The sequence below is a fragment of the Pinus tabuliformis genome, chromosome 6 (assembly GCF_031772625.1).
Source record: "Pinus tabuliformis cultivar Carrire ecotype Pingquan chromosome 6, CPIR1, whole genome shotgun sequence".
Lineage (NCBI taxonomy): Eukaryota > Viridiplantae > Streptophyta > Pinopsida > Pinales > Pinaceae > Pinus > Pinus tabuliformis.
The window spans coordinates 1,488,471,807-1,488,543,895 of NC_142292.1; the positions used below are offsets into that span (position 1 = coordinate 1,488,471,807).

General features: G+C 36.2%; 1 pseudogene; it reads right to left on the minus strand.

Annotated features, from left to right (window-relative positions):
• Positions 1-32,741: 32,741 nt before the first annotated feature.
• LOC149264273 (serine/arginine-rich splicing factor SR30 pseudogene) lies at positions 32,742-33,731 on the minus strand (annotated as a pseudogene).
• Between the last annotated feature and the right edge of the window lie 38,358 nt (positions 33,732-72,089).

Sequence of the window (72,089 nt, forward strand, 5' to 3'; positions counted from 1 at the left end):
TGAAATGAACATCAAAAAAATTGTAATTCATAAAATACAGGCTTGATAATAAGTGGAATCGATATCATAGAGAGTGAGTTGAGATCGTATCCCCTTATGCTTCATCATTCAAAATCCGGAGAAGGATAGTTGCACGAAACATATCAGTAGGAGGTTGACTACACATGAGAAATAGGAGAGTGACACTAGGGGAGGGATAGGACGATAAAGCTCATTTAAATTAATCCGCGTCTAGCTTATTTCATCCGCTAACTATTGGAATTGTTGTCAATGTTAGATTAACATGCGAGGAGAAGAGGCCATTTGTGTTGCCCATTGTTTCTTCTAATTTGTAGATACTGCAATGTATCCTCAAATCATCTAGCTCAAATTGGAATATGAGAGGGAGGTCTGAGAAAAATGTGGTTAAATGAATGAAATATTAACCAACAAAACCAATTAGGAAAGTGATATTGAAATTCACCACAAAAATTCATACTATCAACCCTGAGAGGGACACCATCTACTTATCCATAAATGAAGTCATCCCCACGAGTTTGAGTGAATGTGCCTATATTGTGTACTTCACTCCCTACTACGACACCATCTACTTATCCATAAATGAAGTCATCCCCACGAGTTTGAGTGAATGTGCCTATATTGTGTACTTCACTCCCTACTACAAAGCACTTGAACACATGATAAAACCTATGATGTGGAAGCTACCCTTTGAGAGTCTAAACATTTGTGTACCAAGATTACATCATTCTGCTACCATCCATGCATGATAAGTGTTGACCATAATGAGATCATGGCATTACCTGCTCTGATATTTCTTGATTTGACTGGAAGGGAACATTGCCTAATTTGCCAATTCATCATCTTGAGTGAATGTAATTGACTATTAACAAGGTCTAACTCAAGATAATCCGTGAGAAAGGTTTTAATAAGGAAGTAAACTTAACTCCCTTTAAGAGAGTGTAAAATTTGTCTTAGTTGTTGGAAGCGTGACCCAAGCTCTTGGAAAAGGAATAAGCACATTTCCTTTAGAATAAAAAATAATCCCATCATCACATAATATTCCTAGGATAAAACATATAGTTATATTAGGTTGAACCTATTAAGTGAAGATGAAAATGGAAATATATGGAAAGTTTGAATAAAATATATTATTTGATATGTTTCATCTAATATTTGTCCTATAATTATTAAGTTGAATTATGTATATATATTAGCTCAAATTTTGTTCGTCTGCTGTAGCTCAAGTGGCGATGGTCGTGGAATGAAGTCTCACTGAACCAGAGATCTTGGGTTCGAATCTTGTGCTACCCTCCCCTCGTAGCGGGGTGAATAATGGACATCTGAACCAGAGATCTTGGGTTCGAATCTTGTGCTACCCTCCCCTCGTAGCGGGGTGAATAATGGACATGTAAAACTAAAAAATTAGAGAATCCTACCAAGCTTACAAAAAAAAATATTAGCTCAATTTTCTATTGTCTCAAAATAACTTCCATACGAAATCAGACTTCATTGTCAAATAAGAACATGGTTGTGTTTTTCCATAAGGGAAGCTAGACCTATGAACAGTGAGATCTACAGTTTATCATCCAAAACCATCGAAAAATATTACTAGCCTCCATCCAATTTTATGATATACACTAGGACAAAAATACAAAATAACCATTTCCAGTTATAGCTTGTTAAACATCATCTAAAAGAAACTAATTTACTAAAAGTAAAAAATATATTCCAAAAGGTCGGGCAAACATCAACTATCATTGGACGTCACTTGGGCCAAATCCTGGGTGGTTGTTCCCGTCGGAGCTGGCGTCTTGAGGACACGTTGTAGATGACCTTCTATGTGTGCCATGCGAGTAGTGAAGTTGGTCAAGCAATAGAAGTGGTGGCATTGGACTCATCGGCTTTCCTTAAGGCATGCTACAATTTCATTTTCTTCCTCATACCTTTCTTTGAGTACCCTATCCAAGAGCTTCTTCATTTTCCAATGGAATTTTATGGAATTGAGGTATTCATTTCGCCTTCCCTTGGTATGGCTAGCATTGAGGACCCAACTAGCAAATTCAATTTGGATTTCAGAGTCAGATTGGGCTTGGTAATCATTAGCGGTTAAAGTTTCTAACTTGTGAATTTCCTCTTGGATTTCAAGCAGAGTGGAGGAATGGAAAAGAGCCATAGCTATTTATGCTTGTGTTTGAGCCCAAGGTCTTCCCTGAGGGCCCCGATCTCCAAGCCATTTTCAAGGGTGCATACACTAATGGAGTGTAACACTCAAAGGATAGATAAGCACAGTGAAAGAAACCCCTTGTAGAGGGGAAGACCAATGAGGAAAATGGAAAGAAACGAGGACACAGTCATAACAAAATTCATGGTTTGCTTCAAAGTTGGCATAGGGATGGTATTAGCTAACAATGGCAAAGGAGGGGCATACATAGGATAGCTTTGGGAAGGATCAGTCAACCATAAAACCTTGGGCATGCCAATTAGTCTCCACACCACTGAGCTGCTTTGTATATTGAAAACCAAATTCCACCATGGAAATATAAACATGCTAAAAATTCTTCAAAGATTGGGCATACAAATATTTATTGCATGAAAGTCATCCCATGAAGCATTGAGCTACTGTAGGGAAGACATGCTTCTTCTCGAGACACCGCCCATTCTCGATTAGACCCCCGCTGCGGCCACTTCCAAAATCCAAGGGATCACTATGACTACAACTACCTCCCAACTCCAAGTTGGAATTGTTGTCAAAGGGTATACCATGAAGGCCAACCTTTGGGGGACTAGTACCTCCACACACTAGAATGTCCACAAAAGCTAGCATCGTGGTGGAATTATGTCATCCATGGTTGCTAAACACCGTTGAAGTTGCAAAAAAACATAAAGCTATGATAAAAAGGTAAAGATCTCATATGGGAATGAGAGATGCCATCTTAATGTAAAGGGATGTGAAAATGGTTTACATGTTCTAGTTCATGAAGTGAGATAGCCATGCCATTTCTCTATTAAATTTCTTGGAAAATAATAAAATAGCAGACTTTCCTATCCGTTGACATTATTTACAACAACCTGATAAAATAAAATAAATAAATATATTATTATAATACGTTTAACCAAAATAAAATTAAAAATCACCTTCACCTTCACCTTATTGTAAAAATTGCGTCTCTCCATACCCTAAGACATTTCCCAAGCATTATTGTCTGTCGAGAGTTTAACTGTTTTATACGCGAGGAACTTGAAATAAAAAAACATGTGTGAAGAGGGGTAAGTTGGTGCATGCGGATGTGTGTGACTGCATAATTTTCGGTGAAAGAAATATATTCGTATAGAATTATTATAATTCAGAGATATTCTCCGAAAAGGAAAGAATATAAAGTTTTTTAAATAATTCTCATGAATCTATATTTATCTGATATGTTTTTACTTTATCGCAAATGAAAAAACTCATTGCGTTGTTTTACTTTATTTTAGTTAATGTGCCACTTGGAACGGGAAGGGGATATGTCTCGCACTTTACGTGAAATAATCACTTGTTTCTGTGCAATTAAAATGCTAACTAGAATCACGTAAATACCTTTATATAAGTTATTAATTACTGTCAAGTTGGGTTTAGTGTTTTGCATGTTTTCGGAAAGTGGTTTTATAAGCTTTTTAGGGGAAAGAGATAAATTAGTTTAAAACCGCTAAATGCGTATATCTTAATGGAGTAGTCTACCCAGCCGAGGAATTGGTGGGTTTCCGTCACCTTCCGGCTCCGGCGGCCCGCAATTTCTCCACCCTCACCCTCCCCCACCGTACGCGAGCTTCGCCACCCTCCGCATTAAAGTCAACGTCTGACAGGAATTCTCGAGTCCATCGCCGCCTTGTCCCCAGGAGTTAATGCACCTTCCCATTTCGAATTCGGAAATAACCGCGGGCTGCTCCCTAGCCAATTCGACCCGGCACTCCCCTGCAGCTCACCTGGTCACCAGAACAAGGCGGAGAACAAGGCGGAAAAGGGCTCAACTCGGCTCCTGCAGCCCACCAGAATAAGGCGGAAGACAGACAGGTTCATTCATTGAACCCAATCCTCTAGTGATATGGTAGTCTAGTTTCAGCGTTTTTTATCAAGAACCTGCCAAGGCATTTTGTTCCCCAATTTCAGCGATATTTATGAAATTGTTATCTTCCAAGGCATAACAATTTCATAATATCAAGCTTCAACACGTTCTCAAAAGTACTGTCATTGCAACAATATTTAAGGGCAATTCTGTGTGATCTGTTGTATTTATATGAATAATCTAGCTTACATCATCGAATTTTTCAGGTTCTTGATAAAAATCACTGAAATTGGGGAACAAAATGTAACCATCATGAGATTGAACCCTGCCTTTTGCCTGAAATTGAGCATATTGAGAATGAAGAAGCAGAGATTAATCAGCTGTGACCGCTTTCATCCCAATAAGAAGCAGGCTTTCCAGATCTAACCAGCGCTTTGAGAACCCTTTTGGTGGTCACATCTCCTGTAACAGTTACCTTGTGGGCGATTGTGTCAACTTTGTAGGTCTCTGTGCCCTCAAGTTTTTTGATGGCCCTCTTGATTTCCTTAATGCACTTATCACAGTGCATTCCCACTCTTAGTTCCACTACCTGCACGACCATCACCAAACATATCCATGACCATGATGAACAGAGATTGGTATACAACGAATGGTTTGCAATGAAGGTAGAGGTTGTGTCGTGTTATATATATATAATAAGGTTTTGCTAATTGTTTACTGGAAGTTATAAATTCTTTGCTTCCCTCGGGTGTCTTTTTGTAGGCACTCAGAAGCAGCACAGGCTCCAGAAGTTGGACCGAAAGCTTTGATTGACTCTAGCCAGCTCTTTATAAAGGCGCCAACTGGATGTTGCTTTACATTCGTGAATAGCTTTTTCATTTATTTATATAGGTGTATTGCTACATTTCTAACCAGCTGAAATATTAAACTGTTTTCACATAAACATGGTGAAGTTTTAGTTTTCAACATAAGCAGGCTTTCCAGATCTAACCAGCTGAAATATTAAACTGTTTTCACATAAACATGGTGAAATATTAATTCTGTGTGCTCTGTTGTATTTATATGAATAATTTAGCTTACATCATCGAATTTTTCAGGTTCATGATAAAAGTCGCTGAAATTGGGGAACAAGATGCAGCCATCATGAGACTGAACCCTGCCTTTTGCCTGAAATTGAGCTTATTGAGAATGAAGAAGCAGAGCTTAATCAGCTGTGACCGCTTTCATCCTAATAAGAAGCAGGCTTTCCAGATCTAACCAGCGTTTTGAGAACCCTTTTGGTGGTCACATCTCCTGTAACAGTTACCTTGTGGGCGATTGTGTCAACTTTGTAGGTCTTTGTGCCCTCAAGTTTTTTGATGGCCCTCTTGATTTCCTTAATGCACTTATCACAATGCATTCCCACTCTTAGTTCCACTACCTGCATGACCATCACCAAACATATCCATGACCATGATGAACAGAGATTGGTATACAACGAATGGTTTGCAATGAAGGTAGAGGTTGTGTCGTGTTATATATATATAATAAGGTTTTGCTAATTGTTTACTGGAAGTTATAAATTCTTTGCTTCCCTCGAGTGTCTTTTTGCAGGCACTTAGAAGCAGCACAGGCTCCAGAAGTTGGACCGAAAGCTTTGATTGACTCTAGCCAGCTCTTTATAAAGGCGCCAACTGGATGTTGCTTTACATTCATGAATAGCTTTTTCATTTATTTATATAGGTGTATTGCTACATTTCTCCAAATATAAAGTGAGAGCTTTTCCTTTATATAACTTGGAGAATAATGCTTGAAGTGCTATTTTTATTATTTTTATTAAAATGAAAAAAAAAAAAAAAAAAAATTTATCTATTATATAGATATGTGGATTGAAGTTTTGTTTAAATTCCCTCTATAAATTTCCCAAATTGGTAACTGGAGTTTTATGTGATTTTTTAAGGTGAAGCCTTTTGACAAGAGTTTGTTGCGGGATTGCTGTAGATGTAAAAAATTTTGTTTGTAGCTTGAACAATAGCATATAATGACGCAACTATATAACAAGACTTCAGGCCAGATATTAAGACGCAACTATTTTGTTTTCTTTCATTGTTGTGTACCTCGTGACATCTTTATTGAGCATTAGACTCTTTTTACTAAAGCTATTTTCTATGTAAGCTCATAATTTTGTAATAATGCTCTAGTCCGAGGCCTTTATAGTACCATATCTCAATGCAATAGAAGCAATGGTTATGATGAATTGCTTCTAAAAAACCTGTGGCTGTTCTAGTGTATGGTAGGAGTAACAGTGAGATTCATCAGCGCTTTGTTTGTTGTTGCATAAACCCATAAAAATATGGGGAGAGGCTTGGCTCCTAGAGAGTTCCGTGCAAGCCAATTTTCTCTCCTTCTAAGTCACAAGAATTCTGCCTTACAAACTGATTACATAACAAAATGCAAGAAACGAACATTCAGCTTTAGATCTCCATAAGAAATTGGATTAAATGCCATGCAAAGAACAGTGAGAGGTGCAGGCATAGGGGAAGAGCCTACATTTTTGTTGGCTACAATCACCAAATCGAAGAGCGATCCAATCAAAACTTCTTTGAATTCTAATAGAGACTTTCTTAGGATGTTATGCAATGCCTTCAGCTCAGACAGTACACAATTTCTGTGCTCCTCCCTTTCATAATATATTCCCCCATTTCTAGTTCTTTGAAGCAAGTCACCTATTAGGTTCATCTTACATTGGGATACCCAAGCCAATCTTGATCAAAGGAGGGTTCCTAGGGCTTTTTATTTGATGGCCTCCCTGTCTGGCTCTACGTTGGGATGCCTCTAGGAGCTTCCAGATCGAGATTCTGGATAGAATGATGGAGGACGGGATATTCTACACTTAAAACTACTTTTCAACATATCCTGAACTTCTATGAGGATATTCTTTTTCTCCTCTGGGGGCAGATTTCCCATCCTATTGAGGTCCTTAACTCTCTAGAGTGACTGCAGGATGTTCCATGTTTTTCTGAATCCTCCTTAGGGGAGGGAGGTGGTAGAACGTATGTCTCCAACCAAAGAAAGATTTTGTTCGGTGGCAAATCCAAAAGCGAAAATTTGTTTGGGCTTAAATTAGCTTTTGCAATATTACTGCAGTGAGAAGTTGTTAAAGAGTGTACCTCGGATAGTCTTCTACAGCATTTTCCACATGTGTTACTGATATAAGCGTTTTTCTGTTACAGCAAAATCACACACACAATGGATGCATACAACACTGGGCACATCACTATATCTAGGATTCTAGGCTTCCACCATTGAAGGCGCATGCATGAATGCATGTGATATCTATAGTTAGGATAAGCTAAGGTTATTGTTAGATTCCACTTCTAGAAGATTGCATATCATTTCTAAGTGAAACAGGGCACACACAGTCGCATGTGATAATTTCATTTTATTAAGCAGTGTTCTAAATGTAGATTAAGTGTAAGTTTAGTTAGGTGCATACATACAGATAAGGGTACAGATCTCTAAGAGGATCCATGTTTGAATGCTTCAGATCATCTCCAATGGATGCGTTGTTGTACATGTGTCCAGATTCATTAGGCTTACTCTTCTTCGTCTATAAAGTAGAAAGTAAGGGTATAGGCTCATTCATTTAGTTCAACAACAAGCAATGAATTACCCTATTGTATTTTTCCTATAACAAATTCCAGTTCAGAATTAATGAGAAAGAAATAACAAGTTTTGACAGTTCATCTATTGAGCTTCTGTTTTGCTTTTAACAGTGATTTAGTATGCTGTAATTTGTATTCCTACTTATTAACAACACTGTGATTTAGGACAGAAATGTGAGTTTTAGTTATATGTTTTCTATAGTATGTATTAGCCAGTGTTCCAAACTTTAGTGATCTAAGTGAATTTTGCCAATGATTGGCACATGGACCTAAGACAAGTTGTTGGGTGAGAAGCCCTTGTTGATCTAATGATGGTAAAGTGTAGCTTGTTTGATGTTGTAGCAATGGAGACTCCCGATATGCAAGAAAGTCATTTGTACCATGAATGTTGAGATAACAGTTTCTTTTAAAAATCGCAGATTTGTGGTAACTTGTTGAGTAGGTGACTGTGCCACCTACAGATCCCCAAGATCTGGTAAAACAAAACAGGAAGGTAGTGGTAGCAAAGCAAATCCTGTTGGAATTAGTGAATATCACTTTATCCCTCATATCATCAGGAAGAACACTGCAAAAGAGATGTATGATGACTTGGGAACCTTATAACAAAGTGTGAATGTATCCAGAAATATGTTCTTAAAGAACAAGCTCAGCATTAACTGCATGAGCAACACAAATATAATGACAAACTATATCATGAAGATAGCAAAACTAAGAGATCAAATTGTAGCAGTCGGAGACACAATTGAGGATAATGAGCTAGTTCAGATTTCTCTTAATGGCTTTAGACCATCGTGGCACAATTTTGTCCCAAGTATCTGTGGTCAAGAGAAGCCTACTTGAGTTCAAGCACTTGTGGGATGATTTCAATGGAGAGGAGATGAGACTATAGCATGTAAGATGAAAATGCCAAGCTTTCGCTTTGTATATATTTGTTTCAAAGGAACTCCTGGCTAGTTTATGTTCTGTATGTTATCGTTTATTTATAACTGTATGTTATTGAAAAAGCCATAAATGGAATGCCTCGCAGAATTTTGTTACCTTTTTGGATGGAGTAATAATTGATGAGTGCCCATTTTTATGATGACATTGCAATAAATCAAATATTAAAATGAGATAGGGTCAGCATAAATATCTTGTATTTTATGTATAAGTGGCCATTATATTACCCCATTGTTTTAAAGATTTTGTATATGTCCAATGTACAAACCAACCATCCAATTATTTACTTGAAAGTAGAAAGATATTAGATACATATAAACCAGTGGTCCAAACCTTTAAAGCTATGAAGGAACTTTGATTAACACATCCACCGATTACCAGATATTACTTGTTAACAATGAAATACAACAACATTGGTTTGAGACATTGTGCCATTAAGATATTACTATTCTTTTAATATAAACATGGATCTACCATGGAAAGGAGATCAACATAGCACTTGAGAAGATGACTCAAAGAACCTAGCAACAATTGTTAAAAGCCCACTTAAAATAGATATTGGCCTCCATTTTGGCCAAAATAAAAATTCTTCACCCGTCAATTATTCTAAATAATATCATAGGCACTGACCAAAATAACAAAATAATAAATGTGAAAATCCATACCACCCAAATCTTAAAAAATATTAAAAGAATGCATAAAACAATTACTAATTTCAGTAAACTATATCAATCACAAAATTTCTAGAAAAAAAGATTACAAAAATTCAATAACAAACACGAAATACCTACTAACCCCTAAATAGGCTCTCTAGCTAAATGAAAAGTTGTAGCTCTGCAAATCACATTTTCTCATATTTTACCCAAAATATTTGTTGCCTCCATTTAAAACAAATTGAACATTATTAGCCAACAAAGCAATCCACCGAAAGTTTACAGCAGTGACAAAATGAGGAAGCATATAACAATATATCATGTTCTCTTTTTTTATAATTTTCCTTGCAACTACTTGTAGTCCCTCTTTGATAATGCGACTGCTATCATATTTTGGTCTCTAAAGACATCAATGTCAGTAACAGGCTGAAATGAATTTGCAACTTATTTTAAATGATCACCCAAAGTCTTAAAGAAATCTTGTGCATCTGTCCTCTGCCATTCAGCCAGTTGATTAACAATCTAGAATCCCTAAACACCTGCAGCTGAGAAACATTGTTGTTCAGAGCACATTTGAGCAGAAACCTTAATGTCATAAATTATTCATAGTTGTTCTAGCTCCCAATCCTGCAATCGTTTCAACAATTTGATTTCCAGACAGATGCAAATTACTCACAATAATGCCTTTTTCTGAGGTTCCATCAAAGAACTCCTAAACTTGTATTTTATTGATTACCAAATGGAGTGGAGCTGAACATCAAAAGTTTAGAAAAATAACAGATTGCTAGCAAAAAATTCACTACAATGGATTTCATTATATTCAATTTATTACAAAAAGCTAGAATTGTTTCCTCAAGACCGTGGAAACTGCCACAGTATTGAATAATAATTCCCTTGTGCTTCCAGAGCATCATTTCATGTAATGATGCTTATACAAAAGGCAAATTAATATATCACAGCTTTATCACTTGCTGTACAACTGGAAGTTGGAAAACCATGGAATAGATAAAATACAAGCCTTCAACCATGACCATCACTTCCATGATGCATTTTACAACAAAAAATATTTGTATAGATAAACATTGTGTGCTTGGATGAGAATTGCATGCTTGGAAAAAGACCACATTGTGTGCTTGGCTGAGAATTTATGTCTTCCACATTGAGGTTCAATGCATGGAAAATCCTGGTTGGAAGCAGAATTGTAGAACAACCTAAAAAAAAGAGCATCCACGTTAAAATTTTGAAAATTAATCAACATCATCATTATCCTAGCAGACCATAAACTATATGTGACTAGGAACATCAACACGCATATATACACAAGCACACAAGATCAAAATAAACACTTTCACCGAACACACAACTAAAAGATAACAACCGACGTTGATTTGGGCAATAGGACAGTTTACAATTTATCACAAGCATAAAAGGATAGAACATCATTCAGTGAATATCAACAAATCATGAAGAGGGCATGTTCAAAATAGCATAACAATCTACTACGGTATCATATACTATTCCATGAAGGCAAAATCAGCGTGATGAAGTCATGAAAATCCAACGAGATCTCTGACTAGAGGCAAGGAATCAAAAATCCAACAACAAAGAAACGCAATGATAAGGTTCAAACCTCATTGGCCTTTGACCATCTAACCATAAATTTATAAAGATGTAAAATATAAAGATCTATAAATCTAATAAACATTGAACCTGAACATAGGTATGAGAACATAGTAACTACATGTTTAAGTATAAAAATCAAACATGTTGCATGAACATAAATAAGTAAAGAGATTCTATTTGACAGCCAACATGATGGAGAGGGAAAAAGTAACAGCGTGAGCATGAATAGATTATGAAAAAGGTATTTTCATAACAACATAACAATAGGAAAACATAAATATACTTATCATACGAAAGACAGTTTAAGGAAGGTAGATAAAGCAAACATTTGAAATGATTTGTAATCAACTTTTCCTACCATATAATCATATAATAATGACAGTATACACACTGATGCTGTGCAGCTGTTTGAATAATCAATACGAGTTTTAATGTTTTTGTCAGTCACAGTTTTTTGTTTTACTTCAGTTAATGGTTGCTTTCTGTTCTTACTTTCTCCCAGCTGTCCAATTTCTCAGATGGGAATGTTTATTGCAATGCAGCAATATTATGTGTAAATGGAAAAATTGAGCTGATAAAAAACAACAATCTGAATATCAAAATAAAAGAAATATTGTTCCTATTGTTATTATTTTGCAACCTTTGAAGTTTGACTAGTTGTTTCTTTTCCAACAAATACAAAACTTTGAAGATGGCCTAACCCTCCTTTCTGAGATGACAATGGACTTACTGGTACATACTTGCATCTTGTTAGTAAAACTAGAGTTATGTAGCTGATTAACCAACTATTATTTTTCCTCTTAAAATGATTTCCATTTTTGTAGAGACACTTTTCTTTCATGTTCATCGCTAATGGAGACTGTCTAACTTTCACCTTCTTTTTAGGATATTTTCAAAATATTATGTAATATAATTCATAGTCATGAACTTCCACGGCAGAAGATTGGTTTGCAATATCACAAATTTCCATAAAAGACATCTAATGGGTAGAAGAAGCAGAGGTTCATTGGTTAAACTATTTTAGTAGTATGGTGATCAATATCTTGACCATGCAAATATGAATATAAAATAAATTTGATGAATGGAAGTATTTTCAAGAGAAAGTAAATTCATTTGAAGCAAAACTTGGGAAAATTGGAATCACGATTTACTGGCAAAATCTGTAAAATAAGCTTTCATAGGAGAGACAATCTGTAGATTGTGTTCTGTATGCACTTTCTCCATAGTAGAGGAATTTAGTATATTGCTAGTTTTACCCATAAATTGCAGGCTTCACAAGATGAAGATCAGATTAAACTTTGGGGAGGTTCAGTAGATTCAATCAAAGACAGTTTAAGGTAGATAAAGAAAACCCTTTATAATTTACTATGTGATATCTTTTGTTATACAGAGATGTTTATTGTTCAGAAGATTAATCCTCTCATGTTATATAGAGATGTTTATTCACAAGATTAATCTTGTGCTAGGACACTGAAAGAGATGACAGAGAGCCGTTATCTTCTGAAGTACGAAATGAGGATTGCTACACTATTACTCTGAAGTGATGCATGTACTCTAATGCATCCACATCACCAGTTTCGGCAGTTAATAGGTATTTTTGAGTGTATTTGAAGAGGACAGTGAATTCATGGTGAATTTGATTATGGCGTCTTCTTCCACAATCAAGGACAAGGAAAGTCATTTTGTCAGCTGTATTCAATTGTCTAGAAAAAATTTTAATTCCTTCATTCATTGTTTTCATGGAATCACCTTGTTCTTTTATTGCAGGCTTTGACTTTTACAAATGCTGATTAATAGTATTCTATTTTCCATAACATCATGTGACTATCAGGTGATGTTGAAAAATATACAATCTTCTGCCACATTCAAGGGCAGGGAGAGTTATTTTGTCAAGCTGCACTGACTTGTCTAGACAATTGTTTAATTCCCTCATTTATTATTTTCATGGAACCACCCTGTTCTTTTATTGCAGACTGACTTTTCCAAATGCTGATTAATGGTTTTCTATTTTCCCTAGCATTATGTGACTATCAAGTGATGTTGAAAAATATACAAATAGAAGGAAAACTTCACCATGTTTATGTGAATTTAAAGCACCGGACATATTTAAATGTGAAAATTATTTTTGTTTGTTTGTGGGGTTTAATCTTTATCAGGTTCTAGGTTTAAGTTTCTTCACCATGTTTATTTGAAAACAATTTAATATTTCAGGTAGTTAGATATGGAAAGTCTGCTTCTTATTGGGATGAAAGCAGTCACAACTGATTAAGCTTTGCTTCTTCATTCTCAATAAGCTCAATTTCAGGCAAAAGGCAGGGTTCAATCTCATGATGGCTGCATTTTGTTCCCCAATTTCAGCGATTTTTATCAAGAACCTGAAAAATTTGATGATGTAAGCTAGACTATTCATATAAATACAGCAGAGCACACAGAATTAATATTTCACCTTGTTTATGTGAAAACAGTTTAATATTTCCGTTGGTTAAATCTGGAAAGCCTGCTTATGTTGAAAACTGAAACTTCACCATGTTTATGTGAAAACAATTTAATATTTCAGCTGGTTAGATCTGGAAAGTCTGCTTCCTATTGGGATGAAAGCGGTCACAACTGATTACGCTCTGCTTCTTCATTTTCAATAAGCTCAATTTCAGGCAAAAGGTAGGGTTTAGTGTCATGGTGGCTGCATTTTGTTCCCCAATTTCAACGATTTTTATCAAGAACCTGAAAAATTCGATGATGTAAGCCAGATTATTCATATAAATACAGCAGAGCACACATAATTGCCCTTAAATATTGTTGCAATGACAGTACTTTTGAGAACGTTTTGAAGCTTGATATTATGAAATTGTTATGCCTTGGTAGATAACAATTTCATAAAAATCGCTGAAATTGGGGAACAAAATGCCTTGGCAGGTTCTTGATAAAAATCGCTGAAACTAGACTACCATATCACTAGAGGATTGGGTTCGATGAATGAACCTGCTTGTCTTCCACCTTACTCTGGTTAGCTGTAGGAGCCTTGTCAAGCCCTTTTCCGCCTTGTTCTCCGCTTTGACCAGGTGAGCTGCAGGGGAGTGCCGGTGTCACGCCCCCAAGCCTACGGTAGTCTTTCAACCGTGCCGGCGAGGTGCGGCACCACCAAACACTTTCTTTTCACCAATACTCGTGCACATGGACTACGCCTAATTCACTTGCCCTTACTTAGTTTGTGTTTCGCAACCAAGTAAAATGCATTTATCCTTTATACTTAATGAAGCCCATACTCATTCATTATCCAAATGCAATTAAACCGAGAACAATAACAATTGCACACAAGTATAAAGGGAGGGGCAACTCCCGAACAAGTCTGCCCAACAATAATATATTATAACAATTCTTCAATAATACATCATACAAGTGTGCTTGACAGACTTCAAGCCAACACTTAGAATAATTTAAAATCAAGGCAAAGACAGCCTTTACAATACATGTGCCAACCTCATACGGTAGGAGGGTGCTCACCCGAGACACCAAGAACTCCTCCTTTAAGTTCTGCACAATTCCACCTCAAAACCGTACCTCTGCACCTACATTCGACTTCCGGTAAAACTGGACACTCCTATGGTAGAGCGCATGAGTTATGCGCACTCTACTCTATTTCTGCGCCTCCCCTTTTACCCCTATCCAAGTCGTAGAAGAGAGATGCGAAGTTGTTGATTGCAAATGAGCTCTGCGTTCATGTATATATACGCTAGCTTGCTCATATGTGAAGGGGTGTCCAGCCTTAAGGCTGACCCCATAAACTATGTTATAACGCCCAGACTTTAACCAAAGTGTAAGTCGGCTTGCCCATATGCAAGTCTCTCCAAATCGTGGTATAAAGCCTTTCGCTCCACTTCATTATTTCGCACTAAGTGTTATATCGTCGCACTTAGCTCCAAATGTCGCATATTATCGTCGCATGAGGTTCGGATGACCGTCGCATAACCGCGCCCGCCCGTCGCATCGTCCGCCCGCTCGTCGTGCACGGAGCGCCCGCCCGTCGTGCAAGGGGCGCCCACCCGTCGCGTGCCTACCTGAGTCGCGAAGGCCTTACATCCTCCTCCACCTGAAATCGTTGTCGTCCTCGACAACATACCATCCCGGTAGCTCTCCACCAAGATCTTCATCAACCATGATATCAATTCCTCCACATAAGGCAAACATCTCTGCAACATATGTAGAATCCCATCTCCATCATGCTCCACCTTAGCAACCAACTGTCACCAAGATACTCCATACTAATGTATGTTATATATCAGATGTCCATGACCACCTTGTCACAATCTCCCCATGCTACTCTCCACCATGGAAGGTTGATCCCTCCAACTCAAGCTACATGTCTACCGCAACAATGTGTCAAACTCCATCATATCATCATCACCATGTGCAAAACTGCCCATGCTATGCCAACAAGTGCTAACACACCTCAACCATGTGTCAACATCTCATCTCAACAATATATCAGTAGTCTTCTCGATCCATATGTCATCATGTGAACCTCTGTCATGATACTCCAGCATAATGCCAACACATCTCTGTACACTTCGCGACCTCATGTCTGAACTAGTTGGGTAGCTAATCCAACCATCACGCTCAATCCATGAGAGTGAACATCCTCATGTCCTCATCAACTGTTCCTCAAACATCTGCCACATCCTCGACTCATCAAGAATCTACAATCCATGCTCAAGTCCATGGAAACTCCATCCATCTGCAACATGTCATGATGCTTGATGCCAAGCCATCTCTGCACCATCAATCATACCTGCTCAAACATGTTTAAGGACTCACTGCCATGAGCAGCTAACAATGAGCCCCATCTTCTATGTCATCTAAGAAGATGTAGAGGGAGTAGAGCCTGAAGGCTCTCCCTCACTAATCAACTCAATCCATCTATCAGGATCCTCAACCTCCATCCTTTGTAGATATGCCTCCCAGTCTTCCTTCTGGATATTCGGTCTCACATATACCTCATCAACATCATCATCGTCCTCCACTAGCTCTAGCCTTCTTGACAAATCCAAGATGCTATCTGAAAGTGATCTAATGACCAATGACTGCTCCACAAGCTTTGCCTCAACAGTGGACAACCGCTTGTTCACTTTCTCCTTATCCTCCATTTGCATTCCTCCTAATTTATGATTAGGTTTTGTCACACCAATGGTTGGAACATCAATGGGTACATCTTCCCTTCCATCATAAATGTAGAGCTTCCTCAAATGTGGTACAACTATAGCCTCAAACTGTTTCATGAATTCCATCCCCAATACAGCTTTATAGTCATCAATCCGCACTATAGTGAAGTCCACCTTCCCGGTCCATTCACCAAGTGTTGTGTCCACCTTCTCAGTTATACCAAGAATCCCCATAGGAGGAGAATTCACTATCTTCATTTGTGCCTTTACCGGTACAAATTTCAGCCCAATCCTTCTCGCAGTATCTTCACTCATGAAGTTGTGTGAAGCCCCACTATCTACCATAGTGAGTACATCAGCACCTCCAACCTTCATCTAAACATACTCCAATCTGTTCCTTTCGGGATCTCTCCTTTCATAATCCTCATCAACCACTGCCTTTGAAGTAGCACTCGGGCTCCCTTTACTTGTAGCTCCATTGTGAAGATCATCAGTAGAAGAGTCTTCCACTAAGTGTCTTCCTGTTCATGAGGTCCTCTCCTCACTTTCTTCGTTTTGTCTTTCATCAGATTCAACCTTTTTCTTCAAGGCCTTGAGATGCCTTACCTCAAGAGCTAGGCAATCCCACTTTTTCTGATTCAATTCATGTCTTATCTCTAGTTCCTTGAATTCTGCTTCAAGCAAGACCACCTCCTTTGCAAGTCGAGAGGCTTCTTCCTTACTCTGATTAGAAACCCCTTCTTTAGCCAAGGCACGAAGAGCAATCCTTGTTTCAAACAATCTTTTGCTACAATCTGCAAATCCTTGTTTTACTTCCCTTGACTCTTCAAGTAGGTCTCCTTCAAATTCTTCAAAGGTAGCATAACCCAATCTCTGCAAGATAGACATTTTTACCAAGTCACCTGCAAATAGAACCAACCCTTGTTCCACTTCGTGTGAAACGGTTTCCTTCACCTGCAGTATCTTGTCACGAGCAACCCTGCTCAGTAGCTCTAGACCGAGCTCTGATACCAACTTCACTTCGGTGAAGTTGTGTAGCAGCTTCAACCTTCAACACCCTGAATCAGCTGCTCTAATAACAACTCTCACGCCCCCAAGCCTACGGTAGTCTTTCAACCGTGCCGACGAGGTGCGGCACCACCGAACACTTTCTTTTCACCAATACTCGTGCACATGGACTACGCCTAATTCACTTGTCCTTAGTTTGTGTTTCGCAACCAAGTAAAATGCATTTATCCTTTATACTTAATGAAGCCCATACTCATTCATTATCCAAATGCAATTAAACCGAGAACAATAACAATTGCACACAAGTATAAAGGGAGGGGCAACTCCCGAACAAGTCTGCCCAACAATAATATATTATAACAGTTCTTCAATAATACATCATACAAGTGTGCTTGACAGACTTCAAGCCAACACTTAGAATAATTTACAATCAAGGCAAAGATAGCCTTTACAATACATGTGCCAACCTCATACGGTAGGAGGGTGCTCACCCGAGACACCAAGAACTCCTCCTTTAAGTCCTGCACAATTCCACCTCAAAACCGTACCTCTGCACCTACATTCGACTTCCGGTAAAACTGCGCACACCTATGGTAGAGCGCATGAGTTATGCGCACTCTACTCTATTTCTGCGCCTCCCCTTTTACCCCTATCCAAGTCGTAGAAGAGAGATGCGAAGTTGTTGATTGCAAATGAGCCCTGCGTTCATGTATATATACGCTAGCTTGCTCATATGTGAAGGGGTGTCCAGCCTTAAGGCCGACCCCATAAACTGTGTTATAATGCCCACACTTTAACCAAAGTGTAAGTCGGCTTGCCCATATGCAAGTCTCTCCAAATCGTGGTATAAAGCCTTTCGCTCCACTTCATTATTTCGCACTAAGTGTTATATCGTTGCACTTAGCTCCAAACGTCGCATATTATCGTCGCATGAGGTTCGGATGACCGTCGCATAACCGCGCCCACCCGTCGCATCGTCTGCCCGCTCGTCGTGCACGGAGCGCCCGCCCGTCGTGCAAGGGGCGCCCGCCCGTCGCGTGCCTGCCCGAGTCGCGAAGGCCTTACAGCCGGTGTCACGCCCCCAGGCCTACGGTAGTCTTCCAACCGTGTCCGACGAGGTGCGGCACCACCGTACACTTTCTTTTTAACAATACTCGTGCACATGGACTACGCCTTTCCACATTATCATACTTAGTTTGTTTTTCTCAACCAAGTAAAATGCATTAACCTTTATACTTAATGAAGCCCATACACATTCATTAACCAATATGCAATTAAACCGAGAACAATAACAATTGCACACAAGTATAAAGGGAGGGGCAACTCCCGAACAAGTCTGCCCGATAACAATATATTATGAAAGTCTTCAATAATACATCATACAAGTGTGCCTGGAAAAATCCAAGGCCAACACTTAGAAATATTTACAATCAAGGCAAGACAACCTTTACAACCATATGCCAACCTCTCTCGGTAGGAGGGTGCTCACCCGAGCCACCAGAACTCCTCCAACTCGGTTCTGCATAAAACTGCCTTAGAATCGACCTTCGTTCAACCCACGTCAGGCTCCGGTAAAACTGCGCACTTTTCCCTTCAGCGCATGAGTTATGCGCAGTCCAAACTGCGCCCTTTTTACCCCTGCTCCCAAGTCGTAGAAGAGAAGTGTTGAGCGAATTTCTTGATGCCAAATGAAGCTCTGCGCCATCCATATATATGCTAGCTTGCCATTTTGTGAAGGGGTGTCAAGCCATTAGGCCGACCCCTTAAATTCGTTATACAAGCCCCTGCCCTAGTTTAACTGTAAGTCGGCCTTTGCCCATGGCAAAGACTCCAACGCATGGTATAAGGCTTCGGCCCTTTTCCCACTTCGCACTAAGTGTAACACATATGTCGCATGAGTTCGTCGCATTGTTTTGTCGCAGGCCGGAACCGTCGTTCACCACCGCCCGCTCGTCGCATGGGTCGCCCGCCCATCGGGTGCGGGTCGCCCACGGGTCGCCCGCCCATCGTGCACGGGTCGCCCACAGGTCGCCCGTTTGTCCGTCGCACCAGCTCGTCGCATAGGTCGCCCGCCCATCGGGCGCGGGTCGCCCACGGGTCGCCCGCCCATCGTGCACGGGTCGCCCACGGGTCGCCCGTTTGTCCGTCGCACCAGCTCGTCGGGTGACCGCACGCCAACTCGCTGCGCCTGTCCGTCAGCTCGTCGGGTGACCGCACCCGCACTCCAGCTCGCCGCGCCTGTCCGTCAGCTCGTCGGGTGACCACACCCGCACTCCAGCTCGCCGCGCCTGTCCGTCAGCTCGCCGGGTGACCACACCCGCACGCCAGTTTCGCCGTGTCTGTCCGTCGCACATCGACTCGTCGGGCCGCCCGCCCACAGTTGTGCACGCCTACTCGGGTCGTGCCCACTGCCCAACCACCGTGTGAAGAGGTGTGCACCCGTCGCGCACCTGCCCGGGTTACGAGGGCCTTACATCCTCCTCCACCTGAAATCGTTGTCGTCCTCGACAACACACCATCCTGGTAGCTCTCCACCAAGACCGTCATCAACCATGATGTAGACCCCTCCATATAAGGCAAACATCACTGCAACATATATAAGGCTCTGTCTCCATCAGGTCATCCTCTCCATGTGCAAACTGCCCATGCATATCAACAAGTGCTACACACCCCAATCATGTGTCAACACTCATCTCCACGATCCCATGCTCAGGTCCATGGAAACCCCATCCTTCTGCAGCATGTCTATGACTCTAGCTGTCCATGATGTTCTACCCATGTAGACTCCATCCTAGCCTTTGATCATCTTGCATCATCGTACCTGCTCAAACATGTTTAAGGGCTCACTGCCATGAGCAGCTAACAATGAGCCCCATCTTCTATGTCACCTAAGAAGATGTAGAGGGGGAAGAGCCTGGAGGCTCTCCCTCACTAATCAGCTCAATCCATCTATCAGGATCCTCAACCTCCATCCTTTGTAGATATGCCTCCCGATCTTCCTTCTGGATATTCGGCCTCACATATATCTCGTCAACATCATCATCATCGTCCTCCACCAGCTCTAGCCTTCTTGACAAGTCCAAGATGCTATCTGAAAGTGATCGGATGACCAATGACTGCTCCACAAGCTTTGTCTCCACAGTGGACAACCGCTTGTTCACCTTCTCCATATCCTCCATTTGCATTCCTCCTAACTTATGATCAGGTTTTGTTACACCAATGGTTGGAACACCAATGGGTACATCTTCCCTTCCATCATAAATGAAGAGTTTCCTCAAATGTGGTACAATCATAGCCTCAAATTGTTTCATGAACTCCATCCCTAATACAGCTTCATAGTCATCAATCCGCACTATAGTGAAGTCCACTTTTCTGGTCCATTCACCTAGTGTAATTTCCACCTTTTCAGCTATACCAAGAATTCCCATAGGATGAGAATTCACTTTCTTCATTTGTGCCTTCACTGGTACAAATTTCAGCCCAATCCTTCTTGCAGTATCTTCACTCATGAAGTTGTGTGAAGCCCCACTATCCACCATAGTGAGTACATCAGCACCTCCGACCTTCATCTGAACATACTCCAACCTGTTTCTTTCCGGATCTCTTCTAGAAGTCACTTCCGTAGTAGCAGAGGCACCAAGTATCTGCATCATCCCCACAGAAGCATTGTCATCATCATCAGATTGTGTAGCAGCGGCCACCTTTGGTTTAGAGGGACAATTCTTCACCACATGTGGTCCTGCACATATCCAACACTTCAAAGGCTTCTTCGCTTTCGGACTATCATCTGATTTCGAAGCATCATCCTTCTTCTTTTCTTTTGGCTTGTCGGACTTCTTTTTCTCATTAGAAGTCTCATCATAGTGATCCACCAATCTGTCAACCGCAACAAAAGCCTCTTCAAGTGTTCTGATCTTCTACCTCTTCACCTCATTGCGTGCCCAAGGTTTCAACCCAACCTTGTCCCTTTCTACCATGTCGGGAAGTTCCAGAGCTGCACTTGAAAACTCTCGCTGGTATGCTTGTAAGCTTCCGGTTTGCTTGATGAACTTAATCTTCGTTCTTGCTTCCCATGTTTCATCCTGAGGACTGAAATGGGTCTGCAAGGCCTTCTTCATATCATCCCACGAAGTGATGTCATCAGCATTGCCATTGATAATCTGATCCACCCTCCTTCGCCACCACATCTTAGCATCCTTTGTCAAGAATTGAGCAGCCACCTTGACTTGTGTCTCCCCATCAGGTAGACTCAATCGTTCCAGGTACTGTTCCATATCCCATAGAAAGTTGCCAAGAGTCTTTGCACTCCTTGTTCCATCATAAGATTCCGGTTCTTTGACCTTTACATGAGGCACTCCTCCACCTGAGTTATGTCTCACGGCCCTCTTCAATACCACAATCTCATCTTTGGCATCATCAAGAGTTTTGTTTACCTTGTCAAGAGTTCCCTTCAAGTTCACGATCTCTGCAAGACCCTGATCCCTTGATTCTTCAACCTCCTTGACTCTTACTTCAAGTTGTGTACACATAAGATCAGTGTACTCATATTGTGTCTTGAGCTCATCATGCTGTGCACGGAGTTCTTCAAGCTCTTCCTTGACCTTCAAGATGGCTTCTCGCTCCTTAGCAAGTGAGTCCACATCTTGGTTCCAAGAAGTCTCCAAAGTCTCCATTCTTTCAATCACTTTTTCCATGAACCCAAGAGTAGTATCCTTCACTGTGTCCTTCATTGTGTGACTAGACCCAGCCTGAGAATTAGTTGCCATCCCCAACAACTTCTTGCCCTTCTGCGACCTAGTTTCAACCATTCAACAGCTTCCTGCAATAGAACCAACCCTTGTCTCACTTTGTGTGAAACGGTTTCCTTCACTTGCAAGAACCTTGTCAACTGCCAAATCCAAGTGTGTGAACAACCCTGCTCACCAGCTCTAGACCGAGCTCTGATATGCTTCAACACCTGAACCTTGTTCAAGTCTCTACGAGCAACCCTGCTCTGATACCACCTGTCACGCCCCCAGGCCTACGGTAGTCTTCCAACCGTGTCCGGCGAGGTGCGGCACCACCGTACACTTTCTTTTTAACAATACTCGTGCACATGGACTACGCCTTTCCACATTAACATACTTAGTTTGTTTTTCTCAACCAAGTAAAATGCATTAACCTTTATACTTAATGAAGCCCATACACATTCATTAACCAATATGCAATTAAACCGAGAACAATAACAATTGCACACAAGTATAAAGGGAGGGGCAACTCCCGAACAAGTCTGCCCGATAACAATATATTATGAAAGTCTTCAATAATACATCATACAAGTGTGCCTGGCAAAATCCAAGGCCAACACTTAGAAATATTTACAATCAAGGCAAGACAGCCTTTACAACCATATGCCAACCTCTCTCGGTAGGAGGGTGCTCACCCGAGCCACCAGAACTCCTCCAACTTGGTTCTGCATAAAACTACCTCAGAATCGACCTTCATTCAACCCACGTCAAGCTCCGGTAAAACTGCGCACTTTTCCCTTCAGCGCATGAGTTATGCGCAGTCCAAACTGCGCCCTTTTTACCCCTGCTCCCAAGTCGTAGAAGAGAAGTGTTGAGCGAATTGCTTGATGCCAAATGAAGCTCTGCGCCATCCATATATACGCTAGCTTGCCATTTGGTGAAGGGGTGTCAAGCCATTAGGCCGACCCCTTAAATTCGTTATACAAGCCCCTGCCTTAGTTTAATTGCAAGTCGGCCTTTGCCCATGGCAAAGCCTCCAACGCATGGTATAAGGCTTCGGCCCTTTTCCCACTTCGCACTAAGTGTAACACATATGTCGCATGAGTTCGTCGCATTGTTTTGTCGCAGGCCGGAACCGTCATTCACCACCGCCCGCTCGTCGCATGGGTCGCCCGCCCATCGGGCACGGGTCACCCACGGGTCGCCCGCCCATCGTGCACGGGTCGCCCGTTTGTCTGTCGCACCAGCTCGTCGCATGGGTGGGTCGCCCGCCCATCGTGCACGGGTCGCCCACGGGTCGCCCGTTTGTCCGTCGCACCAGTTCGTCGAGTGACCGCACCCGTATGCCAACTCACCGCGCCTGTCCGTCAGCTCGTCGGGTGACCGCACCCGCACTCCAGCTTGCCGCGCTTGTCCGTCAGCTCGTCGAGTGACCGCACCCGCACTCCAGCTCGTCGCGCCTGTCCGTCAGCTCGCCGGGTGACCGCACCCGCACGCCAGCTCGTCGTGTCTGTCCGTCGCACATCGACTCGTCGGGCCGCCCGCCCATCGTGCAAGGGCGCCCGCCCACGGTCGTGCGCGCCTACCCGGGTCGTGCCCACTGCCCAACCACCGTGTGAAGAGGTGTGCGCCCGTCGCGCACCTGCCCGGGTTACGAGGGCCTTACAGCCGGGGTCGAATTGGCCAGGGAGCAGCCCGTGATTATTTCCGAATTCGAATTGGGAAGGTGCATTAACGCCCAGTGGCAAGACGGCGATGGACTTTGCAATTCTTGTCAGAAGTCGACTTTAATGCGGAGGGTGGCGGAGGGCGGCGGAGGGCGAGCCATATTTCCCATGCTATCAGGCCATAAATGAACGACAGGTGTATATCTGCACCATTCGATTTCGGCATTAGCCAAATCGAATAGTCGGCATATACAACCACCATTCATTTATGGCCCGATATCATGGGATTTATTGGTCTCATGGCGGAGCTGGGCGGAGCTTGCGAAGGGTGGTGGGCGGAGGAATTGTTGGCGGCCAGAGCCGGAGGTTTTGCTGGGCGGCGACAAAAACCGAGAATTCCTCCGCCTGAATAGACTACTCCTATTTTAATTGAAAAGCCCAAGAGAATTTTGTCGAAAACGAGGGCCAGATTTTGAAGGCAAAACACGTCAGTATAAGATTTTGGACAAGATTCCTGAAAATACGTAATACTATTGGCGAAATTTATTTAATTGTTTCAAAATTCTACCACAATTTCAACATTTTATATTTCACTTTTAAGATAAAAAATAAAATAAATGTATTCTTTACATTCAAACCAATGTTTGTTATTATTAGGTTATAAGTCACTTATAAATCACAACACTTTGGATATGAATTTTAAATTATATTAAATTTTTTTATTAATTCAATAAATATGTTATATCAAGAATGTCTATTTAAAGAAAACCTTCCTACTTGACGATTTAAGAATTAGACTCCATTTTTCTAATTGTATAAGTTACTTTAAACTATTTAAAGGATTTGAAAATGAAATTGTATATAGTGGTTTTCATTTTTCTAATTGTGTAAGTTACTTTAAACTATTTAAAGATTTGAATATGAAATTGTATATAGTAGTTTAAAATATTTAGTATTGTTTATAATTTTCTTTGTTAAATTGATAAACATGGTATATTTCAAAATAAACTTTTCATAATTTTTATTTTTTATAAAATTAGAAAAGCTTTTCATAATTTTTATTCTTTATAAAATTAAAAATTGTACAGAGCTTAGATTTATTAGTGAAAGAATATTTTTAGTCATATAAATTATCCAATGCTATGGATGAAATAAAAAAGAATTTAACTGTTTTTCAATTTAAAAACAATAATGTAACAAATTTAACACATAATTCTTTTTTTCTTGTCATTCCACATTTCATTAACTATGTCGCTGGCGGATAATGAGGATATTAATTTAGATTATACGACTGTTGATAGTTACTGAGGACCTATCCTTCATATCTGCCGCGATCTTCCACCTTATTTAGACTCTCACATTCTAAGTTCACAGTTTAAAGAAATATTTAATGAGGATAAGGGTGGATCGAAGGTTGTGCTACCACCTGTAGCTTCAAGCATCAAGTATCTGACTCTGTCCATTGAATAGATCTCACAGCATTCTGGTGCTTGGTCACATCCGTTTCTCCATCGTAGGATGAAGGTTGGAGGATTCGACGGTCCTCACACTCCATAATCATTGGTATGGTACTTTTCTGGCTTCCCACTGTGCATGACTTGTATTTTCCAATTTGCAAAACTTAGGGTTTTGCTCAGCGTCCTGTCTAAGGGTTTGAAGGGTCACCATGGTGTTGGCTTAATCTCCTTGGCCCGACTGAGTCCAACATGCGTTTAGGTAGTGGGTTTAGAAGTTGTTTAATGTGAAAACCTTAGGAAGCTTTCGTTTCCCATCCGTTCGAAGTGTTTCCCTAACCCATTGGTTCATGGCATGCGGGTATTTATCTGTCCACGATTGTGCACATCCCTGGAAGGATGCGACAGGAAAAATTACGCTTATGTGGAGGTAAGATCCATGTACGCTACGGTTTTGTTTTCGAATTGGTCTGAGAGTGAATAATCACTAACAATTGTGACAGGTTTTACAGATGCTCATGGATTCTCATTGCCCGGAACTCCTCTCACACACGTAATGTTGCAACCTTCAGCTTATTAAATTGCTTTAGTCGTTTAGTTCTTAATGCATCGATCGATTAGTTCTTAGTGCCTCGGTCGATTAGTTCTTAATGCCTTACAGGATTTAATCCTGGCATCCTTGTAATTGCAGGTAAGGTCTCGGAAATGCGTTTTCTAGAGATTTCAGAAGTTGGACGGTTATCCTCACGCTGGTTACTGTCTTCTGGTCACAGGTCAGTTTAAACACTCTGACTTATGATGAACTCATGACTAGAAAGTGCCTCATAGCTTCTGCTAGCCATGGAAGCATTCCTCTTTGCTGTATTTAATGTTAGATTTTTAGGTTTATATGTAACCCCATATCGAGGCATGACCATTTTTAGGTTCATAGCTGCACTGAGAGACACTGCATAAGAGTTGTAATTTTATATGGTAATTTTGTTTGGAACGGTCCGAAATGAGATGACATTATAAATTGGTTTGACTTTGGCTAAATGGGTTTAAGCCCTGTTTGATGTTTCTTGTTCAGGTTTCAGTTATAATTCCAGAACCTTCCTTAAATAAATGTTGTTACTCTGTTTAGTCGATTCCAGTACTATTCTTGGTTTTAATGAGTATCAGCGTTTTTTGCTTGAGTAACTTGGAAATTTAGACAGAAACGAGGGTGTTTGGCTCTCGGTTATTCCTACAAAAACCAGTTGAGAGCCACGAAGAACCCTTACAATTCAGTTAATGTCTTCCTTTGTACAATTAATAATAAGTATGGTTATGTGATGGTTTGTAATAGCTATTCCATCAATGAAATATCGTCTTCCTATTGCATCTGGCAGTTAGCATTATCTCGAGTTTGTATCTATAGAAAATGTATAGTTACATAATGAATTCCTTTAAGTTTAGTCTCCGTATGCTCTATGCAACTAGAATGCATCTCATGTTTGATTAAAAGAAATTACCACTTGCTCTAAAAGCCAGACACTGATCATAACATGATTTCTTTAATTTTCTGATGTAATGTTAATCCGAAATGGTTAATGTATTCTCCTAGAACAGTATAAATCTATCGGTGTGTTTTACCTTATAATTCACCACTTTATGTAGAGCAATAGGATATAATCATCAGTACAAAAGGATAGCTTATGCTTAACAATAGACCATGACAGAATATATGTATCTAGAAATCTGTCTATTGTTAGCTATCTATCTATTAATGAATAATATTAACCCCTTGTAGCTAATATATACCAAGCACAACATGTATTACTTATTGGGTTCTGCTTATTTTATAATTGTGTAAGTGGTTCCCTTTTCTTTTAAGGTCTCTCCATCTAGCCATGGATCTGGTGGTTATTTCCAGATTCCCCCTCCGAGATCTTCCTACTCCTCACAATCAATAATTTTGTCTCAATCTGATATATTGGGCATCAGGACTGTGGTCTAGCCTCAAGCCTCATACCTTTTTTACTACCACTCACAGTTTTCCCACTAGTACTTTTGTCCAACTCAAGGAAAATCTGGGCAGTATCTCCCTCATGCTTCTTTTTCTCTGTATATTTTCCAACCCCTGTAGGGTTCCCCCTCATTTCCTTTTGAGAGGACATATGAGCAACTATTTGTAACTATCTCAGGAGTTATCAACTATTTCTTTCAGTTCTTCACAAACTGTTTAAATTCCTAATTAATAAGTAACAAAATATGTTCTAGCTATTTAGCCTTAGTTCTTTAACAGTCTATGTTAAACAAGATAAAAGATTGAAGTAAAAATTGGTAACAAAGTAAATGTTTTTGCAGCATAGAGTGTTACATCTTCCCCCCTTATGAGGAACACCGTCCCTATTCTTCTCTTTCTCTCCCTTTTTTTAAGAAAATAGTGTCGAGTAAGCTTCCAGCATAGTTTCCTCTTCTTCCCAGGTAGCCTCTTCTGGGCCAAAGTGCTTCCACTGCACTTTAACCTGGGTGATGGCTCATTTCTGCAATATGGTTTCTCTTTGATCTAGGATACGAAGAGGCTCTACCAGAAATTCTCCCTCTGGTTCGACTTGCACAAATAATAATCTGTTGTCAGCACAAATAACAATCTGTTGTCAGAGAATTAAAAAGAAAAAACAACAATTCATATGTTACGATTCTGCTCTTTTATTACCTGTATATTTTCCTAGTTAATTATACGCTGAGGATTGTACATATATTTTTTTAACAAGGAGACATGGAAAACATTGTGGACTCATATATGGCCTGGCAGTGCTAGCTTGTATGCTATTGGTCCAATCCGTTCCTAGATTTGAAATGGTCCACAGTACCAAGGTGCTAACTTAGCACAACCCTTCCACTGTAAGGTACTTTTCTGGGGTTTGACTTTCAGGTATACATGATCCCCCACCTAAAATTCCTTATCTGCTTATCTCAATAAAAAATTTCCTATCCTGGGCAACCTTTAAATTTTGACGGACCATTTTTACTGCATCCTCCATTTCAGCTAACATATGAGGACCCAATGCTAATTTGTGAACATGGCTATTCCAATCAGTGGGTACCATGCATTTTCTCCCATAAATTACTTCAAAAGGGCTCATGCCCAGTGATTCATGATATCCGTTATTGTAGGTGAAATCTACCAGGTGGAGGTAGTCCTCCCATTTATGTGGTTGCTACATCACAGACATCCTCAACATGTCCTCTAGGATTTGATTCACTTGCTCTGTTTGGCCATCCGTCTGTGGATGGTAAGCAGTACTAAATTGAATCTGGGTACCTAACCTAGAGAAGAGGGTTTTCCAAAATGTGGATGTAAATTTTACATCTCTATCGGAAATTACCACTCTAGGTATTCCATGCAACCGGAAAATTTCTCTCATAAATATGTCTGCAATTTCCACTGTTTTGTAGGTGGATTTTACGGGTATGAAATGAGCGGTTTTTCTTAACTTGTCCACCACCACCATAATAGAGTCATGCTTCTTCTTAGTGCGAGGTAAATTAGTGATGAAATCTAGAGTGATTGTCTCCCATTTCCACTCAAGAATGGGTAATGGTTGCAATAGACCAATGGGGTGCTGATGTTCTGCCTTCACCAGTTGGCACTCCAAACATTTGGATAGGTACTCAGCAACATCCTTCCTTAAACCTAGCCAGAAATAACTTTTTTTGATGGCAGAATACAATTTCTGGTATCCTCGGTGAGTGCATAAGGTTTCCTATGAAACTCATCTAATAACATTTGTTTGATAGAATTCTGATTAGGAACGCATATTCTATTTCTGAATGTTAACATTTTGTCCATATCTATACCATAATCAGACTCTTCTCCCTTCTCTTGAGCTTCCAAAGCTTGCTACAAAAGAAAAACATATTCTAGGTCTTTGAGATATGCTTCTCTAATAATGTTAGGTAGGTTAGATCATACTTGACTAAACTGTACCTCATAAATGCAATGCAGTTTCCAGCTTAATGCGTCGGCCACTTGATATTCCTTCTCCTTAAGGTGCTTTATTTCAAAGTCGAACTCACTCAAGAACACAACCCACCTAGCATGCTGAGCATTCAAACTAGATTGGTTAAAATAGCTTGTAAGGCTACTATGATTAGTTAGTAACATAAATTTATTTCCTAGTAGGTAGTGTCGCCACATTTTGAGCACATGTACCAACGCGGTCAACTCAAGATCATAAGCAGAGTATCATTGTTCATACTCTTTCAATTTGTGTGATTCATAGGCTATAACCTTCCCTTCCTGTGTTAATACCCTGCGACACCCTCCTTACTTGCATCTGTGCAAACCACAAAAGATTTTTCTGGATCTGCTACCTTTAGCACAGGTGCAGTGGTAAGCAAATGTTTTAACTCCTCAAAACTTTGCTGACATTCAGCTATCCATTAGAAAATACACCTCTTTTTCTGCAATGAGGTCATAGGAAATGCTATTTTCGAAAAACCTTTAATGAATCGATGGTAGTAACCGGCCAAGCTAAAAAAGGGTCTAATATCAACAACATTTTTCGGGGTGGTCCATTCCATAATGGTTTTAATCTTTTACGGATCCACCACTATTCCCTATGCTAATATAACATGACCTAGATGTTGTATTTGACTTTTGAAAAAATCAGACTTGCTATACTTAGCTGGGTTTATAATATTGGGTTTAATGTTGGGATTTTTAATATTGGATTTATAATATTAGGGTATTTAATATATAAGTTTCATAATATTAGGATTTAAAAATGGGGTTTATAATATATAGATTTTAAAACATTAGGGTTTATAATATTAAGTTATATTAGGGTTTATAATTTTGGGTTTAATATTAGGTTTTTAATATATACGGTTTATAATATATAGTGGAGTCCCCATGACATTTTAATAATATTAATGATAGTATTAATGATATTAACATTAACATGAACTTTAAAGTTTCAAAGATAATTGAAATTTATCCACCTAGTTGAACACTGAACTTATATAGTTACTTATATAACTATTATAATTATATAATAATTAATAGTAATGTTAATATTAATATTAATATGAAATCTTGACCATAAATCTAATAATTATTAATGTAGTTGATATACACGTATAAACATATATCAACCACATTTACTAATATTATTGAATTAATAATACCCGCCTTTATAATACAAATATTTAATAATTACATAAAATGAACAATATCAAGCCCATACCTTTATGATACAAATATTTAATAATTACATAAAATGGACCATATCCAGCCCCATCATAAAGTATGATGAATATTTTTCAACATAATAAATCAACAATCAAAACATAATAAATCAACAATCAAATCACAACACAATGGACAATGGGCAGCCTCCAACCTAACAAAATAACCAAACAATATGATCATTAAAATCACATCATACTTTGCCTAATATAAGTATTTATTTTTAATGTGAAAAGACAATGGTATCAAATATATATTTCTGATATGTATTTCATATTGTTTACCCAGATCATTATTATGGTATTGTTTCATTATCGTATTGTTCATTAGATTAAAAATAAAATGAACATTTTTCATCATAATATACCAACTGTCACAACACAATAGACAATGAGCAGTTTTCAACCTAACAAACCAATGAAATAATATGATCAACAAAAACACATCATACTTTCCGTAATAGGTATAAGTATTTACTTTCGATCTGAAAAGGAACCCACAATCACAACACAATGAGCAGTTTCCAACATAACAAAACATGATCAACAAAATGACATCATACTTTGCGTAATAGGTATAAGTATTTACTTTTGATATGAAAACGAACCAACAATAACGACAAAATGGGCAATGAACAGTTTCCAACATAACAAACCAATCAAACAATATGATCAACAAAATTACCTCATACTTTGCGTAATATGTATAAGCATTTACTTTCGATCAGAAAAGGAACTGATATCAGGTATATATTTCTCAAACGCTTTTCATATTGTTTGACTAGATCATTATTATCGCATTGTTTCATTAAATAATTATTAATATAGAATTATATCTCTCATACGCTTTTCATATTGTTTGACTAGATCATTATTATCGTATTGTTTTATTAAATAATTATTATTATAGAATTTATTTATGTCACGAATAATAAAAAATAAAAATAAAAATTTAAATTCAAATATCGGATAATATATTAATTATGTTGCGTTTATTTTAATTTTAAATATGGGTTTGAATTTTTTTTTTTAAATAAATAAACAGTTGAGGTTTGATTTAGATAGAATATCTTTAATCTAATACATAATCGAATAAGCTATATGAAAAAATGATTTTAACAGATTTTCAATTTCAAACCAAAAACAAAATCAAAAAATAACATATTAAATTTAAATATAGTTTATTTCGCCTAAGCCATTTCATTTCAATAGCTTGTTCTTAGCTATTGACAACATTGCGGTATAATTTTGCATGCTTACGACTTGGAAGATCTAAAATATGATTTGGAAATATGTGAGGGCATGGCTGGGCATGGCTGTCGAAGATTTTTGTTCACGGTACCCTTTCCCCGACATTTTCCGAAGCCTTATGGTTCACCCATTGCATTGATGTTATTCGTGGTAACAAAATTGCTATGTTTAGGTTTTCCTTATTCTTCGCTATGGATTAATGACGACTCACTCCAACAACTTTTCTCCATGTATAAATGAGTTTCTACTCTGAAATGGATTTTCCAAGCAAATACGGATACATCGAAAGATTTGGAAAATTCAGAGATCGATGTAGTAGTGGGTGTGGGTAATGGCTAATTGCAGAGCATATCCTCTAACTAGGACTTAGCAGACGCTTGGGTTAATGATAGCATTGTCGCCTTTTATCCAGCCACCAATATAAAGTATATTGCAGTGGGCAATAAGATTTTGAGTACACCATATCTTCTTCCTAACATGACCAACATTCAAATTGTGATCCAGAACGCCAACATGCATGCGGCTGCGGTTATCTGGGTTGCATATTCATCAAGCTCGTTGACGTGGCCAGTGGAGTCCTCTCCGTCTCCCTTGCTGGTTCCGTTAACGTAACGCCCACCGTTGAAGTCAGGAAAGACCCCCATAAATCTCGAGGAATTTGTAGTAGACAACCCTTGGCAGGTATTTTCACTGTACTTAGCATACGGTGATTACTACATGGTACCATGCATGTTACACCATCATCAGCAACAAATCAAACTACCTTGTGTAACAAACTAATATTATTTTCAATCACTATTTTTTTTTCAGACAAAAAAAACCACTATCTTTATATATTTTTAATCACTTTTTAAGAACAGCTTTCACAAGAGCAATAATTTATTCTGGTATCTTTGTGACACTATACAAAATAATCACGAAGCCAAATTTTCTAATTTATATGTTATATTAATTTTTTTTTAAATATTATTTATTATATTATATCACTTACTCTAATAATCTTAAAAAAACTTTAACTACAAGCAGTCAAAACTGCTCTGGAATCAAATTCTGTAGTGAATAGTGTTGAATGGACCCAAGCTTTCAATAAAAAAAAGTGCAAATAAATTCCCAACAAACCCAAAAATTAGAGGATCTGCCACTCAACTTGAGACAAAGAGCCTCTTTAGAGACAATACAAGGATATATCCAAAATGTCGATCTTAAATGATTCAGCAGCACCACATAGATATAAATGACCAGAGGTTACCACGATGTTCTCAAGAAACTCTTGTTTGAACAACTTTCCACTTTTTATAAAAGCTCCTTTGAGAGATCTCCCACTAACTTTCCAAAGTAAAATTGTGTATAGGATTTAGTTTAATCATCTCGGGGAACTGGAGACAGACTTCGAGCTGATTTAACTGCAGGTGAACGAGAATAGGATTGGCTGCGGCTCCTGCTAGGGCTGGGGCTCCAACTGAGGCTGCGGCTTCTAGGACTCTGAGTTCGAGGTTTATATGAGGTTGGCAAAGGCTGAGGGGTTCTGGACCTTGATAGTGATCTAGACGGAGAATGGCGCTTATGACGAGGGCTAGGCTGAGATGGAGACCGAGATCGTGACTTTGACATTGAACGAGGTGGTGCTTTGTGCTTTGGAGACTTGCTGTGGCTGATGCTGCGGCTCCTACTACGGCTCCTGCTTCTGCTTCTGTTTCGGCTCCGACTGCGACTCCGTGACACAGAACGACGACGACTATGGCTGTAACTGCGGCTGGGGCTCCTTGAAATGCTTCTCTTGGATACATACTCCTTGACCCGGATATAACCCCGAGAAAATGCATTCCTGAATTCAGAGTCATCAAGCTTTCTGATAGCATGTTTCATGTCATCGTAATTCGTGTAGTCCACAATCCCAGTTGTACCACTGCTGTCACGAAAGACATGAGAAAAACCAACATCGCCAGCTCGTCGCATATGGTCCTTTAGATCCTGCCATGACGCCGATGATGGTAGGCCAGTAACAAGGACGCAATATTCAGATCGTCGAGGTACTCCTCCACCGCGACCCCCTGCACCGCTGTAACTACTATAACGATCATTAGTTGAAGATTGTCCCCGACCACCATGTGCAAGCTCGACCCGTAAACGATTGCCATCAAAGTTATACCCATCACGACCACGAATAGCAGCCTCTGCGTCACGAGCATCCTCAAACTCAATAAAACAATAAGCTGGAGGCCTGGGAGGAATCTTCAGATCAATATCAACAATAAGTCCATACTTGTAAAATAGGTTTTCAACTTCCTTTTCGCTGATATTGCCAGGTAGATTCCCAACATATAATGTTCGACTTGCACGGCTACTCATTGTCACTGACCAAATAAATACCTCGTAATTTTTGCTTAAACAACAGCAGACTAGTTCGACTAAAGAGTTGGGAGATGCGGCCTGAGCGAACTCTGCGAGCGTCCAAAAGCACAACGAGTAGGGAGTTCGATGGCTTCTCTGTCACCACAAACCATAAACGTTTAAGATCCCAGAGGTGTGCGCATAAAATAGTATTCTGAGAATACTCAACAAGGGTATGAAATGACGAACATACAGAGACGCGCAGACGAATCTGAATATCGTGAAGGAATGGACAAGGGTTTTATTGGCAAAACTCAATATACATACACAATATATACGTAAATTTGGAGGGTTAAAACTTGAGATGTTAAAGAAATAATTCGGGTTTTGTTGGGAGGTTCCAAGCACCGACCCCTCCAAGTTGTTGTGAGTTCCAGTTTGATTAAGAATGATATGGTTAAATAAAGTTTTTTTAATTTAACCGTATCATTTTCAATCAAACTGGAACTCGAGACGTCTCCATCACCTTTTCTTTTTCACTTGATTATTATTTGTCAAATTTTAAAAATGTATAAAATAAAATAGTTTTTACGATTTTAATTATTATTTTAATTATAAAATTAAGAATGGTAAATATTGTTTTTTATTTTTAAAATGAATTCTAGTGTTTCATAATATTTTTATTAAAAAAAAGTTGTTCAACAACTAGAGGAAACAACTCACTGTATTTTTATTAGTTTTTATGTAAATTTAAATTTATAATATGATATATATGAAAATTATTTACACTAAATTTATTATTACATTTTCATTTATAAATAATTTTTTTATGTTTGGCTTGAAAATTGGTAACAATAGATCAATCTACCTTGTATAATAAAATAATATTATTTTTAATAGCTTGTTCATGTCAGTCAAATCGAGAATCATAGCACTAGGCCAAATGTCGTCGTATGAATATTTGATTATTGGAGAACCAGCGAGGTATCACAATTATTTTTTATTTGATTATTGGATAACTAGGGGTATCATAGTTCTTTTTCCATTTTGAATCACAGTGTAACAAAAATAAAAGAGAAGTGGCATTTGAACGAATGTCGTCACTCAAGATCAGAACTCGCGTTAGAATACTTGGCCATCTAGATTAAATAATTTATGTGTTGCACATTGAAAGGGAATTTGAACACACACTTATAGATCATGACCTTAATCTTCCATCCATATCTGGTCGAATTTGTGCACTCTTTAGTGCTTAAACATTATTAAACTCATAATAAATGGCTTTATATGATAGACACCTTTTACCAAATGACAATGAGCTCAGTTCAACTTATAGAAAAGGAAACCTATCATTTATAAGGCCAATTACTTAATCAATGAAACTACCAACAAAGCAAGTATGATCATGCATCACTGCCATCATTTTCGGAAAACAAGGTTTATAAGCTTCACCCAATTCACATTGGTCTTTCATCATTCTATTTTTGGGTTCATGATAATTAAAAATGTATGGAAAATAAAATGTACACTAAATATCGGTTTGTCATTGTAATATTGGTGGTGAACATTCTATATGGCCTATAGGCACCCAAAATAAGCTAGACATCTTCAAAAAAGACCACTTTATGTGCACCGATATTTTGAAATGGATTGTTTATTCGGCTATAAATTTCCTTAAGCATCTTTATGTCTATTGCAAATTCTAACGATATCCCAAAATTTGCAAGTCAAGAGAGTTCAAACAATTTATCTCTCTTGACCATCGTACATCTTGTATCCAACATTGTACCACTTGACCGAATGTCATCATAAGCGCCTCCGCCACGTTGGTTTTTTATTTTTAAAGGAAAAAATGTGTCTTTTATCATTAAGAAAATGTGAAGATACATAATCAGAAAATGTGGATAATGCCCTGTACAAGTGAAATCAAAATGGAGAGATATCGAGAGCAGAAAAAAACAAAGAAAATTAGGGAGAACCAAAGAAAGCTATGAAAACACAATAACAACATCCATGTCACACCCAACCAAGGGCACAGATAGAGTCGAGTGCCATGACAGTCCATAGTGAAACCAAGGGCCTTCAAAGGTCAAAGGAACCTGAATGAAGAATGGAATCATCAACCAAGTGCTCAAAAAGAAAAAAGAATTGTACCAAGGAGGAAGGAGATTCCATGTTTGGACAGAGCATCCACATCCACATTTCTTGTACACATGGAGGAACGATAAGTCCTCGGAGGAGGAACAAAGAGCAACAATGTTAGCCATCTAGTGGTGAAGTAGAGGGACCTCAAGAGAGTTATGCCCCTGCATCCAATCAACGACAACTTGGGAATCTTCAACTATCTTAATAGAATTCATAACAAGTCAGGCACTATTTTGAAGTAGGCCCCACAACGCAATGATCACTACCTGACAATTTGTGCCACCCCCACCATTCCAAAAGAAATAAATTTCCTTATTGGGGCGGACTTTGATAAGGGCTCCATAGCCACAGAGTACTTCAGCAAAGGCTCCATCAAAGAAGTCAACAGGAAAAAAATATTCCAAATCCCGAAAGATAACTAAGCATTAAGGAGACCATTGGATCCAGGGGCTAGTCACCAAAAAATATCCAACAATTTTGACACATGTAGAATGGCAGTCAAGAAGCCAATTCTCGAAAACGGAGGAATTCCTAGAATCCTAGATCCCCCATAGAGCATACATAGGGAGTTCTCTATATGATCTATGTATCGTGGACCAATACATCAAGCACTCGTAGATAGAGGCCCATAACCTATCAATCTAAAGCTGTAGGAGTTCTGCTATGTGGTATGAAATGGCCTTTGCAAAAGGGAAATCCAGGAAAAAATGAAAAACATACTCAAATTTTGATGAGTAGAAAAGGCAGTGCCCCAGACCTTGAAGACCTATTTTCATCAAGTTGTCCCATGTGAGAATATAGGTAAAGAAGGTCAATGAGGAAAAACATTTACTCTTTAAGGGGCATCCCATTTCCACATAGGCAATATCCATTCATCATATGGGCTAGGAGAAGGAGATCCTGAAATATATGAATAAATTTCCTTGATTACAATGTTGTCTCCAACAACTCGCCCACCCCGAGCAAGGAAATCAGGGTTGTCTTTTAATTCAATACCTTCCTCAATAAGTTTAAGTCTATATGACTCCCATTCACATTCATATACAATATTAAGGCTCAAATCCCATGAATGTGGCCAAGAAGGAAAAAGGCTCACCTAGGGGAGCTGATTTATCAAATCTACTTAAAATTGAAATCCCAAATGGTGTAGAGTGATTAATATTTGAGTAGAGAGAATATGATTACCATTCAAGCCCTTGATCATGTCCACCCCTAAATGGATCTTAACACCATTACCAACTTGCAACTTCAGATTACGACAAAGCCATGTTTTTGCTAACATACAACTACTCCATATATATGAGATCCTATGCTTCGTAGGTGCACCATTAGTGACCTAATCCTCAAAAGATTATTGTTGTAGGTATTTTACATGGAAAATTTCACACCACAGACCCTGAGAATTAAAATCCCTACAAATATTACAAGAAAGGAGTGCCAAATTAAATTGTTTCGTGTCCTTAAGGCCCCAACCACTCGAATCATGAGGATGAGTTAGACAGTCTAGATTTATGAGGTTGAATTCCCCCCCCACCTTCCACCTCCTGACCACAGAAACTTGGTCATGATTGTGTTGATATTGTGAATGATTTTCGTAGGAAGAAGGAACAAATGCATCCAATACATGAAAATTACTTGTAGCATTTATTTAATCATGTTCACTCTGTCTTCGAGGGTCAGCCATATGTGATCCCATAGAAGAATATTTTTCTAAATTTTATGGATCAGTTAATCCTAGACCTGAATACAATAATTGTAAGGTTTAAGAGAGCAACCTAAGTATTTGAAATTCTATTTATTAGCTCAGATTTTTCCTTGTTAATTATCAGGCCTGAGGCTCTTCCAAATTTAGAAAAAAATTGATATAAAGCTTCCCATTCTAAGAATTTGGTAGCTCCAAAACACAAGACATCATCCACGAAGAGAAGATGTGTTGTAGAAGTCGTCGAAGAGACCATGCAACCAGATACGACTCTAAGAGTTTTTCCTTTGATAAAAATTATACTGAGTGATTCCATAACCAATATGAAAAGGAGTTGTGAAAGAGAACATCTTTGTCTTAGACCCTTGGAGGTTTTGAAAAAATATGTGGAAAATCCATTAATTAAGACAACCATAGAAGTCGAAGTCACATATGCCATTATCCATCTAATGTGTTGATGAGGGAAGCCTATATTGTGTAGGATGAGGCAAAGAAAATCTGAGTCCACTCGATCATATGCCCACAAGAGATCAATTTTCATAAGGCAGGATTTTTTTAGTCGATTTGATCGAATGGATGCACTCTTATGCGATGGCAACAAATTGTTGTATTCTATTGTCAGGTAGAAAGGAAAATTGTCCCAGACATATATGGGGAGAAATGATATTTTTCATTCTATTAGCTATAATTTTTATACCAATTTATAAGAAGAATTACAAAGAGAGATAGGCTTACATTCAGAAAAGCTTATAAAATTTGATTTTTTTGGAATTAAAACAAGGAAGGTTGCATTGATGGCACCTACGATAAGATCATTCACCCTCGATTCTTTCACCATTTGCAACGGATCAGGCCCCATAATGTCAAAGAAAGAAATATAAAGCTCTACTAGCCAACCATCAGGGCATGGACTTTTATTTTTGGCCTTTTCTTTTAGCAAATGTCGGATCTCATCTTCCGAAAGAGGGTTGTCCATAAATCCTACGTCATCCTCATTTACAAATTAGGGATAGATATTTACCAGGTCAACATTATCCAAGATGTTATCCTCCACCCATTCTTTGTACTGTCCACTGAAAAATATGAAAGCCTCTTTTATAGTCTTTTTTGTGAAGTGAGCTACCCTTGGAATTATTTATGTTCCTTATAGAATTGAAAACCCTTCATTTACTAACTAACTTATGGAAAAATCTAGTGTTTTTATCCCCATTTTTTAGCTAGAAAACCCTGCCTTTGAGGTGACACTCTTCCTCCTGGTCTTTTAATATTTTTTTTCCCTTAGTACAAGGTCCCTCACATTATTGATGTTGTTACTTAGAATCACTATTACTAATCTTAGTTTTAAAATTGATTTTTTTTTTTTATTTATTACTATATTTTTAATTTTTAAGCTTAAACTTATACTATCTATATAATGAATAAAAATATATCGAAAAAAGATTTATCATCCTATTCAATATATAAAAAATTGTTTATCGTCAAGATTACGATAACTTTGTTAAATAAACCCATTTAATTTATTATAAATTCAGAGTTTATTTTAATCATAATCCTTATTATATTTTCAATAATATGTTTCTTTGAATTATTTGGAAAAGAGATAAAACAAACCTAAGTTTAAAGTGGAAAAAGTCCTTTTGTATTATAAAACTATAATTTTGAATAATACTCTCTTGAATTAATAATTTGCTATTTTTTCCTCTATATTCATATTAACTCAAACTAACTTAACTATCTCTATAATAGAAAATCAAATTTTCATCAACATTATGGAAAACTTAAACATCCATTTAATTTATTATGAATTCAGGATTTATTTTAACCACAATCATTATTATGCTTTTAACAACATGCTTCCTTGAATTATTTGGAAAAGCACAATGTAGATAGCACAAACATAAGTTCAAAGTGGAATAAGTCCTTTTAGATTATAAAACTAGAATTGGGATGATCCTATATTGAACAATTTATTATATTTTTCAAATTTTTATATAATTAGTATAAATTAAGTGAAGTCATTTTAGATTATAAAATTAGAATCTGGATGATTTTATATTGAACAAGTTATTATAGTTTTCAAATTTTTATATAATTAGTGTAAAATTGTTTAATAAATTTATATTTAACAAGTTATTATAGTTTTCAAATTTTTATATAATTAGTGTAAAATTATTTAAATTTATTAAGTAGTATAAATGAAAGGAATAAATTAAAAAATAAATATTTAGATGTTTGAAAGAACTTGATGTTGATGTTTTTATGTAAATATTTAAAACTATATTTTAAGAATATTAAACACATATATATGTAAAAGAATAAAGGGAATATGGGTTTTGTTTGTCAAATATTTGATTACTCCAAACATTGTGATTTAAGGATTTCCCTTATTCCAGGCACAACTTGCTTTTACAACTAACTTAACTTCTATTTTATCTTATATTGAACAAGTTATTATATTTTCAATTTTTTTATATAATTAGTGTATGTTTTTTAATTTTAATTTTAAATTTATTTAGTATAAAGGATACAACTAATTTAAGATATAGAAATTTAGATGTTTAAAAAAGCTTGAATTAAAATGAATTCATGTTGATGTTTTTTTTACGTAAATATTTAAAATTATATTTCAAGAATATTAAACACATACATACATAAAACAATAAAGGGAAATAAAGGGAATATGGGTTCAGTTTGTCAAACATTTGATTACTCCAAACACAATAATTTAGGGATTCCCCCTCTTTCAAGGTACAACTTGCTTTTGACAACTAATTCGACCTCTCTTTTACCCCATTAATTGATGGAGGGGCATACTCCATAAATTTATTTTTCATTCTATTTTTTAAATTAAAGCATTTATGGAGAATATCTTTTCTCCCCATGAATTTGGTAGTTTTTCCGAGGTTTCCAAGAGAACAAGGATACATATTTGATAAGCATGAGGTGTCCTTTGGTTTCTACCACCTTGGATAGATGTCAATTTTCTAGAAAGGTTGTTAGTTACAACCATTTTGTTTTAAGAACATATTTTTCTTAATGTAAAAATAATATAAGGTACGAGGGTCCTCGAAAGAGTCACTTGTCCAAGCCCATGAGTTGTTAAAGACTTTGTCTGTGTATTTACCTAGAAGTTAAAATTAATAAATCTATGTAGTTTATGTTTTATGGCATCTTTACTCTAGCTTACGTTAGTCTAAGCGTAGTTCTTCATGTACAATGTTCTCTCGTTACTTGGCCAAATTATTGTGGTAATCCAAAGTGAAATATATATATATATATATATATATATATATATATATATATATATATATATATATATATATATACATATATATATATATATATATATATATAGACCAGTAGATAAATCAATCGATGACCATGAGATCTTCCAATGATGAGGGTCATCCATTTGACCATTACACCACATATTAAGCTACAGGACCTGAAATTTATGTCATTGAGCAAAGTTTTTGGAAATTGAGCCATGTATCGATTCGTAGCATTGAGTCACGACCGTCGAATCTCTAGCTAGTCAGCTTCCATCGGATAACAAAAGTGGGGACCACCAGCAATTTGCTTCACACCCAATAAGACTATCAAACCCAAGAAAAAATGCCCATCGGTCTTAAGAAAGTGGATCAATTGTGGAAGTTTTGAATGTTCGATGGTTCTTTGACCATTAATTTCGATGTAAGAATCCCACTGTTAATCCATTCGTTAACCCCATATTGTAATACTAAGTCATATAACCATTGAATTAGGTTAGGGTTCATCGGTGGCCACCAAAGGTTTGGACTTGCGGACCATGTAATTGGGTAGTCGATGGAAGTTTGAGTACAAGGTCTAAGACTCACCAGAGCATCTCGTGGACTAGAGATTGGGTCGCCAAAACAAAAGATTTTTTTTTTGGAGTTTGGTTAGATGTTTGAATTTTTTTCATGGCTAGACACCTTGGTTACAACTTCAAATTAAATTAGAGGTCAAACAGGTAAGAAACAAATTTTGTTCGCAACCAAGATATTTGCTTGTAGTGCCAAATAGAATTGGAAATACCAATAGAACATGAAGCTCTATAGGAAGATCTGAAAACATGAGGGATGATTTTCCCTCTATTAGGAAAAAAAATATTCTGAGGAAGTGTCCATCAATGTTGTACATTGTGTCATTAATGCAACGGTGGCTAAGGAAAAAAGCTCAGGAGAAGACACTCAATACCCCTCTCACCGAGTATTTTACCACGATTAAGATCTTCTACCACAATGACACATTGTCAAGTTGATGGATGATTCAACGCTTCTTTGTCCTTCTCTATGTCATTTTTAATATTCCCTAACAACAACAATACATACTGCAAAGAACCATTGATCTTTCAAGGATGTGGTCATTTAAAAAAAATATGTTCATGGTTAAAAAAAACTCCATTATTGAGCATTTTCATTATGGAAATAATAAAATGCACCAAGTTTATGACTATTCTTTATGGTTGAACGGATATGTTAAATACTATGAATATATCTCCAAATTTTAATATATAATCCACAATGGATCATTATATTATTTTTCATCCATATCGAACCTTCTAGATTGGAGAAAATGGAGGAATTAGCTGATAGGACTATTCTAAAATGTAAATGTTTATTTTTGTTTTTAAATATTTATTTTATAACTATTGGCTATGGTGGTTATTGTCCATCTACTCCTTATTGTCTTCATCACACCGAGTAAAAGATGAAGGCTGAAAATAGTTTAAAGAGCATGCAAGACTGTTGTTGACTGCAAATGTTACCTTGTGTCGATGATCATCGTCATTGTGACGGGAATGAAGGAGAAAAAAATCAAATCGCAAGTTTTTTTTCTTTGGAATGTATGGTTAGTATCTCTTTTATTGTGGAGTTTATTTGGGCTTGTACAATGGTATTAAATCCCCCGATTGAGTTGTTTCTAAACTCCATGTATTTGAAGGCTATGGCGTAAAGGAGACGCAAAGCGTGAATATTGCAAGGATAGTTGAGTGCAGAAAAAGGTTAGCCCAGCAGGATGCCCAAACTATTGACTCTTTGTAAGTTTTATATATTTCCATCATAATGAAAGACTATTGGAGAAATTCAGAATCTTGTATCCGACAACGGGGGAATTATTAATGGTCTGCTACAGGTTTGAGTTCGAGATGTCAAGCGAGCCTAAGTCAGATTTGAGTTTATTGAGTTGATTGAGCACTTTCATATTTGGAATTGTTTGAGGAACTACTGTGATAGTTCTAGAGTTTATGGGGGAACTGTTGTGATAGTTCGAGAGTTTGTGGTCACCTGAAAACCATATTTTTGGTTGTTTTGAGAACTGCTATGAAGGTTCTAGAATTGGTGTTGGTTGAGACCTTGAGTTCTCCCATATTGGTTTGTGGTCATCCATAAAATCCATTTCTTAAGAGAGATTCAACTCTTGGCTGAGATTCATTTATGCATTTTGAGTTCTCCTTTTTGGAATTTGGTACATCCCTTCAGATTAAGGGGGGAATGTTAGACCACTAATCCTCATAGTTAATGATAGGATTAGTTTGGGTAGTTATTGGAGTCTAAGAAGACCCAGAAACTAATTCAAATATTTCCTATATGTATTTATATGTACATCTTGTACATAATTCTTTGATATTGATTAATATACATTTGATTTGGTTTTCAGTCTTGTGTGTTTTACAAGAATTAGTAGCATAAAGTGGCCCACTAGCAATTCTTCCCATCCCATGTAACCCTAAAGCATCACATTATGAAAACATGCCTAATACAAGACAAGAGCAAATGTATACCCATCCCATGTAACCATAAAGCATCACATTATGAAAACATGCCTAATACAAGACAAGAGCAAATGTATATAAGGAAAATATCAAAACAAAATGAAACTTTTACCCTTTTAAGAAGAAATTTAATACATGAAATTTTAATACCCAAATAAATGTAACAAATAAATAATTCTAATTGAGTTACAGATGAGAACATAGCAATTCTGTCCAGAGATGGGTGCTCCATGTAATAAATTTTTTATATGCAAATAAATGTAATAAATAGGTCTAATTGAGCTGCAGATGATAACATAACAATTTCTCCCCTTAAGAGACATGTGTACTCCATTTAATTTGGAATCCTCTTTGACTGAATTATTGCATATTCTTAGCACCACTGATGTGGTACTTCCTATTCGTTGGAACAAGTAAAGAATATTGATTGCAATTATAACTGAACTGAAGGTTGAGTATATTGAAGAAGCAGTGGTTGTCCATTTTTCCCCAGTCGAGCCGTGTAAGGTTTTCATTGAGTTGCTAGATTTGTTGTTTACAATTAAAAATTGTTCCCTCCATGTATCCTGAGAAAGGTTGAAGACTGTGGAATAGCCGAATCCTGAGGAATAGTCGAAGACTGAGGGGGCGCCTCTATTTTGGGTGATTTGAAGGATTAGATTATCATTTTTTATCCTATGTAAGAGAAAAAAGAAAATTCACTTAAAGTAATATGGCTTTCACGATAGATATAAGAAACTTGATTTATTTTTTTCAAAAAGTTAAAAAAAAAATACTTAAAAAGGAAATCTATTCTATCACAATAAAGAAAACATTTCTTTTTGCTAGCCTTAATTTTCAAAAATAAACAAAAGATAATGGTATTATGCATCAATGATAAATAACTTAAACCATATTACAAATATACCAAATGAAAATCCAAATGATGTAGTTCCATGTAATGAATATGGGATAGACATACCAACGATAAACAGAGCATGGAAATCACGTGTAAGGTAAACACAAATCAATTTAGAAATTTATTTGGCATATTGCATATAAAGTATGAAGATAATTAAAATAATATATATTTGTATTGATAAATAATTTAAACCAAATGAAAATCCAAATGATGTAGCCCCATGTAATGAATATGGGATAGACCTACAACGATGAACAGAGCATGGAAATCACATGTAAGGTAAACACAAATCAATCTAGAAATTTATTTGACATATGGCATATAAAGTACGAAGATAATGAAATTTATTTGGCATATGACATATAAGGTATGAGGATAAAGATATATCAAGAAGCAAAACATTTTGTTAAATCGAAAAGAAGGAAAAAAATTAAATAAACATTTTAACAATTCTCAAATATATATAAAAAGTGGTTCCCTAGTGATTCCCCCTGGAACCATGAAACGTCACTTTAGGAAACTTGCCTAGTGTGGAAAAGAGTAAATGCATACATGAAAATGATCAAAGGTTTCTGCACCTTCTGCCCATTCAATTAAATATTAAAAAACAAAAATTAAAAAAAATGCTATAAAAAGTTTAATATTATATAAAAATCTTAATATCCAAATAAATGTAATAAGTATAACTATAATTGAGTTGCAAATGATAACATAACAATTTATGCTCTCAAAATGATAAACACTACCGTGACCTGTTTCCACATAGTGATATCCATCTTTGGCATTAAATTTTGAATAATATATTTCATGGTTTTATAATGTAAGACATTTAGATATCATTGTAGATTTGGTGGAGCAAAATCAAAATGAAAGGATATTTATCTCTTTTGGTAATTTAAAACATAGCCCAAAAAAACATAAAATGGTCAACCTTATTAGTCCCTGTCATTTGGTAATGGCATGGAACTATAGTAATCGAAAAGATGGATTTTAACATTTATTAGTTCTGCTTATTATGACAAATGACAAGTTACTATTATGAATGATCAAACTTTTTAAGACCAACGAGTTTGATCATCTTATTTAGTCTCTTCCCGAGGTGGGAGGCTAAAAACATAAGTTATATTCAGTTTTTCCCTTCGCATTTGGAAAATATTTTGCTCAGCAGAGTAAACTAATGCGAGCATTAGTTTAAAACATTAAATGTTATAACAATTGAATTAAATTACCGAACGTAAGCTCCTAAGCTTCACAACAAGGTAAGAGACTTGGCCTAATCCCTGAAGATCAGGATACTCTGGAGTGTGTCCGTCTACCACTGTTGTCTGCATGTCCGTCTGCCATCGCTGTCTGCATGTCTTTCTGCCAAGGCTTCTGACTAGTGCACGTGCCACCGCTTCAATCTAGGTGTCATATCATACACTGTAATAGTTGTCCCTTTCACCAGATTGCATGGGAGAGTTTTCCATAAGTCGGAGTCCTTGAGTCTTCTGCATCATAACAAAGATGAACTAGTCTACGGTGTCTTGTCTTGTATGAAGATTACAAGAAGTCCTTCAGTTTCCTGTGAAACTTGAGGTCAAGGCTATGGAGTAGGAAGGACAAAAACAATTGTCAAGGCTATGGAGTAGGAAATACAGAAACAATAATTACTAGGAAATACAGAAACAATAATTAATAGGAAATATAGAAACAACAATTTCTTCACATTTATGGGTGGTCGATTAAGAACAAACGGAAGAATAGTGGAGCAACAAGTAAGAAACAACTTTGCATTCTTTGCTATCATTTCTTGCACAATCAATTTGAATTCACTCTTTTTGATCTTTTCTTCATTCTGCATTCACTCTTTGTCATCGTTTCTTGCACACTGCACAATCAATTTTCATTTATGAATCACTAAATTATCTAGTTATGTATCAAATTATGCAGAAAGGTTTTTCCTAAAACTAAGGGATATAATCAGAAATCTGTTAGATATAGAAGTCATTGGTGTAAGGTTATTCATGTTATGAATTTAAATATTTGTGTTAAATATATGGTTAATTGAAATTTGATAAATATGCTGACTCGTAACTGTATTATGTTAAGTCGGCGTGGCGGACATATTGATCTGCGGTAGCTGGGAATATGTGTAAAATATCAAAACATGAAAGCAAAGAAAAAAGAAAAAGAGGCTGCGATACCGAGCGAAAGGGCTGGGAGAAAGAAGGGGAGGCTGCGATTTTGGGCAAAAGGGCTGGGAGAAAGAAGGGGAGGTTGTGATATTAGGCGAAAGGGCTGGGAGAAAGAAGGGGCTAGATGATATTCTCATGATAATCCACATAGCGTAGGGTCCTACAAGTGACATGCAATTATCCCACTAAGCTACGATTATTACGATATGAACAATTGGCAAGATCTACACCATAAAAAATTAGATTTTCAATAGAACGGTCAGGATTTGGGCCAAGGGTAACCGCCGCCCTTTCGAACTTTTAGAGATTTGTAATTAATCTATTCTGTTATTGATTTCAATCCGACTCTTACCATACTTTTCCCGACAGTTATCAAGCATACTCTTACCATACTTTTCCCGATAGTTATCAAGCACACACAAGTAGCGCTCCCGGCAAGCGATATCAATCCATAAACAAGAAGACCAGTGTACTGATAGCTCTTCCACATCCAAATTCAAGCAGTAATACTGTAAGGCTAGTCAAGGCAACTCTTTCTAAAGCAAAGAATCAGTATTTGTGGAGGGCTTCAGACAGACGCACTGGTTTCGATCACTGGAGGATGTTTAGCAATCACCCCATGATATTGACATCAATGCTTATGTCAGCTCCGATTAACTCTAATTTTCATTCTTTGTGATGATATTAATGTACATTGCTATGACGTTTTTTATTTTCTAATAATTATATTATTAGCTTGTTGTACAGTATAAATGCCGCTACACTCATCTTTGTTTCTCTTGTTTATACAAGTGGGACGAGGACAGAATATATGAAGGATCCATTGACAGATTTATATGTAATTCAGGGAGGGTTGATCCCGTAATGTAATAACTCACCTCAAATATTCTTTGGATCATTTTTTTTTATATAACTTGCTTTAAATATGTTTTTGGAGAATAAAATTCTATATTTAAAAAAAACTGGAAAGGGGAGCAAGTCTTGCACTCAAAACTACAAGAACGAAAGCCGTAAATAAGCAACAAGGGATGAGCTAAAGCAAGAATAAGGGGCATGCCCGAGGCTCAAAGGAAATACTGACTACAAATCTTGGGCATTGTACATGTACTCCATGAATTTCTTATAGAAGAATTGCTCATACCTACCGAATTTGAGAAGATTATAGCATAAGCCTCTACAATATTAAAGGTAATGCGTCGTCTAATTAACTGTTTCTGAGGCCGCCTTCTTAAAAACTTGTACTAAAAATTGCAGGTAAAGCCATAACCTGTGATGGTGGCCACAAAATCCATGGCACCCATCTCCAGATGAAGCTGCTTTCCCAAAAAACTTTCGCTTTCTCAAAAAACTTGTAATAAAAATTGCCAGATTTGCTAGTAATTCGAAAACTAGTAGAACCGCTACTCATATGCCTTCTCTGCCGTAGGTAGCTATGGATCAGTGGCTGAAGCAACTTAAGATCCCTCACTATGTTCCCTTGCCCTCCACAAATAAACTGACCTATTATGTGGAATATTGAACTTAAGATGTGCGTATCCATCACTACCTACACCAGTAGCAGTAGAAGAGCTAGCAAGAGAACCAACGGCAAGAACAACATCACTGCTGCAGGACCAGCATCACAACCATGCCATACAAGACAAAAATCCAAACCAAATTACCAGTTGTGTAATAAGTGATTGCTTCATGTTTCGGATTCAAACTCATATACAAACGTTTAGTGTGAAGAACTGGTAGGTGGTTTGCATGCAAGCCTCAAGAAGGCATCATCATACTTGCCATTCTCATTAAGGAGAACCCCCGTGCTGAGACTAATACTGACATTTATTTCTCTCAAACATTTGTCACTACCTAACACTATTTAGGAGAATACAAGACATTTAGATGCTCTTTTATTTGCTTAGATATAGTAATAGAATTACTAATTACCGAGGCCCAAAGGTATGGATTCGATGTGTTTCTTTATTGAGTGTATTCGTGGCTAGCCCCGACTCTTTCTCATAATTAATAAGTTCATCCACTTCTTGATCATCGGATACACCTACCCGCACACAAATTTTCGATGTCAGACAAGGATTTAGGGATAGGCATTGGTCGCTAGTCACTGGGACCTATAGTTAGTTGGTTCATGCCTAATACTTATGCTCGTTCAACACAAACTCAACTTGTGGAAACACAATCACGGACACATACTATTGACGAGGTGCAAGCTATTAACCTACTTTACCGCTCCTAAGCAGAGTGTTCTTCTAACTAGAGCTGTAAACTATCTATAGAGTAGCGAAAAATAAAGGTTGGTTCATCAGTTAGCAAAACCGACACAAGCTCAACTTTGATAGCGTGTATGAATTCAAATATTGAGTTTGGATATAATGGAGAACATAAGCAAAAATCTCCTGTCTTGGAGAAAACTTGCCCAGAAGTACAAAGCTCATGAAAGGAGCAGCCTACAACACAACATATCATGAGATTAATGGGTCATAATTTCATTATTGTGGGTGAAAATGAAGCAGGAAACACCATAAAGAAGTATCAACAAGGCAGTGACAAAAAAATTCCAAGCACCTCAGAAGTCACATGGGATGTCTCTTCCTCAAAAAAATCAAACAAAATGTACAGGGGTTATTCCACTACTTGCAAAGAAGGTGAATTGTCTTTTCCATACCTGGGAAAAAGTCTGGAAGCAACTTCTTTTGCATGTAATAGAGATGAAGATCTAAAGAGATTAAATAGCAGTGTGCCTAAACTGGTGGGAAAGAGATTCCCAATAGGTGGGGTTAGCACAATCTTTTGCACTTGGTCAAATTCAGAGCGAATACGTTGGAAATTCACAAATTAGAACTATTGGTTCACCAATAGCATGTTTTAAGATGTTTTTATTTCTAGACCGAATTCCTGCCTGAAGCAAGAAGACCAGTTATTGAAATAAAACATGCAATAAGGTAATCTAAATAACGTTTAGTATTGCTGTTGGAACTAGTGTTTCAGTATGTTCCCAACACTTTCATAAAAAAATCTGCAGTAACACATATAGCCTTATCAAAGCAAGGACTTGTTGCTTGCAACCTTCTTTTTTACTCTTAAATATCAAAATCTACAATCTACACACTAAGGCATGCCTAAATATACACTTCCATTTCGAGGGTATATATTAATCCATCCACGCCCATGCTTTAAATATATTCTCTCTCTACAATAGAGCATGTCATCACATTGTTATTTTGGCACAGCATAAGCGTACCCAGAAAGCCTAAATGCCTAGTAATCTTGGAGGAAGAGAGATATATCATATGTAAAGTGATATAGTATAGTAATCTTGGAGACATATTTTTGAGTTTGGATTATCAATTTATTTATTTTTAATTTAGGAAGATAAACTCTTTGTAAACAAAAACCCAATTTAACAAACCATGAAGAAACATTTAACTTATTTCTTTGTATCAATTTGAAATTATTCTTTAATTTATTTCTTATGTTAATTAACAAAACAAAATGTATTTATTAAATGTCAAATTTAATACATTAATAACAAAAAAATTTGTAATAGGTTTTAATGTTATGAAAAAGTAAATTAAAGTTCAGTGTCTTTTTATTTAATACGACATTATGGCATTTATAAAAAAATAAGATTTATCAATATAGAATTTAAGCATCTTTCAAATATTGTGTTTGGAATATTAAAATACTAAAATGATTTTGGATAAAAAAATTTATTTAAAATTCCATTAAAAAAAATATATATCATACTTATGTCTAATGCGCACAAATTTTAAACAAAATAAAATAAGTGAGAGATTTTCTATTAAATATTTCACCAATATAAAAACTTATAAGAGAATCTACCACTTTATCGTTGGTGACAAAGTTTACGACGCTGCTTCACGCTAGCTGAATAAAAATATCGACCGGAATAAATTATTTATTAATTGTGCGTTGTGGTTTAATAAATTAATTTATGCACTGATTAATTGTATAAATGGTATTGAATTTGTTAAGGATATCTTCATGGTTTTAGTTTGTATGCAGATGTTTGCACGAAGGAGCCATGAACTTCATCATCAAACCTGCCCAGAGGGAGGACGTTAATAAAATGAAATAAGGAGGCAAATCATATAAATGTAGTCAAAGCATGCACCACTTAGCACTGTGTCCGTGAAAAGAAAGGCTTCACTGCTAAATTTAGCAGGAGAAGCCTCCCGGACCTCGTATGAGTAGAGTCAAAGTTTCCTGATTAGGCCTCTCCTCCATTTTAAACTGGCATCTGACTTCCATAGGCAATGCCCTGTTCAAAAAATGGTTATACATTTATTTATTTATTTTTATTTATAGGGGTATGTATTTTGAATATTTTTCTAAACTTGAAAGAATTGTGGGAATTATAAAATATGGATGGTTGAGATTGTAAATTTCAGAATAAGCACTTTTTTGTCAACCTAAAAATATTTATGATTTAAAATTCACTTACCTAAAATTATGGTTCCATTCCATTGACAATTCTATAATCAAATTAGATTAATGAATATAAAAATATCTAAATTAATTAAATAATCAACTGCATTAATTAATCAAATTAATTTATAATATTTTAAATTATTATTTTTCACTTATAACTTCTTTTTAGATTTTTTTAGTTGTTACTGATCCTTATAACTGATGAACTACATCCATTCACTGTGACTCAAAGTCTGTGACTCAAAGTCTGTAATACATTTTTCACTTATAAGTTAATTTTATATTAATTTAATAGGTATTGGTTGATATTATTTTTCACTTTTGATTACATTCTTGGACTATTGGATACTATTTATTAATTTTTAACAAAATTAATAATAAATATATTAATGAATATAAAAAATTATATTTAATTAAAAAATAATTTTTTGGTTTTATAATTGTATTTGATTATATTCTTGGACTATAGGATACTATTTATTAATTTTTAACAAAATTAATAATAAATATATTAATGAATATAAACAATTATATTTAATTAAAAAATATTCTTTAGGTTTTATAATTGTAATTACTAATGGGTTAGTTTTAATATCAAGAAATGTCTTAATAGTATATTCCATCACTATTTATGAATTTAAAAATTAACTTTTAAATATTATATATATATTTTTTTAATTCCATAAATTAGCGGTTTTTTATTAAATCATAGGAAAGATACATGTTGGGAGACTCTTGAGACAACTAAAAATGACCTCACTTTGACTAGATTTGTTAGCCTTTAGGTACAAACAAAACAGAACAGAAAGTAACTAAGTAAAATTGGGTCGCTTTCTATCAAGAGTCCACAAGACATAAAATCTATCAAAATACTACAAAAACACTATTTTTTCCTCACATATTTACTGCATTGGGCTCATTCACCTCATTACCTCTGCTTCTGTCATCTAGACGATGGAAACCATCATGAATCTGTGACTCCATATGAGTCAGTTGAGCCTCAAATCCCTCCATACAGTCTTGAAGTCACTGCTAGTTTTTGCGAAGGGATGCTTGGTTGTTGAGAATGTGCCTCTGGTTATGCAAGATGTTTGCAAAATAACTCACGAGGTAAGCATGGTCCTCTTTTTGCATTTGAGTGAGTTGGCCTACAAAATGTTGGAGAAGATAGATTTCAGCCTCAATAAAGTTAAAGGGGGCTGGCAGGTCTACACAACCAGGTGAATCTTTGAGAAGATCTACAAGCTCTCCTTCCTCCTCTTGGGTTCCTCTACCCTGGTGGCCACCTCCCTAACAAGGATGACCTCATTAGCGAAGCATTGTGGGAGTCTCGTCAATCCAACCAAAATCTCCAATTAATGTTCCCCACAATGGGATGTTGTAGTACCTTAGGCTTCTCTCAGGCTTCTCGCCCAGTCATTACACATCCACCCTCGCAAGCAGCAACACAGAGAGGTTACTTTAATTTTGAAGACCAATCCCACCCCAAGGATGTTGAGCCTGGAAAACTCTAGAGGTGTGACATAGAATATATGGGGACTATCTCCCAAAAGGGACCCACTCTCAGTCTCCTCGTCCCAAATAGACAAAATATCAAGTTCCCCACCATCCCTTCCTTTTAGCGGCCGAGCGAGGATGATGGGAATCTCTCCAAGCTTCTAAGAGAGAATTGTTATAGTGAATGCATATCTTAATAACCCAAAGACTGCATAAAGAGAGATATCAATTACTTATCGAACCAACTACAAAGGTCGCGCACTCCAGCATACTACTCTAGCCCCGCTTTCCCACCTCTAGTGTGGCCTTGAAGGGAGGATGACTACTCGAGAACCTTCCCACTCCTTCTGTCTCCACAAATAATTCGCTCTAGGGTGCCAAATGATGGGCACTCTATGAATTCTTAATGCTATGTAAGTTTCTTTGATTGTTATTACAATGGGAAAAAGTCTCCCCTCCCATAGTAAACCCAAAATTGGTGCCAAGGAGACTCTCTACAATAAGTGCAATTATCGCTGTAAGTCCTGTGCTAATTTCTTGTCCGACTAACCTTATCGTCGTTCCCACTTTCTTCACAAATATATCAAGCTTTGCATCAAGAATTTTCATCGGGTCTCTTTCCAATACCCACTTGTTATTCCCCTCTTACATCGGGTCTCTTTCCAATACCCACATGCTATTCCCTTCCTACATTATGATCATCGCATGTAAGGGTAGTGATACCCATTATCCTATGATTGTTTTAGGAACTCACCCCATGAGGAATCGCTTTATAATTAATTAAAAAAACAAAACAAAAAACAAAAACAAAAAACAAAAACAAAAACAAAAACTTATAAATATTATTTTTAAATATTAAAATAAATTTAACTTTACCAATCATTTAATTTTTTTATTTAAATTTAATTATAAATTATAATGGAAAAGTTTATGAATTTAAAATTAAATTTTGAATATTATAAAATTAAGGAATTTAGACTTCTGTGATCCATAACGTTGTTTAGATAATCTTCGGCAAAATCACATAATCAATCTTTTGTCGACGCGTTTCGAACCAACCAGTGTGGTTCATCGTCAGGACAAGTTGAAGAACCAATCCGGCTAAGCTGAATAAATGGAGAGTGCAGAGACTCCAACGGCTATATTGCCAACTGCTAAATTTGACCTAAGGATCCTAGGATCCTTAGGTCAAATTTAGCAGTTGGCAATATAGCCGTTGGAGTCTCTGCACTCTCCATTTATTCAGCTTAGCCGGATTGGTTCTTCAACTTGTCCTGACGATGAACCACACTGGTTGGTTCGAAACGCGTCGACAAAAGATTGATTATGTGATTTTGCCGAAGATTATCTAAACAATATTATAAAATTATTTTTAATTTAAAAAAAAAATCGCTTTATAATAAAATCAAGTTAACTTTTTCAATATAGTTTTCAAAAACTTCTAAATATTTTTCCGATATTAAAATAGGTTTAACTTTATCAACTATTTAATATTTTTATTTAAATTTAATTATAAATTATAAATATCTTTGAAGAGTGAAAACGTTTTCATTTTATTGTTGAATTATTATTTATTTTGTTTGAGTTAAAAGAAATTAATTATATCTAATAGATAATAGTAATAATTAAAAGATAAAAATTAGAAGTCTAATTATTTAAATATTTTTTGAATTCAAGTTTCTGTGTTCATATTACATTAAAAATATTTTTTAAAAGAAAAATTACAGAGGAGAAAATATTGTCGGGGTTTTTTGAATCAACTAGTGTGGTTCATAATCACAAATAGATGAAGATGCAAATCATAACATGGTATTAAATAGAGGGCCATGTAGAGATCAAAAGATTATAATGACTAGTTTATGAAAATTAATATTTTAATAATGATTATTAAGATCAAATAATATTCCTATAACTATTAGTTTAAGAATAATAATATTATAATTTATAGATCGAAAAACGTAAACATTATTAAGAAACAAAGAATCCAAGTCAGCCAAATATAGGGAAGAGAGTCCCAAAAAACAAAATAAATAAATAAATAGGAGTCAAGCCCTGATTAATGAGTCAAGATCCTCTAACAAAAAATAATAATTAAAGGAGACAAAAATCCAAACAAAGCAATCAAAAGAGAGAGTAAAATTATTGTTATTATTATTATTATTTATAATGGCTAGTTTAAGAATATATATATATATATATATATAGGAGACAAAAAATAAAACAAAGCAATCAAAAGATAAGAGCAAAAATATTGTTATTATTATTATTATTTATAATGGCTAGTTTAAGAATATATATATATATATATATATATATATATATATAAACATTAATAAGAAACAAACATTCCAAGTCAACCAAAGATAGGGAACATAATATATATATATATAAAGAGGAATCAAGACTTGATTATGAGTAAAAACTATAACAAAAATACTAATTAAATGAGAGACTAAAATTAAAACAAAGCTCTACGACAATTTTTTTTTATTTTTTTTAAAGGTGAGAAAACGGATTAAAAAAATTACTAACATTAAATGCAAATACCTATATAGAAACAAAAAAAAATCATAATTAGAAATGTTAAACCCTAAAAAACAGAAGAATCTGTAAATAAAAACAATAAAACAAACTAAGGACAGAACATGGACCCAACTTTTGCAAATATTCCAACCATTATCTCTATTTAAATTATTGGGTCTTTTTTCTATTTCCAATGCCTCCCTAAATTTACATTGATAGAAATAACGAGCCTTAGCAATGACATAGACCTTCTCAATGCAAATCTTTCTCAATGTAGTTGTGACACCTAAATTTCTCTATTTTTTTTTTTTCAGAAAGAAAAAAACATTATATATTATATCTGTCATAAAGGTAAATTATAACCATGATTTTCTTTGTTTCTGCTATAGGCAAAATTACAAAAGATAGAGATATTTCTCTTCAAACAAGATCGTAGGTCCTGCATCTCACAATAGACATAACCATTCTATTGTTGATATTAGTGCATTTTCAGATCAATAGCATGACATAAGAAAATACAAAAAACTGTTGCAAAAACTGAAGAGAATCATATGTCTCAGTTGAAGCTGAGTTGAAGGAACATATTCCAAATTGGAGAAAAAATCCCCGTATTTGAGAGAAATCTGTGTCTTCAAAATACCTGCTCCATGAAAAAATTGAAAAGAAATATATGTACCATCAGATTAGAAACATCTTTTACTTAGATTATCACACCATCTAACGAGGAGGTACATGCCTTCCTGGTAGAGGACATTGGTTTTGCCCCGTGGCCACGCTGATAACCTTCCAAAAAATTTACAGAGAAAAATATGAATATATGCTTACAAAAAATTCCAACACTTCAACTTTTATAGGGCAGTTTTGATAGATCTTTCTCTTCAATGTTATCCTCATCCATGAAAAAATTGAAACGAAATATATGTACCATCAGATTAGAAACATCTTTTACTTAGATTATCACGCCATCTAAGGAGGAGGTACATGCCTTCCTTGTAGAGGACATTGTTTTTGCCCAGTGGCCACGCTGATAACCTTCCAAAAAATTTACAGAGAAAAATATGAATATATGCTTATAAAAAATTCCAACACTTCAGCTTTTATAGGGTAGTTTTGATAGATCTTTCTCTTCAAAGTTATCCTGAAATTGATTTAACAGTATGTACTTATCTAACAAAATTTACAAAAATAGTAGAAAGGATAGTTCCAAGTGGCAAAACATAGTGTTCTTTAACCTGGATTAGGAAAACATCCCATGTTTAAGGTGGCCTGCTCCAATGGAATCTCTAGATGCCAATTGTGAGTGTTTGCCAGTTTACCAAAACAAAGAAACAAATTATCATTTTATGTTTCTCCATAAAATACTAATATTTTAAAATCAAATTTCAATCAATTATAAAATTTTTCCATACTTCCGCATTGAACACTAATATTTAAAATCAAATTTTAATCAATTATAAAATAGTTGAAAAAGAAAATAATAATAATAACAAATATTATAGTGTATTATCCTCCCCACCCAAATTCGATTCATACCAAACATGTTGAATTATATATATTGTAATATAATACTTCTTCAACGAAATCCGCTTAAAAACAAATGGTATCTAAACTCAAATATTCTTTTTCAGTCATCATATTCCCCGAAAATTTAAAAAATTAAACAAACATGTCTTTTCGATTCGAATCTTCCTCCTCGTAAGAGGAAAAGGCCTTACACGGATAGATCATTAATATTGTCTTCGTCTATTTAATTTTTTATTTTAATTATGTTAATGTAATATTTGTTTGGATTTTTGTTTTCGAATCTTATACAGCTGAAAAATTAAACGGAAGTGAAGGGAGTGCCTTTCAGTAAAGGACTGAAAAGACGTTCTTGATGGGGAACTCTTTTTTGGCCACAAGCGGTCGGCATCTTACAACCAAGGGTATAAATCAACAGTTTTATCTTACAACCAAGGGTATAAATCAACAATTTTTATCATTAACAATTTTCCAGACAGTTTTTGAGGGATTTTCGTTTTTTGGTCTATAAATCAACAATTCTTATCATTAACAATTTTCCAGACAGTTTTTGAGCGATTTCTATTTTACTGTGAGTATATATTTTGAAAATTAGAAAAGTTTTTCAGTGTTTATGTCACGCTTAATATCAGCATAGATCCATTCTAAATATTGATTTAACATGAATCCATAGAAATCTAATTTCTTTACTTGTAATTTTTTTATTAATCGATATTATTTAAATGTTTTTTTGTTTGTTTGTTTTGTTTTTTTAATTTTAGGTGAATAAAATTTCAACTTTGATGAGCGACTGACAACATTACACATCATAGTGGGTTGTAGAGTGAATCTCTTGGGCTCAATCATACTGGCAACTTTACACATCATACTGGGCTGTAGAATGAGCCTCTACTCTAATCATACTGGGTTATTGTAAAATGAGTACTGGCAACATTACTACTCGGCTGTAGAATGAGCCTCTAGGCTCAGTCATACTAGATGATGTAATAAACATCTAAGCTCAATTATTTAAAATGTACACAATAATTCTTCTACCATTATAATTTTTAATTGTAAAATTGTTTTTATTTTAATTGCAAATTATATTTATTTAATGTTGCTCCATTTCCACTGAATATCTCATTCAAATCTAAATTTTTATGGAGAGTGGGCATGTGGTCGGAAGTGGCGATGGATAAAACGTTCCGTTTTCTAAATGGAAGCAGAGAAATTTTATTTATGAAAACATGCACTCGAAGCTTGCTACATGAGTACAGATTGAACCTAACATGATCTAAGAACAACAAAAAAAAATAAGAAAATGCAAGTCTCTGCTCTGATTTAGCGACTATGATAATAGATTCCGAAATTGACATCCAAAATTTTGTTGATCTTAAAATACATGCTTACTAACTAATGGAATCAATATCATAAAATACATGCTTACTAACTAATGGAATCAATATCATAAAGACTGAGTTGAGTTACAGGTTTGTCCCTTTATGCTTCATCATTTAAATTCTAAAGAGGGTAGCTGCAAGGAACATATCAATAGGAGGTCGACTACACATAGGAGAGAGTGAAACTACGTAAGGGTAGGAGAATAGAGATCATCCAACTCACTCCATACTGAGCTGAGTTATTTCTTTTAAACTTTGAAATTGCTGTCGATGTTGGATTATTATGTTACGACAAGAGGCCACTTGTAATATCAATGGTTCCACTCTAATTTGCAGATGTACACTATTCAGCTCAAATTGGAGTATAATTAGGAGTTGAACAATGGTATCAAGGGAATGAAAAATTGACCAACTTGGAAGACGATATTGAAATGTACCACAAAAATTCATACTATTAACCCATGAAAGTGCCACCATATACTTATCCATAAATGAAACCATCCCACAACTTTAGAGTAAGTTTACCTATACTATGTACTTCCCTCCCTACTACAGAGATTCTTTCAGCTAAACACATGACAAATACTAGCGTCTGGAAACTACCCTTTAAGAATCCAAAGATCGTTATTCCAAGATTACATCCTGTAGCCTCCTTCCAGCTCCATAATGACCTCATGGCATGGGATGCTATGAAATTTGCTGATTTGAGGTGACGGGTGTCTTTTGCTAGTAGCACTAAATGAATTGCCAATTTATCATCTATCAATTTTAGGGCTTTGTGCACATGGTAAGATTTGACTCTGGAGAGTGATGCCAGCTTCACAATGATTCTTTGGGAAATTGAAGCCAAGTTGGTTTTCTAGGCAAAGGATTTAGAGTGAAAGTAATTGATTACTACGACTCATTCAGGATAATGGGCCAGAAAGGATTCAATAAGAAAGCGAACTACTCCTTGCAAAAGCTATAAAACACCAACAAAATTTACCGACAGAAAGCGCAACTTTATGACATTATTCCAACACTCTTTTCAAACTCTTCACCATCAACTTTCGTCTACACTTTAGTTTTCCACGGTACGTTTGTGCAAACAGCTGTCATTACAGCTCGCCATCAACTTTTGTCTACACTTTTGTACTCCATTGTTCGGTGTGTGCAAACAGCTGTAATTACAACGAAACACGACACGCTGCCCGCTAACCATGCTACGTGTTAAAGGAAGAAGTTACTAAATCTGAAAGCAAGAAGTGACATGAATATTTTACACATATTTAGTTTTCATGATAATAAAGGCAATTGCCATTGATTTGGGGCAGTTATTCTTGGAGAAAATCTTATGCACACAACAAGAGACATTGGATGCATTTTTGTTTTGTTTAAGAGCTAAAGATTTCGAATCTGCCCAAATTCGATTCAAAACAAAGTATTAATTTTTTTTGTCTAGTCTAATATATCTAGTTGTTTTTAATATCTAGTTGTTTTTAATAGGCATTTTTATCTTTATTACTGATTCACTAAATATTTGGCAAGAGCGGTCAATTATTTGACAACGCCCATGTAGATTCAACCAATGGAGCGATCGAATTAAGTTCGAGGGTTTTTAATAAGCCCAAAAAATCACACTAAAAACAATTCCCTACTATATTGTATTCTGGTTTCGACCATATTGTAATCATGAGGGCTTCGACCATATATGGATTTTCTCTCTGAAAAAGATTAAACTTTATCATAAAGTCGTTTCCTGAGATATAGTAGACAGGTTATTGGAGCGGACTCGTCCAAAACTTTGAGGGAGCAATATGGAACAAGTTTAAAAACTTTGTATTCCAAAAAATTGTTACCATAGTTGGAGAAGTTACAGCAAATCATGATCTTGGAATCCATATAGAAAACACGAAAACATCTCTGGGATGTTGTTCAGGATGTCATTGTAAATAATGCAGCAAGGACAGTGTTTGATGATAGGTTTCTGCTATTACTTTCCTTGTTATTGGAAGTAAGTATTGGTCGAATGTAAAGTATAATATTTAATGAAATGGGTATATAACCATTATTTCATATTTTAATGCATTAAATGCATTCGTTTTAACTATTGGCCAGTTAGAAAACGAAATTGTTAAATTCCGGTTGTTAAAATATAAAATATAAAAACTAAACAACGAAAATGAAAAGCACACGTGATTGCAAGAACAAAACAAAACACAATGAAACACATTTTTTGATCATGAGAAATTAGCGTTAAGATTACATCAGTTAAATGGTGCATGAACAATAACATAAATCATTATAAATTTAACTATAATCTTTATAAAAAATAATAATTACATATATTTTTTAATTAAATCTTAAATATAAATAATATTCGTTACAAACAATCTAACGTCTTTCCTTTTAGATATAAACGATTATTATTTCTTAATTTTAGGATTCAATCCCATAAATAAATATATGTTGGGCTTAATTGCCACTTTTGTTTAAATGTTTGAGTGTTTTGTTTGGCCGCTATAAACTTTGGTCAATTAAATTGCGTTTTAATGTTGATTTAAGTACATTTTTAAATTATAAATAAATTTCATATATCGAAAAGTCTGTTTTATTATTGTTTAGTTAAAAATTAATTTTATGTTTTTTAATTTTTTTATACGTATAAATAAATTTAACTCACTTATAACATTAAGATTAAAATTAGGTAAAAAACATTAAAATTATGTAAATTTTAAATTGTGCTTTTAATAAATTTTGAACAAATTTTAAATATAATTATCAGGAAAAAAAGAAGAAGAAGAAAAAAAAATAGGTAGAAGATTTAAATAACAATGTGTTAGGTAGACTACTTTAGATCTATTTTAATGAAAAATTTACCAAGGGTTGAGAAGGATCTATTCTTTTGATATGGGAACATCTTTTAGAGAGAAAAACTTCGAAAAATGTTTGCCCCTATAGAGATTTCATCTCTTGATATGGAAACATCTTTTAGGATGCAAAACTTCAAAAAATGTTTGCCCCTCTAAAGATCTAATCCTCTTCAAAATGCATATATGTTGGTTCTATATCTACATATAGCATGTGTAACTTTTCATTTTTAAAACTATATTTTTGAATGCATAAATCGATACAATGCCTTCAAAACTCTACTTGGACACTTGTATTGTGTAAACTACGCCACTTAAATTTGCAATTCCAACAAATCTTTGCTAGACAAAATTTAACTTTCAAACTGGAACTAATCGCTCTAGGAAAATGGCTCCAAATTAATTTAAAATTTTTAAAAGGAGATAACTAAAATTCTAAAACAAACACCCTTCTTTACAGAATATCCTAGAATCTGAAGGGTCACTTTAGTGAAAGGCGCTCTTTATTAAATCTCATTATCAACAATATTGACTTTAGCCATTTCATCTATGTAATTACATTTTATGCGCGCCAGTGCCCACTGAGACCTATGGTAATGTTTCTTCTCATTACCCTACATGTTATAGCTTGGATATAATATGTATATAAGATTTTTACATAGTGGTATGATTGGAAAAAAATGATTTAGCCAGGAATGGTGGTTGGAGCAACAACTGTCAGTCGGGCATCAACCCAAGTGTGAGACTGTTGCAAGCTTGAACACATTTCCTCCCCACCATCATCCACACTTTAAGTTGTTATCTTTCCTTTGCTACAACTTTTTTGTAGTAACATTATAAGCATATTTTATTCCTTCGATGTATCTTTTCATCTTTAGGGGAAATCGCTAGTATTATAATATGTTTAATCTATTAAGTGAACATGAAAATTAAAGTGTGTGGAAAAATTGAGTGAAATATATTATTTAATAATTGTAATCCAATATTTCTTGTATTTATTAGGTTGAATCAAATAATATATATATATATATATATATATATATATATATATATATATATATATATATATATATATATATATATATACTAATGCTTCAAATTCACTTCCATATAAAATCAAAGTTCACTATTATACCTGAACACCATCATGGTCACACTTATTGATAGCGAGATCTATTGTTTATCAATCAAAACCATAAAAAAAAATTACTAGGATGCATCCAACTTTGTGACATACACTAGGACATAAATACAAAATATCAATTGCCATTTATAACTAACTATACATCTTCAAAGAAACTAATATAGTGAAGTTAAATAACATAGGCCAAAAGGTTGGGCTAACATTAATTGTCACAGGATGTTACTAGGGCCATATCCTCGATTATTGTGCATGTTGGAGCTGAAGGCCTGAGGTCACATTGTACATGACCTTCTATGTTTGCTAGATGAATGTTAACACTTGCTAAGCAAGAAAGTTGGTGACATTAGAGTTTTTGGATTTCATTAAGGCATGCTATGATTTCATTGTGGTCATAATACTTTTCTTTGATTACCCAACCCAAGACCATATTCAATTTTCAATGGAGAGTGATGGAATTGAGGCATTAGCTCCACCTTCCTTGCATTTTCCCACAAAAAAATTATCTGCAACTCCATGTTTTTCCTCTCAAATATGATCTTTTCACACTTATACTAAGGTTTTCCTTAGCATCATCGAATCCATTTGTAAGTTACGTGGCGTGTAAATTTGGATGATTTTCTTTACTGACTTCTAATGAGGGTGGATTGAAAATGTGAGTTTTGATTTTTGCATAGATAGTGTCAAGCTTGAACCACCAACGATAAATTTTGACGTAATACTACCTTATTATTAGATTTTTTGGCAAGCTTCAAGTATAAGTAGATTAATCATAAATGTTGCAATCAATCATGATGTAACAAAGCCTTTTCTAAAATGTTATAAGGCTAGTCTAATTTTGTCACTTGCAGTTAGCTTCTAGTGTAACAGAAGTTCAAAACTCCAATGAAATTGGACTCAATCAATGTTTTTTGAGGCTTTGAATCGATTCAGTGACATCCAAACCCCATTGGACAATAAATCGAACCCAGGTGAAAAAAAATCCCATTATTCGTAGATAAGATCAGAAAATTTTATGTCTAAACCCTAAGTAAGTGTTGATAATATATCGTTGCCCCTTGTTGTTGTTCAAACTTGAACTCTTATTTTATCCTGAACTCATAAGAGAAAAATTATTTTGGGGAAGAAGGTCGTGCTACCAGCTTGTGAAATAATGGTTATAGGACTACCTGAATTACTAAAAGAAGTGGTGTCCCTAGCTGGGATGATTTCTCAAACCTAAATCTTAAGCTATTCCATAATTAAGGCGAAAAAATCTATCAAAGTTAATTAGGCTGACATTTATTTAACCTATATTCAACATCATCACTAGAAAATACCATAAATATATGCAGCCAACAATTCTTAGCACAACGACAAGACCAAAAATAGTGTTTAGCACGATGACTAGAGAAGATAGGATAAATATTGGGGCCCAATTGACTACATCTATTTTCGGTCGAAATGAATGCTAGCTACTTTCCTAATCAAAAAGTGTAGCTTTAGAAAAGTGTCATGTCTCCACCTAATTTTTGTTTTTTAAATAGAATTCCTACAACATTGAACTATAATCACAATACCATAAAATATTTGCTCTGAAATGTGTGTAATTATATATTATTTTACTACATTTGTTACATTACCCCACAGGGGCTTCACTCAATGAACCTTTTTCCTATCACGTGCATTCGCGACATATTAAACAATACCCTTAATTTGACTTCATACTGGAAAATACCCCTAAAGATCACATTATTTAACCCCCTACCAATACAAACCCAATACACCTTCCCAATTTAGAAAATCCCTACTTCTACTCAATATTGTAGGTATCCATTTTTCATTAACATTTTTTATACCCCTTTATATTTTTTCATTAACTTTGAACTCCATTTTTTACACCTTCCAATATAAAAACCCTTTAACCCCTATATATCCCCCAATATATTATGTCATTTTTTCCCCAATATATATCCCCCAATATGAACCCACGTGGTATGGTATTGCTCCCCCAATGGAGCCCCTGTGCATTACCCATCACAAATTCATTACTCGTCAATTTAATGGTTCTATTCACCGTATGGTTTGCATTAGTGATCGACGGGATTTACATTAGAACTGATACAACCCTCCTATACTCCCGAGCATTGGAGGGAGCAGATCTTGGAACTCCTTCTATCAACTCACTAGCTGTCCACCCTTCCTCGACATCTTCGCTCCATCTATGGCCACACATGCTCGGGCTCATCCGACGACAGAGTCCTTGTCTAGTAGTTGTAGTTATGCTTGGGTAAGGTTCCATTGTTTCAATTGATGCTTATGTGTTTGGTTTTGCCTTTTGGTATCTGGCTCATTCCATGAAACCTTCGCAGGCTTACTAGTGCTATTCCTCTGCAACTAAGGAGCAACTTCATGGCTCTGTTCCTATGGTAGAATCGACTCATAGCGTGGCCCTGATAGGTATTTTTATTCCTAAAAAGGTTTGACTCTATAAAGTATTGTTTTCCTCTTTGTTTACGTCCATAATGATAATGTTGGATGTGGGTTTGTTATAGGTTCTTTCGGAGGCACCTTGACACTTAGGGTAACATTGCAAAGTAGATCCTCTAGTGTTCTATCATGTCTCTACACTCTGGCCTTATTCGTTGCTTCGGGTATGTGCACAACTTCTTTCACGGTTATGGGTTCAAGTGGGTTCTAGCCACTTCTTGAGTGCCCACATAAGAGTTAATGTCTTTAGTGTTCCATTTATTTTGATGTGGTTATTACTTTGCTGGTTCCTTTAGATATTAAAGAACTGCCTTGCCTTTCTGAGGCCAACCTCTATCAATGAATTTATATGTTAACTTAGCTGACAGTATTATTTTGAAGAGGGTTGTCCATGAGTTTGTGAAAAATTTTAACTTTTAGTCTATTTGAAGTTACTCAGAAGCAGGTATTCACCCTAAATGAACTCTTGTTATTTTTTCTATCGCCTTGACTCATTAGCTCTAAGTTTTTGTACTACAATTCTGCACATACAATTATTAATTAAAGTTCAGGTTTTCTTTGTTGAATTTTCGCTTGTATAGTTAATGAGGGTTTGTTTTCTAGCTTTAATTCTAGATTTTCTTATGAGGGTTAAATCTCATTCCGAGCTCGTTCTTTTGCATTTGAACTTGAAACTAGAATCTTAGTTAGCACATTTCTCTAGCTTTACACATTCGATTACATTGTTTGTTCTTTGTTCAGTTCCACTTGGTTATGTCGAAGGCTTGGCAGGGGCTCTGCTTTTGTCTCCAGTTTCTTCGAACATTCTAATTACATGTTTTCTTGTGTGTGAATCTGGCCTAGATTCTATTATTACCCTCCTTAATGGATGTATTCTATGTCTGGCAGTTCTGCTCTTCTAGGGTTACAATTAATTTGAGGCAAGCATTTCCCCTTTTGCCTATTCAGTTTCAAGCGACCCGCCATGAACTAATAAAATGAATAGCCATGATTTCGAGTTTTTTGTTTTGATTCAGTTTGGTAAATTTTTAAGTGTTATGGCCACAATTCTTGGCCTCCTAATGTTTCTCTTTGTTAATACATTATATTTCAAGAATGGCGCATCTTTACTTTAATATCTTAGTTAATTGAACTATCTGTATTTGATTATGCCGAAAGCTACTATCTAGCAAATCTATTTTTCTCTTTTGCAAACATTGTAAATATATCTACAACAAAAGATTACCCCCTTTTAATTTCACAATACTATGTTTTTTGTGTTATAATATTTACTGTTTCTCTCCTACTATACACGGGGTTTACCTTGGTTTCCTCACTTACGCATTTGTAAAATAACACAGTTCACACTAGTGCCCTCAGGCCACCTAGTTAACTAATTTTAAGAGTTAATATCCTTCTACATATACAGTTTCATGGTCTAAATTAAATATAGTGGATCTATTACTTACCTAGATACAATGTCTATGACAGTTAACTATTGAAGTCACCACTTCATATTTCAGATTTATTCTCCCAACCATGAGACTTTCCTTTAGGTCCAAGCCCCCCACCCTGAGCTCTTACTCGCAAGACATATGCCTTCCTACAAAACTTATCAGTCACAACATCCATAGCTATTTGGTTACCACTAGATTTAGTTCACAAACCATTTGTCCTTCCATTACGACAGATATTCCCCTTTCTCCTTTTTTAGTTCTCTTAGGTACTTTTCCCATTACCCTCTTGATCCCCTCTTGGAGAATTCATAATCAGGGAAATAGTTAGAGTTAGGTAACTACCTTTTCCCAACTTCTTGATATGAGAGAGAGTTACAATATTTGTTAACACCCTATATTTGTTTTCATTCATAATTATCAAAATTTAATACATAAATTCAAATGGTAATAATAATAAAATCCAGTCTTTATTTTACTATAGTAAATGAAATAATTACAATTTTCTAGGGACTTCACATCTCCCCCCTAATATCAAACATCATCTTGATGTTTTTCTGGTGCAAATAGACCTGGAAAAGTTTCCCTCATAACCTTCTCATCCTCTCAGGTGGCCTCTTTTGGCCCAAAGTGCTGCCATTGCACTTTAACCTGGGTGATAGCTCATTTCTGCTGCATTACTTCTCTCCAATCGAGTATAACTAAAGGTTTGAATGAGAGCTCACCTTTCGGTTCGACCTACCAAAAAAAAAAGTCAATTCCCTTAACTATTAATACTTTTCTTTTGGCAGATTGTTAAACTATTTTACCTGTATATCTTGCCAATTGATTATATGTTTAGGATCATAAACATACTTTTTTAACACGGAAACATGGAAAACATTGTGCACACGAATATGGTTGGGCAAGGCGAGATGGTAGGCCACTGGTCTGACTCATGCCAAGATCGAGAAAAGGACACAAAATCAGTGTGCCAACTTAGCACATCCACTCCATTGTAATGTACTTTTCTTTTCTTGTACCCTTACATAGACGTGATCTCCAATTTGAAATTCTCATAAATTCCTTTTTCGGTCAGCAAAGTTCTTTTGTCGATCTTAAGTGGCCTTTAAATTGGAACAAACCTTCTTGACCATTTCCTCCATTTATTTTAACATCTCGGGTACCAGCATCAGCTTATCTTCCAGCCCTCCCCAACTTGATGGGATTAGGAACTTGCGTCCATAAAAAAATTCAAACAGGCTCATTTGTAATGACGTATGATAGCCATTGTTATAAGAAAATTATACCAAATGTAGGTAATCCACCCATTTGGAGGGTTGTTACATCACATAAGTTCGCAGCATGTCCTCCATTACCTGATTTACCCATTCGGTCTGCCCATCCATTTGAGGATGGTATGCAGTGCTGAAATTTAGTTGTGTGCCTAATCCCTAAAATAAATCTTTCTAGAAAGCTGATGTAAATTTTACATCACAGTCAGAAATTATAAATTTTGGTAGCCCATGTAATCTGAAAATATTTTGCATGAATGTGTTAGCGATCTGTATAGCCTTGTAGGTTAATTGCACTAGCATGAAATGAGCATATTTGCTCAACTTATCCATTACCACCATTATCAAATAATTTTTCTTCTTGGACCTAGGTAGTCCTGTAATGAAATCGATGGAAATGGTCTCCCACTTCCATTCTTAAATTGGCAGTGGATGCAGTAACTCAGCTAGATGTTGATGCTCTGTTTTCACTTGCTGACATTCCAAACAACGAGTCAGATACTCAGCTACATCCTTCTTCATGCTAGGCTAGAAATATTCTCTTATAAGCACGGTAATAAGCTTCTGGTACCTAGGGTGGCCTGCATATGGACTCTTATGATATTCATCCAAAATTAAGTCTTTAATATTTTTCTGGTTAGGCACATAGATTCTTCCTTTATAAATTAGCATAGTTTCATGGTTTATCCCATATCCCAGCTGTTGTTCGTGGTTGTTTGAAACTTTAGCTTGCTGCCATAAAGACTGATATTCCAGATTCCGCCTGGCTGCCTCCTTAATCAACTCATGGAAGGTAGTCCTACGCACTATAAGAGATTTCGTAAATACAATGTACCTTCCAACTCAAAGCATCCGTGACCTGATTCTCCTTACCCTTCAAGTGCTTAATTTCAAAATAAAAACCACTTAAAAAGTCGATCCATCTGGCTTGCCTCACATTCAAAGTGGGCTGCTTAAAATAGTTAGTTAAGCTATGATGATCAATCATTAGGAGAAATTTCTTACCCATTAGATAATGCCACCACATTTTCAATGCATGAATGACAACTGCTAGCTCTAAGTCATAGGCCGAATATTTTTGTTGGGGCTCCTTGAGTTTCCTAGATTAGTAGGCAATCACTCTTCCTTCTTGCATTAAAACGCCACCAACCCCTTCCTTGCTAGCATCTGTGCAAACTACATAATCTTTATTTGGGTTTGGAATGCTCAAGATAGGTGCGGTAGTTAGTGAATGCTTAAGTTGGTCAAAGCTTTTTTGGCATTATGTTATCCACTTGAAGGATTTTCCTTTCTTCTGCAAGGAGGTAATAGGGTATGCCACTCTGGAAAATACTTCAACGAATCGCCTATAGTGCTCGGATAGACCCATGAATGATCTTATATCTACCACCTCCTTTGCCACGGGCCACTCCATTATAGTCTTTATCTTTTCCGTGTCCACAACGATTCCATCTTTGGTAATGATGTGGCCTAAATACTAAAATTGTTCCTTAAAGAAATCACACTTACTGTATTTAGCATACAATTGATGTTCTCTGAGAGTCTGCAACACTATTCTGAGATGTTCTTTATGTTTTTCTATATTGCGAGAATAAATCAGTATATCATTAATAAAAATTAACACAATTTTATCCAAGTACTGATGAAATATATTTTTCATGAGACACCTGAAGGCTGCGAGAGCATTAGTCAGCCCAAAGGGTAACACCACAAACTCGTAATGTCCATAACTAGTTCTAAAGGATGTTTTAGCCATGTCTTCTTCCTTGATTATGATCTAATGGTATCCCGAGCGTAGATCAATCTTTGAAAACACTGTTGCACCCTTCACTTGATCAAACAACTCATCTATACATGGTAAAGGGTATTTATTTTTAATAGTCAGATTACTTAGCTGGCGGTAATCCATACACATACGGAGAGTTCCATCCTTCCTTTTAACAAAAAGTATTGGGGCTCCCCAAGGTGACATGCTTGGGCAGATGTAATTTTTATCAAATAGTTCTTGTAGTTGAATGTTTAATTTTGTCATTTCTGGTATACTCATGCAATAAGGAGCTTGGGACACCAGAGTTGCTCCTAGTATCAATTCAATGGTGAAATCTATATCTCTTTTTGGAGGGAGTCCTAGAATCTCTTCACGAAATACGTCCGAAATTTTTTGTATTACCAATATATTTTCTAAGGAGACAAATTTTTCCATTGGGTTGGCATATCCCACTTGAATTGCATAAATTTGAAATCCTTTCTTGATACACTTTGCTAACTGTGAGGTGGTTACTCATCCTAATTTTAGAGGCCTTAATATACCTTGAATTTCCTGCCTCTTTCCCTCCTCATCCATGTAGTAAATAGCTTTTGTTTTATAGTTTATGAGGGACCAATGCTTTTCCAATCAGTCCATGCCTATTAGAACGTCATATAATCCCAGGGGCAATACATTCAAGTCTGCCATCAAGGACTGACCTGCTATTTTCAATGGGCAGTTGCTGACTTTGGCCAACACTCGTCTTTTTGTCCCTGTGGCTAGCTGTACTAACCAGAGATTTTTGAATTTGACAGCTTGTAAACAACACTAATCAACTATCTTATGACTAACATAACTTAATGTAGCTCCTGGGTCAATTAAAATAGATATAGTTTGGTAAAAAAATTACCTTTGAATTCCACCATGGTTGGTTGGTATTCCGCCTGATGGTCTTCAAGGGAAACATTGATTTTTGGGATGCTCCTGGCCACTTCTCCTATAGTGGATGCCTCCTGAATCTGTGAAATCTATTTAGTTCCTTTGCGATTTGGACAATTTTTGATGTAATGTGGTCCTCCACATCCCCAACATTGCACTGGGGGTCTTGCTGCTATTTCAACTTCAGTTATGCCTGACTACTTGTTGGTCTTGGATTCATTAGGAAGTCTAAATCTGGACTGTCTATTAAGTTTTATGTTTATTTGTCCCTTGTGGGGTCCTTTATTGATTATAGACTAGTTTCCCTTGCTTCCAAGAGGGAACTTAGTTCCCTTTTTGTCAGTCCATTTTTTCCCTACATCTCCCTTTTTCATGCTTTGCTGATAACATATCTGGGCTTTCCATATAACATCATCCATGGTTTTTGGGTTGTCGAATTCGAGACACTCCTTCGTGAACAACGGAAAACAACTGATAAATCACTACGCATTTGCCTTCTCCTCTTGTATTTAGAGTACATAACAAAGTAAGGATGTAAATTTTGTAATGAACTCGTCCATTGTCAGCTGTCCCAATCTTAAATTGTGAAACTCTTTTGATTTTTATTCATAGAATTGTTTAGTTAAATATTCTTCCTTAAAATACCTTTGAAATTTTTCACATGTTATGTTCTGTTCATTTACTCGATGCACAGTCTTTACTTCCTCCCACCACAAGGAGGCTTTCCCTTGCATCTCAAAAATGGCCAAGTGAGCTTTTAAATTATGTTCATATTCATACAACTGAAAATACTTATTAATATTAATAAGCCAGGCTTGAGCTGCCTCTTCTGCTCACCATCAAAGAGGGGCAGTTTTATTTTCCAAAACTCTCCTTGTTGTTCTATCCTTTGTCTTTTCAGTGTTTTGTGTTTTGATGCACTATCAGATTTTTTCTTCTTGATTTTCTTCCCTCCTTCCTTCTCTAGATATTCTGTTTGATATTCCTACTCCACTATCATATGCTCGCGTTGTGGGCTGGGGATTGATTGACACTGATTTTTTCTGTCTGACAGACTCTTTATAATCTTCTTCTGTTCCTGCATCAGCCTTTCATTATATACCCTCAACTGTGCTATCTCACTTTTCAACTGTTGCACAGTTTCCAGAATGGTGGTGTTGGTGTTGTGTGGTTCTTCTCCCAGTTACACTCATACTTCAAGGTTAGTTTCATGAAAAGATGCAGGTCCTAAACCCACCATGGTTCTATGCGGTGTGTTGTCTGTCCTCTTCATGCTAGCTTCTTTGCCTTCTTTTACTGGATAAATCACCCACACTATTAAACATTAGTTTCCAGTTGTCTCAACTTTGTAACCTAAGTGCTCCAATACCACTTTTCATGTCTCCACATAAAAAAGAAAAATTAAATAGAATTCCTATAGCATTAAACTATAAGAATTCCTATGTCATTGAACTATAATCACAATACTATAAAAGATTTGCTTCGAAATGTGTGTAATTATTTATTATTTTACTACACTCGTTACATTACCCATCAAAAATTCATTACTCAACAATTTAATGGTTCTTTGAACCATATGGTTTACATTAATGATCGACGGGATTTACATTAAAATTTATACAACCCTCCTATACTACTGAGCATTGGCAGGAGCATATCTCAGAGCTCTTTCTATCATCTCACCAGATATCCACCCTTCCTCGGCATCTTTGCTCCATCAATGGCCATGCGTGCTCAAACTCATCTGATGGTAGAGTCCTTGTCTAGTAGTCCCAGTTATCCTTAGGTAAGGTTCCATTGTTTCAATTGACACTTCTGTGTTTGATTTTTTCCTTTTGGTATCTTGCTCATTCCATGAAACCTTCACAGGCTTACCAGTGTTATTCCTCTGCAGCTAAGGAGTGACTTCATGGCTCTGTTCCTATGGTAGAATCGACTCATAGCACTGCCCTGACAGGTAATTTTATTCCTCGAAAGGTTTGACTCTATGAAGTATTGTTTTCCTCTTTGTTTACTTCCATGATGATAATGTTGGAAGTGGGTTTGTTATAGGTTCTTCCAGATGCACCTTGGCACTCAGGGTAGCATTGCAAGGTGCATCCTTTGCTGTTCTGTCATGGCTCTATGCTCTGGCCTTATCCGCTGCTTCGTGTATGTGTAAGAATTTTTTCACGGTTATGGTTTCTAGTGGGTTCTCGCCTCTTCTTGAGTTCCCACCTCAAAGTTAATGTCTTGAGTGTTCCAATTTTTTTGATGCAATGATTACTCTACTGGTCCCTTTGGATATTACAGAACCGCCTTGCCTTTCTGAGGCCAGCCTATGTCCATGAATTTATATGTTAACTTAGTTGACAATATTATTTTGAAAAGGGTTATCCTCGGGTTTATGTAAAGTTTTAACTTGTTAGTCTATTTGAAGCTGCTTTGAAG